The following is a 72,089-nucleotide window of genomic DNA, read 5'->3' as shown; positions in this document are numbered from 1 at the left end:
ACCATCTGATTTTTCACGTTAAAAAGACCAGTCGAACAATTTCCATCCTGTTCTCTGCTAGGATGACTTTTTAGAATCAAGTTATAGATAATCATACCGATCTTAGTGTTTCTTGGAGCTCTCCAATAGTGACAGCTATTGAATCGGTATTGAATTCCGTTTCTTCATTTATCTGCAACAGTAAAAATAGCAAAAGAGTACTGAGTGCTGCGAAAAAAAAAACAAAATTATGTCAATATAAATGGGGTTTCCTTCAAAAGTTCACAACTAAGAAACTTGTAGTTTTTTTTTGTCTACATCAAAACTAGATCCGTTATGGTACCACTATGGTACAATTTTCCGGGAATGAGGTGACTAATCAGAAAATTACCTACCAATAATTGGTCCCATTAACTTGTATATAATTATAGAACCTTGTCCTCGTTCCAAACTAAGCAAAAAAGTGTGGACCGAGAGAGTATACAGGGAACTATGGATAGGGTGAGAGAAATGATTTATGAGAGGGCATAGGTTTAACAAGATCAAATGTGGCAGAAATGTTTGAATGAATCAGAGAAAAGAAATTCAGGATATTTTCAGAACGAAATTCAGAACGAAAGTGAAGTATGTAACGAAATTTCGAACTTGAATCTTTCTCTTGTGACTATATGTAGAACATTCTTGTAATAAATATCCCTCAATGAACCAGTGCGAGCGTATCTATCCTCGTAGGAGACTTTTATAATGGATGCCGATATATTTCTAGTTTTTAAAGTCCCTTTAGTACTACGTGAATTTTGAAATGTTAATGATTATTATATCCGTTCCCTAGATACCTTAGCCACCGTTTGATCAACTCTGATCAATGATTCCACCCGTCTAGCGTGTTCCAGAATATTTCTGGATACGAATTCCATCATATGATCCTCTGCTGCGATGATTGCCAGCATTCTAAATAACACATCCCTCGAAGCTAAAAACTCTTGCGAATATGCAGGATCGAAATAAATTTGCGCTGATAACATGGACGCCACAGGGACTATCTGAAAATTTCTCATTGGGGAAAAAATAAAATACATCATAAATTAAAAAATGGTAAAATGATATAGATTAATCTAACTTGTAATGTATTTCTTGTAGAATTATGCTCATCAGCAGACACTGTGAGTTCATGAAACAGTCTTTCCGTCCTCATAACTAGTAGCCAATCAGTGATCGAATTTACTTGCCGAAGTTCTCTGCAAAAAAATTTTTTTTTAGTTTCATTAACACATTATTATTTTTTCACAAATATGAGTGCCATTTCTTGAAAAAAAAAATAATGGATTCCACCTCAGCTTAGCGAATAGCAATCGATATCCATCTGTGCTTTCTGAGTACGCATTGTGGACACATTTTTGATAAAAAGTTTTCATGAGGGCATCTACTCTTGATGATTTCTGAGCGGGAGCAGAAAATATTTCTGTAAAAAAAAATGTCATAAGGTGTCAAAGGTATCTATCGCTCGTTATGTTCATGAGTATGGGATGGATTATTGGAATATTGTGTGATTTTTCCCACATAATATCGCCCGAGATCAATGAACATATCTATTTTTGCTTTTAATTATGAATTTGTTGAAAGTCCTCATAGTTGCTTGATTTGAGGGATTTGAACTAGTTCAACTTTATTTCTTGAAAGAGAGGAAAGAAAAATCACAGAGATCCGGAGTTTCTTATTGGAATTTACAACACCAGAGTGAAATAGAAAACATTGTCCACAAATACTAGTGACTTGTTTTCCTTTCCCAGCGAATCTTTCATTTTACTGTGATATTTCACCGTTAAGTACTTGAATTTGATGCAGTATTCCTCGTATCCTCCTGACTCAATTGTAATCCTGACAAATGTACTTCTTGTAGACATTACTTTTACTTGATGACATTCTCCGAATCCTGCAAACATGTTGCACATGTTGTTTTGTTGAACAGATGTTTGTCTAAGAACTACTTACTGCCAATCTTCATTCGCTAAAATTGTTCTGAGCTAATGCCAAAAATGAGGTGATGAGGGTTTAGAGAGAGAGAGAAAAGAGCAATTTCCGTGTACTTGTTTTGTCGTGAGAAATTCAAGCGAAGGTTTTACGAAGCAAATTTTCGAGAAAAGTCTTTGGTCTCGTTGATTTTTTTTTTCTAAATTTAGTCTTAGCACCACTGCAAATGAAACTTTGCTCAAGAGAATACTTGAGACAGAGCTCGGCTCTACATGATTTGTTTCTAAAAAATATAAATAAAAAATTGTAGTGTAAATCAAAACCACAATGAAAAAAAAGTTTTTTTTTTTAATTTAAGAGCAGCACTTAGGACAGTTGAAAAGCGACAAAACCTTTCAGGAAGTTTTTTTTCCAGACCGGGACTATTGCCTGAGGGCGTTGATATGCATGACTTATGTGTTAGTCTTTGAAATTTATCAAAAATAAAGTATGTGGTTGGAAGAACTACGTATAATGAATTTTTTAGCCATATTATGTCACTATATTCTTTTTATTATTTATTATTATTTTATTTGTTTGTTTGTTAATTCATTCTTATTATTTTGAGACTCTCAAATATAGAATCGTGTATATTTGAATTAAAACATAGCGTTTTTCAGCGATTAGATTCGGTATAACTTGGTTTATTGGAAGAAAATAAAAGGTATTAAACTCAAGGATGAGAAACCTTGTCATTTGAACTTTGATCTCTCGTCATAAGGAAAAGAATAAAGAAAAGAAAACAGAAAATGTCCAGATGAAAGAATATATTCAGGTCAGTATTTCTTCAATAGGTCAATGTTTGTAACATTTTTCTTTCCAGGAAAAAGGTTAATATGGGATTCCCTTGATGCGAGAAAACGGTCTTTCCTCTTCTCAGAACAAACTGTTAAACTCTGCACTTTTGTTAGCGATTTAATGTTTATTTTATGTGAGAGGGCAAGCTAGTTAGCATGGATTCCTAGGAGGCATAAAACCTGGAAGAATATACTCGGAAAAATTGTCCTATTTCTATCTCATTTATCGAGCTGCACCAGGAAGGAAATATCGTTACCAAAGCGTTAAATGTGTCGGAATTATGGATGGATATGACATCACGAACAATATGAGTAAATGCAACTACTTGGTTTTGAGAGCCGAAAATTGAGGGCAAGATGGAGGAGAAAATTTCAAAAATGAGTCAAGATTTTAAAAAAGAGGAGAAAAGAGGACGGAACCAGTTTTTGGCTAGTGACTAAGTGCAGCTAGAGGGAAATTCCTGAGGGAGATGGTTGCAAAAATCTAAGTTGAAGTAATTGACGAAATTATTGTGGATCGCAGTGAATTTCAATTCGTTCCAGAAAACAAGAATAAAGCATAACGTACAGTGATCAAAAGGAACGAAAGATGTTTGGAGAGCAGTGAATAGTATTATATATCAAATAAAACTAATGAGCTGTAACAAGGAAAATTGGAAAGTAAATATGTCTCAACTTTTCGGTGCAGGACCACATATCCTTACGAAATCAGCAAGGCAATAAAGGCTCAATAAGTGGTCAGTTTCTTCGGTTGATATAACATCTGATTGGTGGAAATAGAAGAGTTAAGGGAAAAATACTTCAAGTTGACACTCACCTCTCATTTGTTTTGTAAGTTTATCTTTGAGAATTTCCGTTTGAGTAGTTTGATATTGATTTTGAGGAATGGGATGAGATTGAATCCAACCATTGCATACAAATGAATAAAAATCATCACATGGATCCACTGTACGATCAATTGAATTGACCAATTCCGGATATTCAACAATACGTATCTCTTGATCGAGTAGAGTTTCTGGATTAAGAACCACGTATTAGTAAAGATCACTACATGTTATTTTTGCAAGGATGCTCCGTATTTTTTGAAATCTTCTGAGGGCTACTCCTATTCTGCTTTCTAAAATTTGTTGCTATTTCGAAAATTGCGCCTAATTTTTCTCATTTCGTGGTCCAGTGAAATCGCTTCTACATTGTTTGAAACTTCGTATCAAATTGAAGTATAAAGCACAACTCAGAGGTGGTCGCCACTTGCGGGCTACTTCGGCGGCACATGTGGACTTATAAATGAGTGATATAGATCTAGGCAGAAAAAAGACAAACTGAAAAAAAACTGAAAAAGGTAGTTTTCAATTTTTTTTTCGCTTAAGGCACAAATCATTAAATAGTTAAGAAATGCTGAGTTAAATATTTCCAATATTTTCAATATTTCCGTTAGTGCAAAAGAGGAACCAGATATTTACAAACAAATAGAACTTTAAGTGACTTCGATCCAATATTTTACGACAACAGCTAAATTTCAATCGAAACATTTAGTCTGATTTTTTTCGTCGGTATGAAGTATTACCAATAACCAGGGTCTAAAGAGGTGCGAGTTTATTTTCCAAATTTTAAGAGGAGTGGAAATGTTCCAGAAGAAGTCTTTGCCGCGACAAAAAGCTGATCTTGGACTAGCCGCTTTATAAAAAAAAGAAAAATGTTTAATTGTGACATGCGTAAACGGAATGGTGTTGAACTTCTGCCCAACTTGACCCTACAATCTTGAGGATTTTTCTATAAAAATACGCTCGGATATGGATCGTAAAGAACAAGTAATTTAAACAACAGAATTTAAAGAACATTGTCATCTTTTACGATTAAAACACGATGTTATTTACCTGTTCGTTTAGCTCCGTTGTACCGAACTCCTTTCCCTTCCACTTTAACTCCATCGAATGAAAGGATACCATTATGTAGCTCAACATCCGATAAGGATATTGTCAAATTTTCAGCCCGTAGAGTAACGGCATTCAGAAAACTAGTCAAACTAATACTCTTACAATAATACTGTACAGTGATTAAAAGCAATAAAAAACAAATCGTGAATAAATTATCCATGTTGGAATGAAGTCATCCGAACGTATTTATAGAATGACTAGCTGTCTTGCATAAGTATGCAAGTTTCGTGTTGAACCACCACCTTCACCGTTACAGCATAATCAGAGGCGGATCCGAAATGAGAGAAGCCGATGACAGGAGGTTGGTGAAAGTCGAGTTATTTGAGGCCAGCAGGTGTTGGCCAGATGACTCATGCACCGGAATCCCGACCGATTATGATGTGCATGGACTATACTAGGTAGGGATCATCCTATATGCGCCTATTACTACTGCCGTTGTACCGGTTTTTTTGTTAAACGCTATCGTAGAAAACAGCTAGCTAAACAAATACAATGCGAACCGTAAAACTAGTACGCAATTAGTGCAGCTGAGGTGATGATGCCATAGTTGCAGTCTAGCGAAAAATCCACTGTGAAGATATGGTATTTTCCGGATTTCAAAAGGGTAATTCCAAAGAATTTAACATCAACTGATCTGAACCTTGCTCGTTTTACTTTAATACGCAATTTTATAGAGATGAAAAAAAGAAAAGAAGGAAGAAAAGGAAAAACATGGGAAACGTGGGAAAACTCGAAGCAACCATGGAGCGGACGCTGTCCACTGACGGAAAGACGTCAGAAAGAATGAGCGCACTACACAGCAACCGCGTTGAATGCTTATAAAAAGACGATGAAACGGGAATTTCAGAGCGACGAAGGAGAACATGTGGAATGCAAAACCAAAAAGAAGTTATCGTATGAAGAATGGGGAAAAAAATCCAGAAAGGAAAATTGACATGAGCCAAATCCAGACTTGCGGATGTTGTGGCAAAGAAACTATGACGAAAAACGGAAATCTTCAACATCATCGGGAACAGTGACAGCAAATTACAGTAGGTCGGAAAGGCACGACTCGAAAGAACGGATTCATTCCTTTAAACTCCGTTCCTAAAAAATCGTGTTGTGAATGATCAGGTTCTGTGATTCATTAATTTAGCAATCTTATTTTTGTACAATGCGACTGTCCATAAGCATTACGGTCCAAGTAGAGCAAAATCGGCTAGTTATTGAGCCAGCGAATTTAATATCCTCAAAAGCATTATAAGGAGTCCTTTTAAGAAAAACCTAGCAAAGCAAAAGTGGAAACATTGAAAAGCAAATATTACAGCTATTTTCATTTATTTCTAGACCTTTTCTTTTTCGCATTTACCCCTTTTTGAGAAAGAGTTTTAGATGAAACAAGCAAAATTAATTTTTATCCGGTCTCGTGACTGTTGATAGTCCCCTTTTCAGCTAGAGATTGCCTCGTTTAATTTCGCTTACATATAATATTAATTACATAAATATTATTATGCACATTACACATTAAAACTAATTAACTTTTCTTACTTTATCTTTATTGTTTTAGTGAGCTTAATTGAACGTGAACTATATAATGGTTCAAAAGTACTCTCTAGTGTCCTTAAAAAAATATTTGTCCTAGTGTTCTACAATTTAGTTAAAAACGCGAGAAAAAAATTGTAGAGCTGAAAAAAACGCTGCTTTTATAAACGTAGAGGAGCAGAATTTCGGTTTTTTTCTCCCATCTTCTTTCCTTCCGCACATATTGGGTAATTATGGATGGATTCCAACTTGGATTCCACTATTCGGCTACATGGGTGTATAGCCAAAAGCTCCAATGCAGCATAGGCAGAAATTGATGGACTTCGAATATTTCTAATAAAAAATAGAGTTAAAATAGTGTTGTTCACGTATATGACCATGACATTGGTCAAATCTTCTTAGCAGTCCAGAAAAATGCGTAGAAAAACTTTGTTTAGTCCTGTTTCTCCTACGATGCTATTTTTTACGGCTAATAGAAGTGAGCAATTCACGAAGCGTGGGAATTTGGGCAGTAGGGTACTGTGCTGCTGCCTATTCGAACCTAATCGTTGGATCCCTGTTCAACTCAATTTAATTGCTAGGAGTGGTTATAGACTATAAGTAATTCAATCTGAAAGGTCTTAGAGAAATAAGAGTGCAAAACTAGTTTCCTTTCTAATCAAATGAGAAAACCATTACGTTTACAAAATGGCAAAAGGCCGGAATCAAACTTGCTTATTTCCTGCGAACATTTGCCTTATACATCCCTGATTTTCGAGGAATGACTATAAAGTGAGTCACATAAAAGGCAAAATTTTCCATTGAAATACCTTCAAGAAACAATTTGATGTGAATCAGTGTTTACTAAAGGAGAATGTGAACCTACATATCTCAAAACTATTTGTTTAATCAAAATTTGGAAAAGGGTAGCAAAAGAATCAAGGATATTGGAGTAAAGATTTGAATAGTATCGACTTAAATAAAATAAAATAACTCAAGTGTACATAGATTTGTGGAAAAAAGAACAAAACAATCATGTAGATGCAATTTTTGGAAAAAAAAGGAAATTAAAAAAAAAGAATTGAGATTTCAACGGACAAGATGTTCACTGTGTATTGCTGACTGAGCACCATGCGAGACCATCCATTGTAATCTACGCTTATATAGAAAAATTGTGCTGAAATCAGTTCAACCAAAAATCAATTTGAACATTTGAAATTATTCTGCGTAGGCGTGTACATTGAAGGTGGGTATGATCACAGAAATAATTGAAGGAGGGTATGATCACAGGAATAAGAGGAAAAAATAGGATGTCCGTCTTCTTAGAGCTCATACCTCTCTTTTTCACTTTATTGATAAGGTTTCACATCACCGAAAGGATAAATACGATCACATAATTTAATAAATTAATAATAATAATAATAATAGTAATAATAATAATAATAGTAATAATAATAATAATAATAATAATAATAATAATAATAATAATAATAATAGAACGATAACAACAAGTACGATAAATACGATATGGCCGGCAAAAGAACTGGACACGCAATGTTGCTCTATTAATGAAAAATACTAGTATATGAGCGAATGTCTAATACCTTTGTTATTCCATGCAAACAAGATAACTTAGAACTAGATGGTACTTCACATTTAGTTAAGAACTAACTTCGAAACAAAAAATTAGATGCACAAAGTGTGGACAACAAGTTCGCAACAAAATCCCTTACGATGACCTGCACAAATCCTGAGAGAGGAATTTCTTTTTAAAAGACTTTTTCATACCAGACAGGTTTTTCTTCATCTTCTTCCCACGTTCCACAAGGAAACACTTTTTAACTTCTCTCTTCGCCTTCTGCTTTTATACTACTGTACCACCACTTACTGTAGAGAATGTGCCATTTCCAAAAACCTCTCGACTTGTTCACTATCTTCTTCTTCGGAATAACATGTGAGATCTTTTTGATAGTGTTCCTGGTTTATTCTGTTTCTTGATCCCTAAAAATCCAAGTGTTGTCATCTAACGTAACATGTCAATAGCCAGCTGGATCCACTCACCTTCAGGGATCATCGCAGGAAGTGGAAAATTGTAGTGAGCGGAAGTAGATTCCACCGACACCAATAATTGGTATAAGTGTGAGAGTAACCAGCCCTCCAGGATGATAAATGGTATGTTTGTGTACACGCATAGTGGAGCAGCGACAAAAAGATACAAAGTGATTTTGATCAGAAAATACTAGACGAACTATACGAGTTAGATCATCTGAACAAGGTAAAAGTCGCAGTGGTGGTAGATTTTCCTTGCAGGACTCCTAATGTTTGTCAACAAAATTGAAGGAGACTGCGCTATCGGCGCAATACTTAAATATATGGACATCACTATGATTCCAGTGTGCCTCTTTAGCGACTTTCCTAATATTATTCGTGATAATTTGAAATGATTTTAGATTGAATTTTTCTCATTGGTGGTGTGCTGTTTATGCGAGGCCACCAAAGTGGACCATTAAAAATATGCAAGCACTTCTCTCTCTGCATATTAAATTTGGATCAGTCCCTTCGCTTCTGGGATGGGTATGACATCGAGTCTGCCCTTAAAAATACGGCAACTGCAAGCTTTCTTGGGATCACGAGATATAAAGGAGATTTTTCTTCTTCATAGAGGAATCGTTTCACCTTCATTGTAGTCTCCTTTTCATGGGGCAATACAGGTTCTTTTTCAAAAAAAAAATTGCGTGGAGGAACTACAGTAATTCATTGTGTGATAGCAATTCTTTACGCAGTTCTAATAATTTGTGGTGGTAACCCTAACCAATTGATGGACATCCGCTCACAACCGGTTGAAAGTCCTAATAAAGTCAGGTTGAACCTCATCAACATTGTAACTCCTCCTATTGTTTTCTATACTCTCTTTCAGCCTTTTCTGTGTTTCTGTGAGTTTCGTTCCTTCATGCTTTCCTAAAATGTTCATTAAATCCCGAGAACGTCCAACAACTTGCTTTATTTGTGCGTTTAATACATATTCTCCTCACCTATAGTGCCCCATATTTACTGCTGATCACAATCCGGAACACTTCTTGTCCCCATTGGGATTATTTTCTTAGTAGTAAACCGCGTTTCATCCTACTTTCCAAACGTCTCCAGCAGAAGCTTATCTCCGAAGAGAACTTGCCATGAAACGCAACAGTTAAAGGATTTGTGTTCGCTGCCATCTTTTTAGTCAACTTCGGTTGTGACAGGTTTTCTTAATCTTGTAGGACAAATACTTTGATTTCCTGGTAAGTTTGAAAATGAGTTATGCAAAATGCAAAATGCTACAGTTTAGAAGTACGTTGTCTCAGAAGAGGTTTTGTAACCTTTGTGTTTAGGAAAAATGAAGTTATTGCTGCATTTGACTACAACCAAATAAATTCCTGGAGAAATCATTTGTACGGCCAGGTAGCAAAAAAAGTAGCAGGAACCTCATTTTTACTAAATACAAAGATTGGAACACTGTTTTCAAGGTCCTGGATTCTTTACTTCGATCCATGCTAACCAGACATAATGTAAAGGCTGCTATGTATACTCAGACGCTCGCGCACATTCACTTTTGACATAAAATCTTCGGAGACTATTTGGACTGTACTGATGCTCAGAGGACCGAGACCCTCACTTTTCGTTGGTACATTGGTGAGAAGTTCTGATCTCCCTCCTAAGATAACGTAGCTTCCATATTAACTTCAGTGTCCCATTTTCAAATTGACTATAGAGCATCTTGGAGTTCTTCAGTCAAACCTGTGGATCCACTTTCCTTTTTTCCGATTCCTCGATCTGTGATGCACTTCCATCCGGGTTTTGTGTTTCTGTTCACAGTACCTGGAAATGTCAGAACATTTCCTCCTACAAGTTTCAGAAAACCTGTCGCTACGGAAGTGACTAAAAAGAGGGCAGCGAACACAAATCCTTCAACTGTTGCGTTTCATGGCAAGTTCTCTTCGGAGATGAGCTTCTGCTGGAGACGTTTGGAAAGTAGGATGAAACGCGGTTTACTACTAAGAAAATAATCTCATTGGGGACAAGAAGTGCTCTGGATTGAGATCAGCAGTAAGTACAGGGCACTATGCGAGAGGAGGATATGTATTAAATGCACAAATAAAGCAAGTTGTTGGATTTTGTCGGGATGTAGTGAACATCTACATCCCGACACTCTAGGATTAGGAAGGGATGAAGGAAGAAAACTCACAGAAACACAGAAAAGGCTGAAAGAGAGTATAGAAAACAATATGAGGAGTTACAATGTTGATGAGGTTTAACCTGACTTTATTAGGACTTCCAACCGGTTGTGAGCGGATGTCCAGCCAATGGTTAGGTTTATCACCACAAATTACTGGAAGTGCATATAGAATTGCTATCACACGATGAATTACTGTAGTTCCTCCCCGCAAATTTTCTTTTTGAAAACGAACCTGTATTGCTCCATGAAAAGAAGACCACAATGAAAGTGAAATGATTCTTCTATGAAGAAGAAAAATCTCTTTTCCATCTCGTGATCCCAAGAAAGCTTGCAGATGCCGTATTTTTAAGGGTAAACTCGATGTCATACCCATCCCAGAAGCGAAGGGACTGATCCAAATTTAATATGGAGAGAGAGAAGTACTTATATATTTTCAATGGCCTGTTATGATGGTTTCACATCTACACCACAGCACCAATGAAAAAAAAATCCAATCTAGAATCATTTAAAATTATCACGAATAGTATTACGAGAGTCGCGTCGCGAAAGAGGTACTCTGGAACCATAGTGCTGTCCATACGGTAATGTGCAGGGTCAAGCGTGTAGTTGGGATTGTTCAGGAAAAAATCCTCCTAAAAACGACCTTCCTATCTCGTTCCTACTAGTATAGCAGCTCATATAGCAACCAAGAATTAATAGATAGGGTTAGACAAACAAATAAACTCTTAATAAATAAATTAGAATATTATTACATAATAAATAAATAATATGTAGTAGTGTTGTAAGTAAAATAAAAATATATAAAGTAATATAGCGATATTAATGGAACAAATAATAACTAAAAGTTATATGGTCATATTAATTATATGTTCAGGATCCCGTGTGACGTGTGTCAGGTGGGAGAAGATAAAAATTCAGACCAGCTTAATCCACTGATCAAGACACGATTAGAATACTGAGTTTGATTTTTTATGGAATTTCTGTAATAATATATGTTCTAAGTAATTTCTGTGGAGATGTGGAACACTGCAGTGAGAAGACAATACTGTAAGATATTTATTGGACTTTACATACTTAATACATGTTGTTATTCTTCCATTTTAAGCACCAATGACCTCACACGTCGAGCGAACAGGCTCCCCGACCAACTCCACACATGGCTGGTGTTAGCGGTCACGGATCCTTTGCCGTCTTCGTCGTGACAGCGAAAATTTGATCAGAAATAATGTTGATTGCAGGAAACATTGAATTTCGAAAAAAAATCTCGAATAGACTGGAAGAGGTGTTCGCAAGAAAAAAACCCTTACCAGTTGTTCGAGAGTATCATTATCAGTAGAAGCGTTTACAGAACTACTGCGATAACCAGTATATGCAATTGATCTGATAGTGTAGTTTTCGTCGTCGTTGTCGACGAAGAAGTGAGCCAGGCTTCTCTCAACTTATTTTTTCTTGCTATCCACTCAGGTGGAGGTCTTGATCCGGCATTGATCTCATTAAGACGAATACAACTTTGTTCAGTGCGGATGTATTGCGATACATGTGGAAAAAAAAGCAATCCAGAGTATGTAAACAGATCCAGTAAATGATTATCATCAAGCGTGAAGAGACAAAGACGTCTCAAGATAATAAAGAAAGACTAACTAATGAGTAGTCGTATTGTCAAAGATGCTATCGGTAGGTTGCGACCCCTACACACTGGCTACTCACCATAAATATCCTCCAGGGATATTAACTAAGATTAGCCTGAGGTACATGACACAGTCGCTACTACAAATATTAGAAGTTTGTTAGTGCAAATTTAAATATACAATTGAAAAAATGGATAAACTCTCAACGTGAATTCGACGACACAGTTTCACTTCTTGACATTGATAAAGAAATAAACAAAAAGTTCGATCCTCAGCGGAACCATTATTTTTTGCAGAATTGAAAAAACAGCTGAAAACGACGGAGAACACGTCATGAAACCATTTTCAGGCTAATTTACTGCTATTTACAAACAATTTTACTCATTGATAATGAAAATAAAGAGTTAAGAGTTCGATCTCCGCCGGAATCCTGATTTTTACAAAGCAGAAAAAATCACTGTGAAGAACATTTCACCTGCAATTTTTCTGGAATTGTATTCAGAGCATTTTAATTGATTTCTTTGAGTTGTAGCCAAGATTGGTGTTGATCGTCTTTATTTCTGCTGTGTTAACAAGTCCAGCTAATGAGGTAAGTACTAGCCTATGTGTTGCTGTTGAGTTTGCTTATCGTTTGAGTGCTTTCTGTAGGGTGATGAGGCGCTTGAGGGGATAAGTCACTAATGGCTTTGAGTTTTCCAGGCTCTGACGAAGGCGATAACGCCGAAACGTTAGCCGTTGTTAAATAAAGACGATCAATACCAATCTTGGCTACAGCTCAAAGAAATCAATTAAAACTACGTTTCAACATGCCGAGATTCAAAGACAGTCGAACGTGGGTAACATTCAGAGCATTGTTCACTGTATACTGATGTTATTTAGAGGTCATTCTAGGGATTAGCCAAGGCAGTAATTGGAAATTACTGCTGGACTGGTCGGATTTTGTTAGGTTGAAGTAAAAATGATTAGTGCTGAAGGAACGGACGAGGACAATAGAGTTGGCTTTTCGTAAAAGAAGATTTTTGCCATAAAATGGTCGAAATATCTTTTTTAGATTCTACCTGGTTTTTCTTTTGAAACCCAGTTGAAAAAAAGTTGAGAACATTAGCAAAATCTTGAGCTTTTCCGGACTAACTTTTGAGAGGAAAAAATATTTTCAAAAAAATTTAAAAAATTAATTCTGGTCGGAAAAATCATCCTCTATAAAAGAAAACTTGAAATCGAATTAGTTTCTATAAACTACGAGCTGAGTTATTCGACTTTGTTCGGAGCCACACGGATTTTGACGCGCAGCCAAAAAACTGAAAAGCTGAAATTTCACACTTTTCTCGTTGCGAGATTACGGTGGCGCTGTTATAGAATTCGGTGGCCTATTTTGATAGAGAAGAAAAAAACACTTGACTGGAGATTTCAAACCCTGTAGGTGATTTGATTCTCTCAAAACCCATTTGAGAAAAACTTGGAAATTTGAGGAAAAATATAGATTTTTCTCAACTACGTATCAAAGAGACTAGAAAAAATAGAAGCACCAATCTTCGCAGAACTAAAGACAAATTCTATCTCTACAAAGCGGAATAAGCTTTATTCCATGAAATTTACATTTAGCGTCGTTATTGAGAAACTCGTGGAGCCTACCTTCCCCTATTTTTGTCGCCAATACCGGCTGTGGGTGTCTTTTTTCGCTCAGTAACAGTATCGAAATTGCTTTTTTGGTTTATAATAAGACACTTCGTCATTGTCGGTTGAGAAATGAGCTCTTTGAACTACTCAAATCCCACTTCGATCAGAGATTGGTCCCTGTCTGTAGCAATAATTTTCCAACCCCTCCTGCTCCCAGACCCCTATCACAGGCCCTTGTTGAGGAATTCTTAACACACGTTTGACTCTGGTTCCATTGAGTACCGCTTACATCGTATTGAGTATCGCTTACATCAATTTTATTGATCAAAATTTGGAATCCACGAGGGAAATTCACTGCTACTGCGACCTTTAACTTATCTCTAATATTCTCTTATAATATTCTAATATTAACTAATAACGATGCCTCTTGCATCTGATCCCGTAGGTGAAAACCCACAGAGGTCCTTGATACGGCGCCAGCTGGTTGGCCATATCGATGGATTATTCTTTGCGATATTGAAATATCTAGTATATACGCCCACAAAACATGCACAATAGAATTCATAAACACTAAAAAAATAAGTATAATCGTTAAAAATGAAATTCTTTTGAAAAAGTAGTTGATTAGATTTTTCATGCTGACATCTACGCAGCATTTATGTGTTGTTGTTAATGTAGTATGCTAAAATATGTGATTACGAATTGTGTAGTAATTTTCATTTTATATCATCGTCTCTATTGATGTATGTAGCTTAAAAAATCTAAGATGTGGTTCCAATCTGTGTCTATTTTCCAGAAATATGTATAATGAAGTGGCGATTTTTTTCTTGTCGAAATTGCTCGCCTTCTGTTACGAGTAACAGGTCATGCGGTTATCGTTTGCTACCTCAAACTTCGGTAACTAAACCTTTATACTCATAAACAAATCGACAAACAATGATGCATGTAACTCTAATAAAGTGATCAATGATTGGTACGGGTTTCAGGTGGGTTATGCCTACACAAGGTCGTAGATTATGGGGGGAGGGTGATTCCGTCCATTTCTTTCTAATTCCTATAAAAAACGGCCCTGAAGATGTGACGCGTGCACAAGGCTGCCGCGCTCCAATCAAACTCGTTGTAGAAAACAGCTCCCGCAATGCTCGAAGCCGTATCTTCCGGGCAATTTTCTTTACGGCAATTAGAAGCAATTTTCGGAAGAAATGGACGGAATCTCCCACCTCCCCGTAATCTACGACCCCGTATAGACATAACCCACCTGAAACCCGCACCACCCCAGATTCGTGGAGTGATGCCTTTAAATGAAGCGATCGATAATAATAATCAGTATACATATAAAATGATGAGTGCTCCAATACTGCTACTTAAACAAGTAGATGAATCAATCCACATGTTTTTCATTACGTGCCCTCCATCGCCTTTATTTGTCAATTTCCAACAAAAAGCAATTCTAATCATTCTTGCCATCATTGATTTATATGAACAATATAAATATTAACATTGCACATTAAATTAAGCTCTAATTCTTTTTTCATCGTCTGACGTCTTCTTTGTACTGATTTTGAATTCCCAAGATTTTAAAAGTGTTCCGTACACTTTTACGCACTAGTCTGCTTCATAAAAAACGCTGAGAAAGGTTTGGGGATTTGAAGCTGGACAGTTGCAAAGATTCCATGGAAGAGTTGCCATTCATGGAACAACATTAATTATTATATCCTTGGGTGATGTTCACACAAACAGCGAATATTACTTTCTAGTAATACGACGAATAATACAACCTTTCTTTCTTGTCACGTTATTACAAAAACCAATTATTCATTTTGTTCTGTTCTTTTTCGGTTTCCTTTTCTTTCTTTGTGTGGGTATGGCACAGCGGTAAAGAGTTTCATTGCGTTTGTACAGCCAGATGGTTCGACACCGCTCAAGGACATGCAAGCCTTTCATCCGTCAGATGTCGATATATTGCCATAACACTTGTTCACAAAGATACATACACTGACTTGATGTAATGTGAGGTAAACACAATTTCATTTCATAGGTTACACACCACGTTCCATGAACCTTCTTGAAATCCTTGTTTTTTCCGTCGTAAGTAGGCCAAGTTTACATTACTCGCGTAGCTATACTGTATAGCTACAGAGTAATTTTATGACTTTTTAGTTATTCTAAAATTTTCCGGTGTGCACAATATGGATATTTCAAAGTAACTAGAGAGTTCCACTGAAAATGTCCTACAAGCATTGAAGGTTGCCCTTCCAATTAAAAAAAAACATTTTTGAATTCATAACTGTTTACTGAACTGCTCCAGTGAGGGAGATGAAGGATTTGCACCTGATAAATCATTAAATGTACGTAGAGATATTTTTTCAATGACGTTTGAAGAAGTAGAGCATTTTAAAACACGATTTTCAAATAAATAATCTTCTTTAAAAATATTACCATTGTTGGATCTCTCACTGTTTTTCACTTTGTAAACTTATCGAAAATATGTATTTGAATCTCACCACTCTAGAATTATCCGAATTCATCCCTAAATTATGTTGAGCAGAAAGTAACCATCAGAAATCAATGACGTACTAATAAAACAATGTCATAAGTTCTTGTAAACAAACATTCAAAATAGTCGCTTATTCATGATACGGTATAAAAGAACCTAAGAGCGTTTGTTTGACACATGGAATTATAAAGTTCATGTCAACATTTTGTTTTCTTTACTAAATTGTCACCAAATTAGTTTGATAATGTGGTAATATGTCAGGAATGTTTTGCTGCCCTTGCGGAGATCAGTGTTAGAAAGTATGGATATCGAATAGTTATTGTTTACAATGAACATTGGTTGCAGGATTCGATCCCGAGAAACTGAGGAATTGAATCGGTTGCAAGAACTTCTTCAAAAATAAAACTCCAATTTTTGAATGGTTTTAACGCAAAGGAACTTTTGATACGGTGCAGTGTTTAATAAATCCATGATATTTTATTGTCTCATGGTAGAAACATGAACCCAAACTCAGCTCAGTTGAACTGACCTCCTGCCTGACACCGAGATCCCTCGTCATTCGACCACCATAAGTGATGAAAAGGTCCGAAAATGTTGTTGGCGCCAACCAGTCTCATTCGCCAATTCCACAGTATTCGGATGCGGTCGTCGCATTGTCCTACCCTCGGGCGGGACGATTCGCATCATTTTGCAGCGATCACTTGTTCGTTGTGAACAGGCGCGCATGTCATGGTTGACAAATGTACTTCTCTTTGATGTGTGAGCGCCACCGCTATGTAATTGCCGCTCTCATTTGTCCATCATCACTTACAACCTCCGACGGGCACAATGTAATGCAGATTGAGTGGCTTCACTTTCTTCGTCATGAAAAAGTGTTTGTGGGATGAACAGCAGCGACATACGTTGAGTTGACTGAGGAGATGTGATGGAGAATAGAGCAACTACGGCAGAGCTCATGTCTGTAGTGCGCAGTTAGCCGACGATTCTACGAAATCCCTAGCTGTTGACGGATTTGGAGAAATGTCGATGTTTTGTCTCCATAAACGCTCTCACACTCCTGAACTGTTCACATTTCACGTCTTTATTGTTTCCGGAAATCCTAACCTCCCCTACGAATACCATAAGGTCATCCAGACACCGTGCCGCCGCATCGTTTCCATCATTGACAAATGGAGACAAATGAGGAACAGCATCGCGTCGTCAGATCCGATATACAAACACCCGTCCTCGTTGTCGACAACTGTCGACGCCCCATAAAACCACACCGCAACGAAAGCACCACCTCGCACACCATTCACAATAATGTGCAAACGACACAAGTTGTTCGCTGGTATACGGTAGTCAGGCTAAAAGAATGTGACGATATGTGATATTACACAACTGTCATAGTGTTTTTTTTTCTTGTTCGCTAACATGCTTTTGAAGATGTTGAATGGCGGAAAACTCATAAAAGACGTCAAGCGGTTCAGCATCGTTGAACGCTGAGGTACGGTTCCCACATTTTGAGTGTAAGTGCAATGACTATCGGATGGCATAGAGAACATATGCGGATGTGATCAAAACGAGTCCAGATGGTTATATTGGCATAGAATATCAACGATTTTTGGTTTTTATTATGTGTTCCAGGGGCTGCACGGAACCAAGTATGTCCACATTCATGTCACTCAACATTTGCATAAAAAATAAATTACGAAGATCTCTAAAATTGCACAAATACCGAGGCTATTCGCACTTCGGATCATACAAAACATAAATAATATACGAATATAACACAAAATATGCAAATTATATGTATGTAATTATAATTGGAAGCACCTAATAACCTTATAGCCAAGAGTCTGTGCTAATTCGTTAACAATACATTTATGATTCCATTTGTTCAATTTATTTGATTACTCGGTTCGTCGTCTGCATTCAAAATTCATTAATACGCTAATCATTTGGGGAAAGGAATTGTAAATTGATGTGATATCCTAGATTAACGATGCTGTCCTAATTATGGATCACATTGTACGTAGTGTGGTATGCTTGAGATGCATAATTTCTTCGTAAGAAAAGACTTGAATGCGTTTTACGTGGAAATAATGTTTGAAAATTCGAAACAATAGCTCCAGGGACATAGCCGAAATCCAGGAATCAAAAATTAGATTGAGAATTTCTTATTTGTATCAAATTTTGCATTATTTTTTCAGTTGGAGAATATTTAATAACAAGAGAAAGTACTCATTGAATTGAGCAAAGGCTGATACATTCACTTTGAACCGTCCAGGCGTAATTCGATTATGTCCATAAGATTATTTTTGATAAAAAGAAGTATTTCTTGTAGCAATCCCATACTAGTACACCTTGTGGTATTCTTCTAGCCTCAAGTAGTTCTTGCGTATAGAATGTCAGCAAATCAACCGAAAAATATAAGGCGTTTGGTATTCATAGGCTGGAATCTTAGAAAAAATTTCGGAAAAATGCTGCAATTTGTGCGCTATGCGATCACTTCTTCTGCATTTTCGTGGTTATATTCCAGAAATTTGAAACGACGAACTTTTTGAACTTTTTTTTTTGGAATAGTCTCTGTTTTCTCTTGTAGACGTGAAATTTTCTCTAATGACTGCTGCGTATTTTCACACCAGAAACACAATAGCAACTTGAAGAAAGAACTTTATGCTTGTTAAGAGCGACCACCTTATTGGTCATCGTAAAAGGTGAGCCAATGAGAAACACTCAAAAAGTGTTCGAGAATGTGTTATTATTGGTCGCCATAGTATAAACAGGTCTCTATACAGATATTGCACATAACACAAGAAAACACAACAACACACCTGGTAATTTCAAACTTTTGCAGCGTCTGCGTAAAAATGACAAGTGAAGAAATCTTAAGAATATAAAAAAAATTAACATTTAATTCACTGGACGTTCTAGATTGGTTTTTAAGAGTTTATGAGTTTCAGATTTCAGATTTTTCAGAGAAAATATCCATTGTAAATTTGTTGGAAATTTTATATTTCGCTGGAAAACGGATTCAAGACTGAACTTGCAAGTAGTATAAACATTGTATATGGAATAGAACGACTCGTTGATCATCGACGGTTAACGCAATTCCACCCGCTCTGAACAATTTACCCTGTTAACTAGCTGTGGTGCTAATGCCAAATGTGCACTCTAAGCTCGTCCATACTGGACGTTTATATAATTGGTGGTTAATTGAAAATGAATAGCAGCACACGACGTAATGTAACCAGACTGGTTGCTGAAATTAGTGCGATACTGATTGCTGGCCCATTGAAATACTGAATTAATTTTCACACTTTGAACTAAAGCCTCCCTTTCTGCCTCATACGACATAAATAATTTGACAGAATTGAAGTTGATTGTCTTATAAGGCTGGAAGATCCAAATTTTTGAATTTTACATCTGGATTTATATCGAAACTTTTAAAATAACTGACCAAGCGATCTGAGATAATTTCTAGATCCAATACAATAAACAAATAAAAAGTACAACGTGAATATCAAATAAAAACGTCTACGTGAATATTCCCGCTAAATTTATCCCGACTAGCATCCGTTTCGACACGAAGGTTTTCCTTGAGATAATTCAATCAAAAAATATAAATACCAATTGTGGAGCTTCAGCTAGAGCAGCTACTCAAATTTTTTCTTCGGCTCATTGATTTGGAAAAAAATCAAAAATTCCACTACTGTGTGCATAAACCTCGTATTGCTCTGCTTTTGACGAGAAACAGATGAGCTTGAGGTCATGCTAGGATAAGCAGGTCCTCATGATGTCTTATTTGGAATTAATCCTTGCCGGTAGCCAACAAAAAATGCAATTGGTAATACCGTAATGTACCTTCCCACTTTAATGCTTGTATTCCATTGAATGTACTGATTTTACCAGGCAGTATGTAACAAACTGGAACTTGCATATACTGGTATGAAGTAAACTTTATTATACAGTTTCATTTATCTAAGATGACACAAAAACGTACAGGAGTGCATCTAAATGTTTTGACACGTAGTTTCAAAAAAATCAAGAACTTATTAGAAAAGTTTCATGATTTATTTCTGATAAATGCGGAGAAAACAAAAATGACACTTTAAAATGATCCGATATAGATTAGTAGTGAAGAAAGGATTTTCTGGTAATTACAATTGGTTTTTGAAATTAAAAGCAGGGATCGAAGATCTAAATGTGCATATAAAGAAGCAGAAAAAGTAAAAAAGAGCTTTTCTACTCTTCTCTGACTATATTGAAACAAAAAACACTATCTTCTGTTCTCATAAAAATTAAGCAGATTGCGAATGAGAGAGAAAAATTGGTACTATCTGGAACAAAATACAAAAGAAATTACTTTAGTGTTACTCTAAATCTATCTTGGTCTAAAAGGATTTCAGAAAATCTTCGCTGTTTTTTTTTTGAAGTGTGTCAACAGAATCGAGTACAGGTGAGACAAAGCTGTTTTTAGGTGTTTCTTTAGGTCTAAGCTGTCTTTTTTGTCGGATAAATAATTTCCTTCACACCAAAAAGTCACCATTTACTAATATGAGAACTATCTGGCTTTATAATTATTGACTTTCCTGAAAAGTAATATTTGAATATATTACTATATTTGAATAGTATTAGTAATAGTTGAAGCTTCAATTTGACTGCTCATCATTCTTTGTGCACAAAAATCAAAGGACATGTAAGTGTTAAATGATCTCGTAGCTTCGTTATGAAGGAATGATTGAATCCAAGAAATATTCAGGAACTGGCTTAAGTTCCCCCCGCATCACTCATGAATCTTAAGGCAATAAAAATTTTTCTCTCGAAATCCACCTATTATTCTCGAATACCTCAAAGAATGCAATACTAAAACCCATTACTGTAAAGTACAAGGATCTGTCATAGTTGTAAAAATACAAAAACATCCATTTTGGGAACTGTATCGCCCTAGTTTTAACGGTTGTCCAATGATTTTGTTTTTATGATTTCAAGTAGATTTTTTGAGCCGAAAATAGATCCCAAACTTCCGCTAGTTGGAATTGTTCAGCCACAGCGCATATGTGAATCCGAAAGCGTCACAAAATGGCAACATGAGCCGTAATTTTCAGTGCCTTCCGCAACATTCCGAGCGATAAAATGACAATCACGGTCGAATTTATGCGTTTTTGATGTCTCGTACTGCTTCCAATCACTATAAAAGACATAGATCTGATTTGAATATGAGTATGAAGCGGGAAAATTCACTGAAAGTTCATCTAGTATTATATGCTATGTGCTAAATTGAAGCATCAAAATATTTATGATATTTTTTACAGCAATACATAACAACATCAACGCGTTCGTTAACTGATTTCGGCACTGGTAATTGACTGCACGTAATGGGAGATCGTAGGACAAATTATAAATAACATGCAAAGCTGTTAACCTAACTGGATACCCGCAAAATACCTACAATTTGGAGAAAACAAAAACTCGGGATTGTGCAAAAGGGAAAAGAGAAGCAGAAGCATAGATTTAAAAACTAGCAACACAAAAATTCCTTTTTCATAGAAATTGCAAAACTCTTACAAGCTGGAATTAACCAAATAAAAACGTATAACATCGATAACTGAGCAAAAATTGTGAATTTATAATATGACCAAGCATTTCCCAGTGTTTTCCAGCTTACACGGGTAGTATTTTTGAATGGGCACATTGCTGAGAATGTCAAGAATCATCATACTACTGTCACCGAGAAAAAAATCCATGGAAATCAGGAAAAAAAAGAAATCTCAGAATTTTAGGTGAGAAACGGTAACCGTTGAGGCACGACTAGAGGAGAAGTATTAATGGTATAGAAATTAAACGGAATCAGAGGTGTACCAACTTGAGGCACTGAAGTAAAGGAGAGAAGTGGTGAACCGAAGGGGATCTGGAATGGTTATGACTGATTACATGTGAACAAATGAATCATATAAGAAAGGAGAAAACTCTAGAACGTACCATATTAGTTGGTGGGAGTGGTATCGTTGGTGGAGCTTGAAGTTTTTCGGATACTGTGACCGTAGATGAATGACTAGTAGTTGGTGATGGGGAAGAATTCGCATCCATTCCCGGATTGTGCTTTTTCCATTTGGTGCGCCGATTTTGAAACCAGATCTTGACCTACAGTCGAAATTCATGGACTTAAGCTTGGATTTCGTCTAGAACTCTTATTATGCGAAAATAAGCTTAATTTTTTCAGATCAATCTTACCTGTGTTTCTGTCAAGTGCAGTTGGATAGCTAAATTCAGCCGTTCACAAACACTCAGATACCGTGAAGTCTGGAAGATTCGAAATTTTGAACAAAACGCACAAAAACAAGAAAATAATAGAGCGATAATTTGGAGAAGATGCTCAGATTCCCACGAAAGAGAAGCACTCTTCCTGCATTCAACAAGACTCCAGTTTTCCAGAGATACGAAAATACCTTAAATTTGTTCTCTAGCGCTACAAGTTGTTCATAAGTAAAAGCGGTGCGAGCACGACGCGTCTTGCTAGGATTTCCACCTGAAGCAGTTGATCTTCCTGAATAAAGCAAAGAAAATAATAAATTCATTGTTTTCTACACATTTTTCTACAGGAAAATCAAGAAATACCTCCATTTTCTTGTGAATTGTTGTTCTTGTTGTCATCTGATAACAATTCATCAACTCGGAAACCACGCTTGTCGCTCATGTCCAGCAACCGAGGACTGAGAAGAGATCCGAGAAAAACTTATTACAGCGATAATTGAGTATTGTGCTGATAAATCGGGTTTTTCTTCTTGAGATAAGTAAACTAGGTCTCTTGTTAAAAATAAAAACGATTCATACGCAGAAAATGCGAGGAATATGTAATAGTGAATATGAAAGCATGAGAGATTGGGAGAAAGACAGCTAATCCTTGGAATACTTTAAAGGACACAAATTAGTACAGAGAAAATGTTGGTTGATTCATCCGATGACCATCTCAGTATAATCGGGTCCTCTTTGTCATTATCCACATATGGCGCACTAAGACATTTCCGATGTCATTAATATGAGGATAATGAATTTGTAAGTGCATGTCACATAATGCAACCGTGAATAGGATTTTAATTTAAATTTACCGGCAAAAATATGTGAATTTAACGGATTGACGGAATTCCGCACATAAGCGATTCGAATGACAAAATGATTAGTGATGTTAGCATCATTGTTTGTCGGATCGCTGACTTCCAGACAGGCGAAAAGCAAGCAGCTCAACCTCGAAGGGCGTGGTCAGCCGAAGATCGTGATTGGTCCACGACGAACATTTTCGAGCTTCATCCGTCGCTCTGGATCACATACAATCGACAATAAGACCGCCTCGACACAACAGCTAACCTCTCAGCCCAGTAATTAGTGTCATTAATTAAAATAATTGCTTGTTGAATGTGTACTTTTTATGTGCTTTACAATATTAAATCGACTTTTATTCTCTGTACAAATAGAATTTCTTAATCATACAAGTTCACTAAAGAATATGTCCTGTTTGAAGATGTTGAATAATCGTGACAATTGGCTGTCCTCTTTTCTTCGTTCTTGAAGTTTCTGCAAAAATAAAAATAAATTATTGTTATTGTTAGATAATTATATTCTCAACGTATAAATGATACAATTTCCGTCTAACTCACATCAACTGCCGCCACAATACTGCTCATTTTAAAAAGACGTGAAGCATAATTTGGTGTTCGAAGTTCGTACGTGTAATAGCTGTGCACATCTTCTGCTAGACGATTTTTCACCTGTTCTGCTACCTCAATCGTTTCCTTTGTAACGTTCGGAATGTCTTAATAAAAACGGCTATTATAAAAATGAATGAATTTATAAAGTGATATTTATCCTTTTTTTTCTAAACTTAAACAATTGACCAAACCCTCCGTGTAACAATATAATAAGGTCTACCCATTAGTTTGTAAATTAAGATTCAATTTTAAGCACTTTCGTTAATGAACATGATAATTAGTGCTCAAAAGAACATTTCCTGTACATTACCGTCGTTTATTTGACGTTAAGCAACAGTTGGTTAATGATCATCTGCTTTTTTTAAATCAAATTATCCTTATTGAATACGCAATTATTAGATACTTTAACAATGTACAAATGCACTTTGTATCAGTTGAAGCGAATTAGAGAAATTTGTTTTCAATTTTTACATTGAATTGATCTTACAAATACGGTAATGAGAAATTATGTGCTAGTATGTGATGGAAGCAAAAAAAAAAACGTATTAGAAATTTCGTTCTAAAATGTGAAATAAAAGATAAACACATTAATAGGGAATAAAAAATGATCATGATCAGAATTAATTTAGTTGTGCTTCCCTCTAATCAACATTACGGTTATTTGCATGATTTTGCTGAAATTCCTATTTTCAGTAAATTTTGCAAATGATGTGAATGAACAAGAATCGATCTAATCGAATTTTATATGAGACGGTTGTAATTTACTAAGAATCAGTTAGGAAAAGAAGGTCGTGATGTGAAGTTCGCGTCTAACTCCTTGGTATTTAAAATGATCTAAGGATTAGACTTATAGATGTCAGAACTATAAAATTAACAATTTTTTTAGCTTTTATTTTTTAAAATCATTATTGCTCAATACGAATTGAATCCGTCAGCATATTTGTAGCTCTTCAGCAATGCTGAATCTCGTCAAACGTATCAGTTTGGGTAAATGGATTATTAAAGATGCAGAGTATTTTTTTTTATATAAACCGAACTGTAGAGGGCCATAAAATGACAAAAATAGCAAATTTAGTCAGCAGTTTAGTGTTTTTAACTCATTGCAGCATATTTCGCACTAAATCGTATTTTTTACAATTTCCATACATTGATAACTTATTTTCTTCTTTCCAGGAACACATCGTTAACAATGCTCTGTTAGCCGTTTACAGTTTGCTGAGATTCCTGAAGCTAATTTGACGCCACCGTATCTCTAGTAAGTATTTCAGTTGAGTACAAAAGTCTCTGATAAGATTCATTCTCGAAAAAAAAATAAGTTCTCTGGACGACAATGACCCAGGTAGAGTGATAATAATGTGCATAGTCTTCAATCAGTCCTATTTTTTAACGTTTTTGCGGTGCTCAAAACTAACTCACCTTTTACTACTGTAGATGTGTAAATCCATATTAAACTACATATATTTTATGAAATAAATTAATACCTATCCTTTCAGAATAGTTCATGAACTATAATTACCATGTCTTGAGAACAAATTGGAATTCAGCGAAATCTGTTGCTCTATCTTTGAAAAAAAACGATTGATTCTTCGACGAAAAAGTTGCCAACTTTTTGCGCCGATTCTCATGTTTTGATCTAGATTTTCTTTGAGGAACAGTGGTTTTGTGGAATTGTTGACACTTCTTGATAATTTAGCTCAGTAGACAGTGCATGCAGCCGGTTTTGTTTCATCACTCAGTTAAAAGAGTGCGAAGCAAAGAAATTGTGAATGAGTTCCCTCGACAGTGAAGGAGAAAAAAAATCAGTTTCACCTTGCTCTCCTAAAACACGCATATAAATAAAAGAATAAAAAACGTTTCTTCTATGCTTTTATATCTATACGTTCCTTCTCTTTCTGTTGCTGTTCGCCTGCTAACAAATGTGCTCATTTTCCTCGTTTAACTCACTTGGTGTCTACGTCTACATCTGCATATATTTCAACATTATTAGCAATACATATGGACGTACAATTTTTCTCTCAGTGCTCTAAAATCATCCGAGTGGACTAGGATTTCTTTCCCATACTATTCCGCCTCCACATTCGAAAGGAATTAATGTCTGTTTCCAGTACATGACGATGCCAATCCGTGAATTCAGTCGCAGATCCGCTAATGCTTTCGAGTTGTGATAGTTAGTCGTTTAATAGTAATGAAAATTGATCGGAGATCCAGAAGAGATCCCAAATTCCATTTACGTAGGGTTCTTGACAAAGAAGTTCTTCCTAGGTTAACCTATTAGCTATTAATCATATTTAAGAGAAATCTACTTGGAAGTATCCAGAATACAAGAAGAGAATTTCGTATAAAACTTTTTTAACCCGCAATAGCAGCTTCATTTTCCGAAAAAAAAAGTGGACAACTATTTATATCCCTGAAATGCATCCGAGGATTACTACTGGAAATTTTTCCGATCATGTGATAGGTATTTCGTCTATGTTAAATGTAATCAGGAAAAGTTTATTTGTAAAAAGAAAAGTCCCGTTTCAGTTGGATCTTTTCATCTTACTATACGGTGGCCATCTTTGATCTCTTATTTTTTACACAAAAGTGACTGTTATGTTGTAATCCGATATAAATTATCAAAATATAGTAGTAAAGGTAGAAGTGGACTGTTAACATTTAAAAAATACTTATTGTACTTAATTACTGTATATTATAGTTATATACTATTATTACTACACATTGTACTTAATTTAACACTTCAGTCGCTCGTCATCATTGTTGATATGGAATAAGTAAAGTTGAATAGTTTATTTATTTGTTTTAAAAAAATAATTCCTTACGTTTTACGTTCCACATGCAGCAAATCACCATATACAACAGCTCAAATTCATTTGGTCGCAATCGTTTGAACGGATACGTGACGAGTTCACGAAATAAATCATGTGACGGCTTCATCAACCTTCAAAAAAAAATTGACATATTTTTACCTCGAAACCCTTCGTTTGCACTTAGTCTCTTATATGTTTTTTAATTGTTCTAACTAATAAAAATTTAAATCACTATGTAGTTTAGTTACTTGTCCTTTAAGATTAATTGTTTTATTAGTTGCATATAAGTTTGATTCATCTATACATATACATACTATAACTCTAGTACAATCCACTTACTTAATTACTTGTTCCTCATTGAGATCAGATACAGTATGTAGTTTAGTTACTTGTCCTTTAAGATCCATAATTGTTCCATCCAAAAACACTGCACGATCATCGTTTAAATCATAGCCAAGAATTTTACAAGTTTGAAAACATCGATCAAGTTCACTAAAACCCGGCCAGAAATTCCGAAATAATAGCCACTGCAATTAATTTATTTCGTAGAATTATTCATATAAAAATTATGTATAACATCAATAAACGACGTACTTTCTGATCTTTTGGAAGCTGACTAAAAGGTTGTAAGGACATTGCGAATTCTGCCAAATACTCTATTTCACTGTATGTGTCAAGAAGGATTCGCTCCACGTCGATGACATTCACCTCCCGAAGCTGGAAAAAAATTCTCTGTTCGTTTCATATCAAAAAAATACTTAGAGTTTAACATAAAAATCCCATACAACTTAAGAAATTTCACCTTCCGAAATAAGTAAAAAATTTCGAAGTGAGATTACTAAGATTAGCTAAAATAAAATAAATTAAATAGTTAGAATAAGTTGATTTAAAAAAAACACAAAAAGTAAAAAAAAAATTAGAAAAGAATGAGTTAAAAAGCATGCTTTAGATGAAACAGTTTTGTACCTATTACTGAGGAATAAAATTCTACAACAACATAATAATCTGCTTGTAACAATTATTGTAATGTAATATTGTATTATTGGATAATAATATTGTACTATTGATATTTTGGTAACGACATTATTCATACTTTCTGTAATCCTAATTAATCTTATGGTTTCACTTGAAACATGTCCGAGAATTTTTATTTAACTCTGTGCTTACAAATTAAATTAAATTTTGATTTTCTTAAGCAATTTTTTCGAAAAGAAAAAACCGAAATAGTGAGTAACGTTCTAGAACAAGAAATTTTCCATTTTCAACTAAAATCTACTTCAATTCATGATGATTCAGTGCTAAATTACAGCTCTACTCGCTGCAGTCCAAAGTCCAGGATTAAGAATAAGTTGATCCATCAAGCGTTCTGTTGTCATAGTTTTTGAAGTTTTTGTACTTTTTTCTTGCCAAGTTTCCTAAATCAAATCTCCTCTGCGAGTTCGACAGAGAATTATGACATTACGGGTAGGGCCAAAACAGGTTGCAGTACTTCAAAAAAAAAATTCAAAACATACTCTTCCAGGTTTACACTGCTGCCAATGCTGGGAATGGTTCGTGTAGGCAATCATCGCTTGCTGACAGACCGATAGAGGAATCGCATATGGAAATGAATTGAGGTTGAACTCCTGGAAAAGAGGAAAGCGTCAACGAGTACTAAAAGCAAGTTAGATATGATCAAATAAAAGGAGGAACTGAGGTAAAAATCATTCACCAGTAGTAATTCACTTGTTTTAAAATCTAAGCGAAACCTCATTTTAAAAAAAAGTTTAGTGTCTGCATGAGGAACTATCAAGAGGAACCCCTTTACCATTTGGTCTTTCCTGGAAGCTGACAGAGCCATAAAAATTTGTTAAAAAAAGAAATCCATAATGCACAATGCAGATAATGAGCAGATGAAAGGCAGAAAGAGAGGGAGAGGGGAAAATCAGAGGCTGTAAGGAAATATATGTACTTCGAGATCAAAAAAAGAAACCTCTCAATTGTGGATAAAAACATCCTCAATTGAAGAAAAAAAGAATTGCTAAAAGGTGGACAATTTTCAGGAACAAGTGTTACTGTCGGGAACTTATGGTTTCAGGATATTTCACTGTGCCAGGCTTTGTTTCTATGTAAATTTGAAGATCTTTAAGCTATCAAACACTGAAAAGATTAGGTAAGATCGTTGATTTCACTCATATTTATCCATAGAGGATTTGAGTCAAAATTTTCCTCATCCAAAAACATAGGGATATTAAAGAGATATTAAGATAGAAGCTAAGAATTTCGTTGAATGATGATTCAAAAAACCACTGCTAAGGTTCATACCGTCGTTATTTTATAAACATAAGGTAACAGAGTATTAGTAAATCCTCACCCTATCAAATAATGCGTCAATTTTTGCCTTCAAAATCATCTGAGCATTTGTGTAGACGTCCAAATTCGTTGGACTATCATAAGCATTTATTTGATTGGTTTGCTGATAACTGTCATTTCGTACAATTGCCGGAATTCGATACGCTGGTTCTGGAGGAGAACAGGATGAATAGGACTGAAAAAAATGAATAAAAATTGAAGAGATTCGCATTCTCTTTTTGAAAAGAACACAAGAAAAAGAGTTCTCACCGCAATTGATCCAGGATTTGATGATGATGGTTTAGTGGTCTCATATGGATCTATAGTATTCTGCACATTTCCCATCTGTACCACTGAATTTATTGAATTCGTCACAAATTCAAGATAGTTGTAAGAGGTACGAGTTAGTGAACTCACTTTCTTTTCGCATACCAACCTTTACACACTTCTGAAAACGACAATGCCGACACGAATAACGTTTTTCTGAAGAAAAAAGTTTATTCCCCAATCGATACGAACTTTTTGAAAAATTCCGAATAGATCTCTTACTTTGTGTGACTTCACACATTCCAGAAAATCTACATTTATACTTGAGTTTCAGGGATAATGTCCGACGGAAGAATGCTGCACACGCTCTGCAACATGATACGCCAAAATGCAGACCGCTCGACGGCATTTCACACACCGCACATGAAGATGACATATCTGAAGGATTAATTTCTATGTAGAAAACAGTAAAAAAGTGTATTGGTGGGAATTTCAAACGATAGAAAAACATCACTCCCAAAGAAAAGCTTAAAAAATACAATGTGATCTTCCACAATTCCTACTAATCGATAAAGCACCATGTCTCAAAGTTGAGTTGTTTCATGCTAATAAAAGAGAGTTACTGTATTTTCACTTCGTTAATTGTTCGCCATTCTGTGTGTGTCCAAAAAAAAACTTCGACGGGCACTATAATATTTCATGGATTAGTGTGTATAAACAAATTTTAATTTAGAAAGTTTCAATAAATAGAAGAAACTCCCCTAAATTACTTGGTTTTTTTCAGCGCGATAAAGCATAGGTTCAATAGAAAACAGGTTTAAACACGTTTTTGAAACATTCCAACAATCGAAAACACATCTTCTGGATCGTATCCAGCATGAAATGAATGAAATCTAATTTAATTGCAGAATCAAACTAAATGTAGCCTGCGGAAAGATTTTTTTCCAAACGAAGAACATTTCATGGATCAAGTGATTAGTTCTAATAATTTAAACTACTAATTTAATTCAAACTTAATGAAATAACTTTGATTAACGAAAGAAAATGTAGTAACTCAAAAACGAAGTAGGACAGAAACAAGGAAGTAACGAAATGGAACTTATAAAAGAAATAAAGTGTGTAATTCTCCTCATAATTGCACCATTAACTGAAGTGTTGTTAACAAAACCACAGTGCAACAGATGATGAACAAACAGTATTCCAGACGGGAGATTCGTCACTATGACGGGAGAAAATTCTTCACAAACTGGTTTCGGACTTGATATAAGAAGTCTTTACACCTTCCACTTTGCCTTGATTTTAAAACTCAGGCAAATTCGTAGGAGAATTCATGACCCAGTGCAGTCTTAGTGAAACTTCCGCTATCTGGAGTTCCACAGTGCTTAGTTTGCAAGTGATACTGTATGGAAAAATAGAGGTCTGGACGGAAAAATAATATCATTATTAGTGGAAGTCGAGTCAAGCGGAACAGTTTATTCATGCATTTACTCCAGAATTGCTGCAGAGTCTTCTTCACTTATAAGGGAAAAAAATCCGACTGTTGGTTAATTTCCTAAATTATGTCTCTAGGCTAAAAAAAAAGATTTCCTGGTCATTCCTATTTTCAGGATTGCCTATTCCTGTTGTGTAGCAAGATTTTTTTCTTTCTTTTGTCGGCTTTTTTTTTCTCCACTGGAAAGATTTTATAGAAGGAATATTATTGTTCTTCTCGTTTATTACAACATTTGTTATATTAATGGTGTCTTTCTAGGAATGGTTGTTTGTTGACTGCGATTCACCCAACGTTAACAAATTTCTGCCACAAAAAAAGGTCATAGAACTGCTCAATTTCATTAAAACATACAAGATTGAAACGATAGTATTTCTGACTAGATAATTGTCGATATTACTTCAGGAACATTGAAGGCAGTGCTTGTAGATTTTTTGCGAGAATGCTGACTCCAGAAAACATGTATTTTTGTGAAATCAGCAGTGAGTTCAAGTCAAGACTATGTTAAAGGCATCACCCCACGAATCTGAGGTGGTGCAGATTTCAGATGGAGTATTCGTATACGGGATGGGAGACTATAGAGAGAGGGTGATTCCGTCCATTTCTTCCTAATTGCCGTAAAAAACGGCCCGGACGATACGGCTTCGAGCGATCCGGCACGCTATTTTCCACAACGAGTTCGACTGGAGCGCGCCAGCCTTGTGCGGCGCCGCATCTTCCGGCCCGTTTTTTACGGCAATTAGGAAGGAATGGACGGATTCACCCTCTCTCTATAGTATCCCATCCCGTATACGAATACTCCACCTGAAATCTGCACCACCTCAGATTCGTGGGGTGATGCCTTTAAAATCTACATTTTGAAAAAATGAAGAAGTCTATCTAGAAAACCGAGCTTTCCCCGTATAAAAACCTTCGCTCTCGCTTCTGTATCACATTTTCGATGACGGCTAAAAATTGTGACACTTCCATGGAATACAAATATTATTACCAGTGAGACCAGGAGACATGACGTTATCGGGCAAACATAAAACGACGGAGGCGAAACAAGAACAAAACAATGTTAAAGCTCTTCACACGAGAAAATACGATGAGTTACTCCTCCTCAAATAACTCATTTTCAGCATTAGGTTTTATTGACAACGAAAATCCTCTTCTAGATTTCTTAAAGGCATCACCACACGAATCTGAGGTGGTGTGAATTTCAGGTGGAGTATTCGTATACGGGATCGTAGATTATGGATAGGGAAGTGATTCCTTCCATTTCTTCCTATATCAGTGGAAACGAACAACTCCGGAATGCTGTTTTTAACAACGTCCTCAATTGCAGCTCGCCATCCTTGCGCCCCCTCGCCCGCCTGCGATTCGTCCGAATGGGTTTTCGACGAATTGCAGGTGGGGCGGGGTTGGGCGGAGCGCAAACGTTGCGCAGTGCAGCACAAGCCGTCATAAGAAACATCATATCGGGGTTGTTTGTTTCCACTGATACAGGGAGAAATGGACGGAATCACCTCCCTCTCCATAATCTACAATTCCGTATACGAATACTCCACATGAAATCCGTACCACCTCGGATTCATGGGGCTCTTAATTTATCTTCCAATCACTAGAATTACAATGTTTTTCTCGTCAAATTTTCGTTTTCCTTTAATTAAGAGGAACACCACGCTTACACTTTAATCATTCATCTTCTAATTATTTTGAGCATTAAATATTCACAAACTCGAATTTATTCAAATAATTTTAGATTTGCCACATGAAGTAACCAGGAAAGTGCTGCAATTTCAATTTCAATTAATCTCACACCAAATACAGCTGTATTGATTCCAAAATTCGGATAAAATGCAGGATAAAACTCTATAATATAGATCCATAATACGCCATAAATCAAACGATATGTCGAAGATGTAAGGATCTGGTTCTAAATTAAAATGAAAATCTGAGGACAATACATCAACTACTGACGTTTCGAAATCATTTGGATTCGAACCTTATCTCAAACAAAAAACTCTTATCGCTAAACACGCGAAACTCGGCACCTACACACAAATTCTTCAAAGACATAGGAAAGTATCAACATAATAAGGTAACTATTTATTGGTTTATTAATAAGGTAACTAGTTTTCTCTCATTTTTTAAAAATATTTCGTCCTAATTAGGCATCTACGTCGGATAATATGGAAAGAAAGCGTGCTCTGTGTTAAGATGGGATAAAATTTTAAAAATTACACACTGATTCCATCGGAGGACAGAGATCGAGATCATACCCTATTCTATGGATAGAGATGGAAATATGAAGTAATAACGTAACCAGTTAAAACTGCTCGGATTTACAAAACAAATGAATACATATCCCAAAACTTCACCTAATAGAAGGAATTTTACTCTTTAGCGCTGGTATTAACTTTACTACCCTTAATACAGTATAAGGGAAGTGTTACGTAGTTAACAATATAAAAATAGGAAATTCATCGAACAGATGGTCAAAATTTAAAAAATGAAGTCTTTGGTAACACTATCAGAAGTACAACTGGTCAATGGAGGTCACAGCGTTCAAATCATGCATGATGATTTCAAGACAGTACTTGCAAGGCACGTACGATAAGCGTAGGCAAGTAATCAATAAATATCAATATTAATCAACTAATCAATAAATATGCTAAATGTTAATGTGAGAAGCAGCAAATTGAACTCGGATCATCTGACTCATCCACTATTTATTCAAATGAACTCACTTCCTACGATTATTATAAAAAAAACTCTTCGTTTTTGAGAGAAGACGGCTATCCAAACCTGAACTTCCTTTTTTCAAATCCAATCAATCTACTGAACAATTTTGCTCCAATTAGTTAACAAAATTATCATGAGAAACTAAAGATAAAAAATAGGAATATTTGTTGTACTTTTTAATTACAAAGTTAAGAACTGCTAAGAGGACCGCACTCAAAAAAAATATAAAAAGAAGAGAACTAGTATAAATAATGCATGTGAGTATGCAAATGCAGTAGACATTAGTAAGCACTTCTTGTTTGGATAAAAATTATAATATTTATGGTATTTTAACTTAATTTCTGGAAAAAAAAAACAAAAATAATTTTTGCAATCCAAGTACATATTTGCTTACCACAAAACAAAATCAATAATTGGTGGTAAATCTGAATCTGAGTAAAAAACCTCTTTAATCCCTTCACTTTTCTTCGCACAAGAACCTCATAGTTGTGGAGTCATAAGAAGAAAAAAAACGATAATACTGTGACAAAAAATGTTTCGGAAGAGGTGGCAAATTTCAAAAAGCAACTGATTCTGTCAAACGACCGTTTTATTTCTTTATCACTTGACCGGTGGTGAAATCAACCATGGAGGAGAGACGTCTGCAACAACGACCGACAGACGAACAATAAATGTACTGCTTCCATCATCGATCGAGTTTAATGGATACGTTTTCTGATAAAATTTTAATCCACACCGTATAAACATAGGATGTGTTAACTAGAAGAAAATGAGAACCAAAAAAAGAACGCAAAAATTAAGGCGAAAAAAGCCTGATAAACTGTTACGGAAATTGTAAGTATAGCAGTGTTGATGGCATAGTTGGACTAACAAATTATGGATTATTCAAGAAATTTCGATAACATGAAAAAGTGTGGATAAGTTCAAGAGAATATAGAAAACTATTGGAAGGAAATATTTGCTACTATCGGGAAGGCTATCTTACCAAGACGAACAATATAATACTAAAATTTATCATAATTATATTCTTATTTTTAGTGCAAAGCCAGAAGAAGGAAAGTTATTGTATGTAAAAAAAACGAACAAAATTCAAGGGAATTTCTTTCTTTTTTTTTAATGAACAAGCAATTTGTTTGAAATCAGCGTAACATCACGATTAAAATCATAAACCGGTTTATAAGCGGTATTCGCCAGCATAAAAACTATGCAAAACAGTCAATTGATACCAATGTTTTAATCAATATGAATATTCAATTTAAAATTAAATGTGAAAATCGAAATCGATTAAAAGTTAGAGATTGCTGACAATCGGCCCATATGAGTGTACCTTGCGATAAGATAATGCCTCCTCAACCCCCAATAATTGGAAATAGCGGAGGTGTGAACACCAGGGGCATCACATAATATAACATAATATAAGGTAAAAAATAAAATAAAATAAAATAAAATAATGTGATATAATATAATGTAATATAACATGATATAACATAATATAATATAATATAACATAATAAAGTTTGTAAGCTTTAATGTAATGTAATAACGTTCACTAGAATATTCGTTTAACCTTCATGCAGAAAAATACGTATATCATTTCCGTGATCCTTTCGCCGCTGGCCAACATATTCCACTTCCCTATTGATTCAAATCTTTGATCTCCATAGTTACTGAAGATGTGAGCTGGAACAATGGCGTTTCTTCTAATTATCTGCCACCTTCTTGGCAAAATAGGATTTATATGAACTGTTACTTTATCCTGCTACTTCTTTAGTATTACTGTTTCTAATTAAAAATCTGATAAAAAGGCTAGATAAGTCCTTTAGTTTCAGTTTCAATAATATTAATTTTTATTGCTGTTTGCAGCTTTAAATTACTAGTTACTGGAATACTTAAAGCTTCTCCATATGTACATCTCGTTCTGCAGCACAATCTTAGAATTTATTGGGAACGTTTTTCAAAATCGATCACTGAGCGGACATTTTTTTTTCCCGGAAACATAGAATAATGATGATTTCCAGCAAAAAGTTAATATGACATAACTAGCCATTTATAAGAGTCGTTCATTTTTCTTCACTAAATTGAATACTTCTTGTTTAGAAATGAATAGACTTAATGAAGTTCTCTGTAGCTCAGATTTCGTTTCACTTCGTTTAAGTAAATTTTGACCTCCAAATCGAAAAATTTGTAGCAGGTCAAAAGCTGCGTCCGAATAAAGTCGTTTTTGAGAGTTTTCAAAATGCCATTCGCTTTCGCCTATTAAATCAAAATCTAACTTTAATTTTTGCTTTTGGTTTTTTTGTGACTTTTTTTTGAAAATTATTTAGTAATGTGTAGAGTAGTTTAGTGGGATTCTTTCCTCTCATTTTGACCTCTATGGTACAGCGCTTAGCTATGTTCGTTCCTTGCGATCTTCAGACAAAATCCGATTACTACTGGCTATTCGGAGATAATTATTTAGTTTATTTCATTAATTACTAACCTCTGACATTTTTAGGAGAAGGTTACTCCGCTCTCAAGATGAAATCACCAGTCGCACACTTTTGCATTTATTTTTGTGTTTCAAGCAGAACGGAAATATGGTGGAGCCTCTCACCCATGGTAAGTATCTAATGGGTGCAAGTAGTGTTGCCGGCAAATGTGGTTCCAAATCCTTAGTCACATCATTTCACAAATGTTATCAATATAACTTACTACATCCAGAAAAAATAAGAACTATGACAAATGGGCTCCTATAACGATGTCCTACCAGATTTGAGGGTTGATGGCACAGAAAAAAAACTGACTTGTTATGGATAGTCAATAGTGCATCCTACATTTTGATGGAGCGTTTGATATTTCGCAAACGAATAGTGGAAAATTGGCTAATATCCGCAATCATAATGTTTCTATTAAAAGATTCGAAAAAATACACGGTGATTCATTGTACAATACTGTAGCCAGCTTGTACTTTATCATGTTTTCTAATATCAAAAGATCATATATCCTACTGAGTATGACAAATTTTTGCTAATTCCTCCGAAAATATTGTTCGTACTATTTTGTTCGTTCGCTAAATTACCTGTAAATAACTGTCATTTTTTTAAAATTTCTAGTCTCCAAACTTGTTTTCGAATGATTGCAATAATAAATGAGAAGAAATTGAAACACTTTCATGAAACCTATCCGTCATTTACAAGTAATTAGGAGGAGCTAAACAGTTTATTGTTTTTAAAGTGTCTTTTGCAAAACCCTTGTCACGTATTGACGTCAAATTTCCGTTGAATGATTACCTTACACATTAATCGTCGTATGTATATAAACTCGTTCGAAACTATCTGTCACTTGTTACAGACGCAACCCCTCCAGAAAATCTAGGATTCTATAAAATACCATGAACTATCTTCCTTTCGGGGAATCTTTTATAGCAATCTCTAGGAATATTGTGGTTGTTATTCCCAGTTAATCTGTGCACAAAATAATTATCGTCAAAGTGCAAAGATGTCCAAAAACAATCTTACAGTAATAAAAAAACGAAGAGAACGCAAGCGCAAGAATAATCGATAGAGAGTGGACGAAAATTCTCTAAACAAGGAAGGAAACTTTTTCTGCTCAGAAAATCTGGTCATCAAGTGTAGAAAAGTGGGAAAAAACGATCATAAACATTCCGGAAATGAATTTATAACATGAATATACTTTTTTTTTTTCAAAAAGTGAGGATGTTTGTCCTAACACAGTTGCATGAGATATAAAAAATGTGTGAAAGGAATGTTGGAAACGATGAGAGATGTTGCGATGTTTCTATGTTGTTTACTCTCGTTTATCGATTACGTAAACAAAGTGAGGGAGAAAAGTGAGTAGATGAGTCATTGACGGTACGGTTGGACTCGAACCCCGCACACATTTTTATGGACACTTTTCGACTGCTTTTATCGATCTTTCCACCGAACAAAGCGTTTTCATTTATCGATAAGCCGGTTGGCGGCTAGATTTCTCACGAGTCAGAAGATCCATGTGATTTTCGAAGAAATTGTCCTTGGACAGGACACGCATTTTGATGGATTAGTTGCTAAAAGAAAAATCCACGTAAAGTTTCACTTATCTGGACTAGAACTCCACCGATCAACAAGATACCTCCTCGTCTTGTAGTATTACTTCCTTTTGAATGATTATGCGCTCCATTGCGAACTCCATTTAAAAGTGATACATTAAATGAGGTCTGCAATGTCTGGTAACCTTTATCAAGGTCATTATTGTCATTTATTTGTCGACGCTATCATACTCTTACGGGAAATTCTGCTTTTAAGTTCCCGGCACACAAGTTTTTGGCTAGATGGACGACTTGACCGATGTCGTCCCGATTCGAAGTGATCCGAATGACGAAGTGGGTCCCCTTTGCTTGTTATAGAAGTTTGTAGTTGAGTATTTCCTTGGTTCTTCGTTCCATTGTATTGATTTTACAATTTTATGTATGGCGTCCTTTATTCTTTCGATTTGGCATTTTATTCTGAAAAAAAATTAGTGATAGGCTTGATATAGTACCCTACAAACTACTCAGTAACTGTGATAATCCTACATTCAGTTTGATTTTGTGGAGTATTGTTAGAGGTATTAAAGAAGACAACATGACCTAAAAACCTGATTTCTTCAGTTTTTTTAATGTAAAATCTTTTAAAACCATTATTTTATTATTGTTTCTTATTGAAAACCAACTTCAGGTACAACTACAACGACGGGTCAGGCCCGACCATGATATTGGATGGGGTAGGAAATTTGGTTACGGTAAGTCTGGGATATTTTGACCCGAAAATTTTTAGACCTATCCATCTATGTTCTTGTTAACAAAGTATTCCAATATATTTAATCCTTCTTTTAAGGTGTTGGCCATTTCTACAACGATCTATGCGCAAGTATGTGGTTCACTTATCTTATGATATACCTGGAAAAAGTCCTAAAATTTCGGAGTTCTCATGCTGGATTGTTAATGTTGATCGGGCAGGTAAGAATGGATGCTGACATATTTACTCGTTTCTTTATTTTTCTTATAAAGTAGGTAACCGATGCTGTTTCTACTCCTGTTGTTGGTATCGCCAGTGATTCAAATTCACTTCCGAAATTTTTCAGTAAAATTGGTCGTCGAATGTCATGGCACATTATAGGTATGCTAGAATATAAAATTATTTTATTTCCTAACATTTAGTTACCATTAATAAGCTCAAACAGTACGAGTAGGGATTCCTGTTTGTTTTTGTAACAAGGAAAAAAATTATTCTGGAAGCACTCAAAATTGCCATGAGTACGTATAAAGGACCATAATATGTATCACATTATCTCATTCACTATTTCGAGATATCTTTTCAGGGACGATTTGTGTCTCTGTATCTTTTCCATTCATATTTAATCGCTGTTTTGTTTGTTCGGATTCTGAATCCGAGTGGTTTGAAGTAATGTGGTTTGTACCGTTTATAATGGTTTTCCAGTTTGGATGGGCTGCTGTACAGGTGAGAGCACTCGCTATATTTTACGAATGTTCTACAATTTGTAATACATACTAGCATATGTCAGACTTCACATTTGGCCTTGATTCCGGAACTTTCATCGATCGATAGTAGTCGAACTACAATGAACTCGCTGAGGTTTTGGTTTTTGGTTTTTTTTTTCTTTTTGGTTTCGATTTCGATAGACTTTTTCTAGTTAATTTTAGTCTAACATTATTCAGATATGCTTTTACTGTTATTGCTAACCTTTCGGTTTTTTTTATTCTTGCATGGTTTTTATCCGAAAACACTGAACATTCACAAATTGGACCTAATGATTTCAAACACTTCCGGGTTTGTCTCCTCATTTTTCTCACTAGGTAGCTATTATGGATTTTGCTGTGCTCATTAACATCCTCTGTTACAGACTGCAGGATTTATAGTTGTTGGAGGTGGTTTGATAGTTACCTTATTGTTTTACCTGACAGTTCGCGAACCGAGAAATGTGAGAAGGTATAGGTGAGTTAACAAAATCCTTTACTTCTTCACGATCCTCTACTACAGTTCTTTGATTTCAGCCGCATGAATTCTTTTGCTTCGGATGCCAGTGAATTAGTAAGGATGCACTGGGCAAGTTGGTTTGGTCATCTTCAGTTTTATCAGGTATACTAGTAAATTATCCTTTTTTCTAAATGTTACGAATCATTATTTACTTATATTGGATTGTTTTTTTTTAATCCAATGTTACTTAGTATTGTTTAGATTGCACTGCTGTATATGCTTTCTCGTTTGTATGTAAACATATCACAGGTGTACTTTCCATTTTATATAACACTAACGCAAAATTATGGGAAGGTTAGTGAACGTATTTGATATATTCATTACTTGTAATTTTTCAAACTGTTACAATTACGATATACTTCAATTTCTATTTACCTTCTTCTTAAAAAAAACCTTTTCAGAAGTACGTCGCTATTCTTCCTATGATCTCCTATCTTTCATCATTTTTTGTATCATTGGTTACAGGAATTCCATGCCTTAATCGTTTCATTAATAGAAAGGTAAGCAGTTCATACAGGGAAAAATTTTCCTAAAAATTGTTATATAATTGCTTGTCCTTTGGCTTGTTACTAGTTTTCCTGAGTTGGAGCTTCAGCTACTTGGATAAATTCCATTGCATAATCGGTTTTTTTCACTACAAAGTAAATTTTTGAAGAAAAAAACAAGAGCTTAAAAGGAATGAAATATCACTGGACTGCTTTAGAGTATAATTTTGTATGCGGTACATAGTTCTAGTATTTGTTGATATTCACTACGAGTAAGCATTCATAAGTATGTACCTCTTCTTTCATTTGTGTTTTTTTTCTTAAAGCTTATAATTTCTTTTTGATGGGTACGGATATGAATACCATACTTCGATGTTTTTTTTTTTGAGTTGATGATTTTTTCTCTTAGGATAGATAGGAGTGTGAGAATATAAGAGGAATGTAACATGTTTGGGAAAAACCGAAATATTACAAGTGTGTTCATAAGCTGAACATTCGTAGGTTATCGAAATCACTGCTTCAGTCCAGAAAATATGTGAATCACGGAAAGATACCGAATTGTGATTTCAATTGCTTCGTATGTACCTGTCTAGAAGCATTGTTCTAGTTTCTCATTAAGAATAGTATTTTAATTGCTTTTATTTAGTTGTTATTCCTCATTGGCTTGCTCTACGGTTTGGGAACTTGTGTATGGATGTTGTTCGACCTTTCTTTATGGGAAATTTATGCCGTCGCTGGTTTTATGGGTACGTAGTGTTTTTTTAAAGAGATTATTTTTGTTGAATTGCAGTGGTGTCGAGATTTTTTCCGCAGTTTTTCCTATTTTATTTAGGTATCGGTCAGGCTATCCTTCTCATCACTTCATTGTCGATCACTGCTGATTTAATAAATAAAAACACGGTTCGAGAATTCTCTTTTCATTCACTTCATTTCAGTTTGTCTTAACATAAATGTTACTTCATTTCAGGAAAGTGGAGCTTTTGTTTACGGTGCAATGAGTTTTGTAGATAAGCTCGCCAACGGGTTGGCATATCAAATTATTGAACTATGGAATCCGTCTTGCGAGTAGGTTTCTTCGAATTCTTTGCTATTTTCGAATTTGTTTTTTATCCATTATTTTGCAGTCCTACCCAGCCTCACGAAGCTTGCACGGTTTTTTATCGTAGAATTATGGTGTATGTTCCTTCTGGATGTTTAGTGATTGCCCTACTTATCTTACTGTCAATTCTTCCCTCAAGAATAGGTCATCGAGCAGCAAGATCGCGCAGTGAGTATGGAGTTTTCTTTTTTTTCTATTTTTGTCAAGATGCGAGGTGGAAAACAAGAGCATCTATCTTGCTTTTGACAATATTCGCAGTTGCAAAAAACTGTACCACCATAGTTGTTTTTCTGCTAATTTAATGTTCTTTCCAGGCATTATAAGGATTTTAAAGGATTCCCCAATAAAGCGTTCTCTTTAAATTGTGAAATATTATATATTTATATTTTCAATAACTGAGTTATTCAAAGGTCCCGATCAAGTTGCAATTATGGAAGACGACGATCTAGTTCCCGAGGAAGCTCCGTGATTTGCATTTGTATCAATTTATGTAAGATCACACATTTGTTACCTTTACTAATAATAAGTTAAGGTATTTTCTACGTGTTTCCGTATGGGTGTACTGTGGAGTCTAAGGTCTACCTCGTAGTTCTATAGTCCTTAGAAGGTTTGTCATTCTTATTCCTGGTCGCCGCATTGCATTCGTTGCAGCCGGACTGATTGCCGTCATAATTGTGGATAGGATAAGAAAGGTTCCGTCATTCCGTCTCAATCGTCGTTGGACGATTAACGTTATAAACATAAATGCATTTTTAATCGGAACTCAATGAATTACGTCCTCAGTTAATAATGATTGCCTTAGTGTTGTAATAATTTATTTTGTTCTATTGTAATAATAATGTCGTTGTTGTTCATTATTTATTAAATACGCGATAGCGACTGTGATGATAATGTGATTAATGTTCACTAAACAACATAAAGGTTGTGATTCTGAATGCGAAATGGTAAATGAATGTTTGATTTCGGAAGCATGAAACATCTCGAACATGTACCAAGCACATATTTGTAAAATATAAAACTGTAAATGAAGGCAATTGGGAGTAGCGTTTTTGAGGATGAAAACATGTAGATATGTATAACTTCACGAATATATTATGACAGTGGAAGACACTTTTTTCCTTGCTTTAATCACTTGCTTTATTCGAAAGCAACAAGTATTTAGAGTACAGATCCATATCTAGAGGATTGTGATACATATGCGTGAAATATAGCCAATAAAATTGAGAATTGTACCCGTTATCCTTGTCTTTTTGTATTCATAATGTTTCACGGTGCTTAGGAAGTGAAATGATGGAACAATCGAAAAAAAATTTCCACAAACTGGTCAAATTTATTACTAAGTCAACATTATCATCATATCGATTTAATATGGATCTAATCAATGAAAGTTAACGAAAAATTTGCACTTATTTAACGAAGGTATGTGATGTGCTGATGTGACAAAATTATGTTGAACGCAATGTTTATTTCTTGTTTATTAACGTTCACATACGTAGGTAACGTAGCATATCATTAGATAAATAGGTGAGGTCTCAGACACCAACCACCAAATTTGTGAGCTATGCCCACAATCAAATCAAAAGTAGTAAGGAATGAGGACAATTACTCCCTCGAAAATACTGCAGCACATAATACATATACAATACAATTTCCGGGAAGTTTTCTCTCCTTTTTTTCCTCTACACCGCTTATTTTGTTCCGCAGTTTCATATATCGTGATATTTTATAAAATTTTTATATTTTTAACATATAGAAATAGTGGACGAGTTATTGATCCCTGTATTTATCGCATCCATGAAAGGTGTGAGTGATGCATGAAGAATTGGGCACAAGGAAGTTGAGATGTTTGAAACTGATGATTAAAAATTCAAATTGTTGGAAGCTTGGCTTATCTGTTCATCGTTTAAGACCGCCAGTGGATTCAGAAACTGAGGCAAAGTCGTTCCTGCGCGAGTACAAACGAAGGTGTTACGGAATTAGTCGTATTTCATCGACCACTATACAAAATTATAGTGGTAAATGGACTGTCATTTCTGTAACTAAATCGTTGATCATAAATATGAAAGAGAAGAAAAAAACTATCAGGAAACCTGACTCGAAACAATTGCTCTTATATGTAAATATATATGCATAAAAAGAGACGACCTATGTTAAGTCTTATTTGTGAAAAAAGATTTTAGCACGAGAAATAAGTAATAAAGTATTAGCTTTAAAATCATATCTATTCAAAGTGACATGTGAGAAATATGCAAAGCAAAAGCAAACCGAATGACAACGAACTGTTGAGGCAATAGCAGCACAAACCACGAGATGAATCTGAGGCTCTTAGTTTAGTAAAGTATTAAATAATTCCAAAATATTAACATGATTATACTGACCTGGGAAACAAAATGCACATATCCTGGAGTTCAATACACGTACTAAAATGATACACAATCCCGTAAACTATACTATATAAATCTATTTAAAAATAATACATGAGAAACGCTAGCGTTCACTACTTCATAATTTCCTTTTTTTAGCCTCCTGGATAGAATCACGGAGGAAGTTTAACACAACAGCGTACGATGGACTTGTTCGTTCGGATGGCTTACATACATTGTGATGGACCTAGGAAGAAATGTGGCCAGAAGTTTACGACAAAATAATATTTAAGACTAACCTCTTCTATGTGATAGACGGCGCCTTTTTCGTAAACAGCAGACTGTGTCGGAACAATCATCCCTTTCGCAGTACCTTAAAATTAGGGCTATATTACTGTCACAACAAAGTAAAGTGGGAAAATTCTAATCAAACAGATGATAAATTCCTGCACATACCTATAAGATCCGACTGTTTTGTTTCGACCATACTTACAATCACAGGGATTTTATCACTGATTTTGAAGAAGTCCTCGTTCAGCTAGAATACGTATTACAATGGTTTAGCTTTCAAAGTGGTCTTCGAATGAAAATTTCAATGAATAAAATGAGAGGGAAACTATTCCGGATGAAATAGATAAGAAAATCATAGCACTCAATGATAAATTGTTCCTGATAAGAAAAAAGAGCAAAAAAAGAGGACAGTTGTTAGGCTATCTCAATCTGATCTGCTCACTCATTCTTAGCGACAAAAAAGCGAGATATCGTAAAAAGACAGTACCTTTTTATTTACTGGATTTTCTTCCAGAAGAAGAAGAACGTCTTCTGTAGGATGCAGTATTGAATAACCCCAGGAAGCGATAGGAGAACCACGATGTGGTGTAGCAATGAATAGTATTCCAACCTAGGATAAAAAAAGTCATAGATGACAACTAAGCAACAGCAACATAAGAGGAGGAAAATCCAGACACGGGGAGAATCTTCGAGAATGACAGTTTAGAGAGATGTTCAACTTAAGCGACTATTTTTGATCGCATTTTGTGAAATTTTGCCGTCTTTCCTGCTATTACTAGGACGGAACATATAGAACAAATTGGAAAACATCCTTAAACATACCGTTTTCTTAGCCAGTGCTGGAAGATCCAGAAGCAAGCGCTTCGCCAATAAACCACCCATGCTGTGACATATGAATATTACTGGCCTTTTGCCAACTCCTGCAGCTTCCAATTGAGGTTTAAAACGGTCGGCTCGAACCTGAACAAGTTCTCATCGGTTCCAACACGAGCAATCGCGGAAATTAGATTAGCTGAGTAGATGCGACAACATTAATGTGAAATTTGGAGACAAAAAAGATAAAAGAGAAGATTAGGTCAAAAAGCTCTGGCCGCAGTATCGATCACTGAACCAACATTATGCTAGTATACTCCGGAAAAAAAAACAGAAATACAGAAAAAAATGGAAATACCTGCAAACTCTCCATAGTTCCTGTGAATTGCATAAGATACGATGGATAATTTAATCCAAGAATACGCATTGGTTGTGGAATATCAAGCGGAAGCCAGTCCTATATCAAATCTACAGGCATAATTGTTGGGCCATTCAGATTTCTAATAGAATAGCAGATGAAATAACACTGACTTTTGGCCAACAGTCTGAGACAATATTACTGGAATGATCTTTCTGACGCCAGGTGTACGCTACACCGCCACATAAGCCATGGATCATAACAATATCAACCTAAATCGAAGAAATAACACCAATGAAAAAGAAATTTAACTTTTTTCTATAGCCATCCTTACCTCAGGTTCTTTTTCCGAAAGAAATAACTCGTAAATATCGGATCGTAACTGATAATTAACGACACCCAAAGAACTCAAGGCATTCTGGCAAATCTTAAAACATTGTTCACTTTCGATTCAATATTGAGACTTCAGTTTCGAAACTATCACTTAGAATGATGGCCAGAGAAAGGAAGTGCCGGGATGAAAACAATGGATTAGCAATAAGTCGCTTCAACCAGAGGAAAACGTGAGCAAATTCAAACGTAAATAAACTTATGAGCGCTATTGAAGCAACTATAAATTCAAAAGGTTCTGAAGCTCTTTAAAAAAACCGAGAAAAGTAAAAACACTCGCTAACCTTGTGAGAGATCAATCTTTCTTCTAGAGATTTTCCATGGATGACTAAAGAAGAAAGAAGAGGTAACCAGTCTGGAAATAAACAAGTTGTTCCCTGTAAAGAAAAAAAAACGTTTTAACTAATCAATTTGCAACTAACCTGATGTGAATATTGAGACCGCATATGGAGGACCATTAAGAGCAACATTAGAGAGAGTTTTTAACGCAAGAGTCGATAATTCTTTATTAACGCCTTGAAATTGAGTATAGATCAAGTACAGAAATGGGACAACTTCAACGCTAATCTGTGAAGGATCGAAAGAGAGCTAAAATAATAAAAATTAACATAGGGAACTTTAAAGAAAAGAAAACGTGGATCATACTTCAGTTCTGACGAATAAAAGTCGAAGAAGATGAAGTAATCGTAGTACTTGGCTGGGTCTACGACCAAACCAACCTTCTGGACATGCTAGATCTTCTTCTGGACATGCGACTCTGAGAAGAGGGAAGTTTCACTGACACGTCTCGTGCAAGGAATGGGTTCGCCGAACCAATCGATACAAATAGATCACGAAATACTCACCGATTAAGCCAAGCTATGCCGCTATCCCAGTCTTCTCCAAGATTGAACTGAAAACGGTAACAGTCAAAATAATGGGAGGCATTACAAAAAGGAAGGTACCTCTTGATGAGGCTGAAGATAAAGATGTCATTCCTTAGCACAAACAAGAGAGATCATCGGATTTAATCTTGATAAGAAATTGACACTAAATATTACTCGTCGGTCAGGATTTTAGGGCAAAATAGTTTTTAGTTCACAAGAATCATGCGTAATAAACGATTCCCAACTGACCCTCCCATAAAAAAAAAGAATGTGAATCCTCTGCTCTTTCAAACCAAACATGTTTTTGAAAATATTTCCTTGATAGTATACGAAAGTTCTTGTATGCTAAAAAAATAATGAAACTGAATAACATAGAAAGCAGTAAACATAAAGGAGATAATTCCAAAGAAAAATAAGGTGAGAAAAAATGAAAAGAAATAACTCGAAACTACCAAATGACCTTTGACAAAATCGAAGAAAACGTTGAATCATCCTCATCCATTTCACATCTAGTAACTGGAACATGTTTGCAAAATTCAGATCCACGAAGTGCAAGAACTCCAAGAGCTGTAGGGCTCAACGAATACACAAAAGAATTGTCTGCAATTATCGTAATATTCATTTAGAATTTTTAGAAATGCAAGTAGTGAATATAAAGGGAGTGAAGTAGGAAAAATTCAAAATAAATACCTGGTCTACATTGTTGAATAAAACGAAGTGCTTCAAGAGCATCAACATTTGCATTGAGTGAAGCAACAGCATCTTCGATTGTTCGAATACCAAATGCGCTCGATGAATTCGGATCAAAATATGATCGATAAGCAGAATAGATAGCGCTGAAATAAACTCACGAGGGATCTAAAAAATACAACCATGTGTAATGCAATCAACAAAAACTTAACTCAAGTAGAAATCTACCAGTGACAGATGCAAAGAAAAAAAAAACTATAAAAAATTTATAAAACTTACGACAGAGCAACCGATGGGACAATATAACGAGTCATATCGAATTCGGATGCATTTATCCGCTAAATATAGTAAATAGGTTTGCCGATAAACGACGTGCGGCTAAGCTGCTCCAGTCGATATGCACACGAATGTCCCTAACCGCAGTGCTATCTTTAAATACTGATCCTTCACGGGATTTAGTTTCCGGCAAGGTTTGATTATTGAAGTGGAATTACATCAACTTGTGTTTGGTTATTTAGAACTGTACATTTACATCTTTTGATAGTATTTTGATTCAGGATGAGGTATGTTCATCGAATTAACGTGTTTTCAACATTCCATACGAATCCATCTGCAGATTTATGATGTTGATATCATCTCAAATAACTTATTTACAGGAATTGGTCATAAAGGCTTTCATATAGAATATGAACACAGACATTCGAAGGACCGGCAGATAAACATTTAATAGGAAAAGAAGTGCGGAGTCATTTGACGTCTCAAAACAACACAAACACAACCAAATAAAAGTCTGAACAGTGCCTGAGGCAAAGGGACTATGATGATGTCCAGGATGTAGGATCCTGGACTGCGGAACACATCAACATAAAATCAACAATAGTATATGTGATACGGAGTAAAAGAAATTCCTAGCAAAATGTTCTCGAGAGGCTATGAACTCATGTGGGACGAGGATGAATGAGTGCGGGGGTCTCACTATTCTATCTCTACAGGCATGTCCTCATGGAGATCGCACATTTCCTCATGAATATGTACAGGTGTGTTCAGTTCAGGGATATCCTGGAAAGAAATGAGCGTGTTTGTGAAAGGTTTAAGAGATGCAAATTTGTTCATTTATACCTTGGGGGAAGCGGATTTGTCCGCGGAAACATTGGAAGTAGCGGAAGTGTCGGTAGATACTTCACTGGAGATGGATGTGTCGGAAAGCGACTTTGAAGCTGTGGATTTGTTCGTAAGATTTAGAGAAGAGAAAGATGTATCCGAGGAATCTGAGGAAGAAGCGGATGAGTGCGTAGAAGTTGTGGAAGAAATGGATGTTTCTGAAGAAGATTTCCAAGAAGTACGTGATTCCATAGAAGGACTGCGACTGATCGTATAGGCGCTCATGTCCATAGGCGAAGAAATCATATCCTTGTGAGGAGCGTATTTTGGTTTAAGAGGACGTTTTTTAACCTTGAATTCATCTTTTTCCTCTATGAACTTTTCATTTTCGTCGTTGCTGCTGTTTTTAATTTGACGATTTTTTGCTGTTTTATCGTTATTATTGTCGTCTTTTCTAACTCTGTTATTGTCATTGTCATTGTCTTTTTTCTCGCCTTTATTCTTGAGAATTTCATTATTCTCATCACATTTCCTCTTACTGTCAGCTCCTTTGTCATCATATCTTCTCTTACGGTTGTCACTATCATTATTTTGTCCTTTGCTGACGTTCATATTCCTGTCGTCCTTCATCTTCTTACTGTCATCGTTTCTGTCGTCATAACTTCTCTTAGAATCAATATCTTTGTCACTGGTTCTTCTCCTCACATTATTACCATTGTCATCGCGCCTTCTACTGTACTCCTCATCTTTGTTATCGTCCCTTTTCGAATCATAGTATCTTTCGTTGTATTTTTTTCTGGATTCTTCGACGTTTTCACGTTTTCTCGCTCTCGTGTCGTCAGATCTATCATCACGTCTTCTCCTGGATTCTTCATCTCTGTCATCTTGTCTTCTTCTATCATCGTTTTCTCTCTTATCACGCCTACTGCTGTATTCTTCATCTTTCTCATAATATCTTCTTCTTTCAGTACGACCCCAGTCTTCACGTCTTCTTCTGGAATCATAATAACTGTCATCACGCCTTCTTCTCGATTCATAATCACTATCATCACGTCTTCTTCTCGATTCATAATCACTGTAATCACGTCTTCTTCTCGATTCATAATCACTGTCATCACGTCTTCTTCTCAATTCATAATCACTGTCATCACGCCCCCTATAGTATTCTTCGTCTTTTGCATCATGCCTTCTTCTTACATCGTAATCCCTGTCATCACGCCTTCTCCTTGATTCATCGTCTCTACGATCTCGTCTTCTCGTGTAATAATCACTATCATCACGCCTTCTTCTGTATTCTTCATCTTTGTACTCACGTCTTCTGCTATCATAATCCCTACTATCACATCTTCTTCTGCGTTCATCGTATTTGTCATCACGTCTCCTCATCTCATAGTTTCTCTCGTTACGCCTTCTAAACCCATCATCTCGGTCATCTCGTCTTCTTCTCCTTTCATTTTCATCGCGGCTTCTTCTGCCGTCATCATCTCTATAGCTATTTCTTCTTTTGTGAGAATCAACATTTCCCCTGATTCGTTCCTCAGTATCATTTTTTCTTTCATCATGGCTTACTCTTGAAGGATAATTGCGTTCATTGCGTTCATTGCGGTCGTTACGCTTCCTGTTGGGATTATCATCCTTCTCCTTGGAAGGTTTTATTAGGTGACCAGTAGAAGTATGTGCAGCGATTTTTCCATTTCCTTTTCTTTTGATGATTGAATCCTCGATTTGTTCATCTTCACTGCTTCCGATTTCACCATCTTCTCTTTCCATTTGCTTCAGCGACATCGACAATAGCTGTAAATGAAGGGAATATTGAGGGAGGTAATGGAAGAACAGTGAAATCCTTGATATAGCGTTGTTATAACGAACTAAAACAGTGTGATACCATTTGTACGTTTGCTAACACATTAACACATCGACAAAAAGCGACTAGAAATTTTAGAAACAAAAGAATTCATAAGAAAATCACAAATTTACTTAGAAATGATAACAAGAATCTAAGAACCGTCAACAATACATGAAAATGCTTAAAATGAACAATTCCAGAAATATATCGTACCTTTCCGTTTGCTAACATGTACAGAAACATATCCCATTCATACGGTTTAGCATTTGAATAGTCTTTTTTGAATTGAGCAACAGGATCGTCAAGCACTACCTCGGTGATTGACGGATTCAATGCATTCCAACCAACACTTCTGCGCTGAAAATTTCACTAGTAATTTTTTTCTTTTTTGAAAATTTAGGTTGATTGTGTTCTGAAATTATGACGTACCTTAATAGACTTTTTCTTTTCTTTCTCGATTAAAGTTGTGACGAGAAAGTCCTGAAGACTTTCATCCATATCATCCATGACGTTTTCGACGTGAATGGGCAGCAGCCACGCGGGTGGTCCAGTGATCTTCCGCGTTGTAGCCGAAATGTTGGTCCGCGATTTCACATCAGGTTTTTACGACTATTTTAATTACTACTTTTTATGATTACTGTAATAGAAGAGAAATGCTTTAGTGATAATAATGATGTTTTTTTTGTCATTTTTCGTTTGTTGTTTTTTTTTCATGATTCCCTTCCGCTAGTTTTAGGTTAGTTTTCCATGAAAATTGTCTTTTTATTTTGCGTACGTCTCGTAATACTCTGCAGTATCCTTTATTAATCCAGCAAATAATTCATTTGCAGTGTCCAGAATTGCTCTCGAAGGGATTACTGCTCCACATTTGGTTTCAGTTCTTGGTTCAACTGGCGCAGAACGACGCATCTTTTTTGAATTTTTTATTCTGTATCCCTATTTTTTTCATGGGTTTAGCTTAATTTCGCAAAGTAGCATGAAAGTGCCAACTATATCTTTAAGGATGTATGAATCTAGACGGCGTGGGTGGTTATAGGAGTGTTTAAATCCAATTTTTTTCTGGAATAATGACCGGATATTGTTTTATGATCGATTCTAGGTAGTTTCTCCTTGGAACATCCAATTTCTAGATGAATTCGGGGTTTCCATGCGCGGTATATTCCTTTCAGTAGGAGATCATCTCTTTTTTTTTTTCGTTTTCGATTCTTTTACATTGCATTTTCGGATTTTCGGAATAACTGACTGGGATCATTACCTTCCGGAGTAGATCAAAATTAAAGTGGAATTGGTAGGTTTTTAAAAACCGATTTGCACCATTAATTACATCTATTTGCATAATTCCCAAAACGATAAAAATATCATACGCGTTGGAGAGGCGGTCAGCTAGTAGCTGCGCTTCATTTCTTCCTAACCTTTTTTTTTTACAATGCAATTGTGGAATTTTCCTTGAGAAAACGTGAGTTTCCCTCCTTCTCCTTTTCCATAATTCCACATCATAGTACACAACAACCAGCTCATACAGGAACTGAATGTCACCCGTGACTGATCGAGGCTAATTTTAACGATCTCATTTTTCTTAACTGCACGTGAGAATGAAAGAAACACAATTGTCCTTATGTTGAAGGCATTCTCTTCCCATTCCCAGATATCTGCCATTTCACTGGATTCATTTCAATACTGAAAATTTTTGATTTTTTTTCAAATGGCAGTTCTTCAAAAAGCGCTAGAGGTAATAGAACTAATTTTGTTTTTCGTTTTCAAATACTTTTTCTCTCTGGATGCGGATTTACTTCTGTCAGCTTCAGTAGCTTTGACCACGGTTAACAGCACGATTATGCTATTAAAAGTGTAGAAGCTATAAAAAATATATGCATATTATAAAATAAGAAATAGCTTTTTTTAAAAATTTGAATAATTTAAAGGAATGATGTGTTTCTAATAAGGAAACAGAAAGAGGACATAATCTAAATGAATAGTTTGTTATTAATGAAGGATTTGTTTTTATGTTACGGCCGTTGATGACATTTTATTCAAAAATCCAGTATTTGTTGAAATTGAGACATTTGCACCGGTACTGTATTAAATGAAATCGGCTTTTACGTTGTGGATCAGATTTCAATGGATGAATTTCCTCTTAAAGGCGAGGAACCGCTACGAAGCAATGGGACGGATCATTTGTAGTCATTGTAGTGCACGCTTTCGTCTTGGGACCTCTCGTTCTGCTCAGTTGATTAATGAAATAATTTTTAAGCATACAATAGTGAAATCTAATTGAATTTTTGCTGATAGGTTGTATAAGATTTGTATTTTTGTTATTTAAGAAGAGTGGCTCTAAGTGACTTGATTTTATGTACAGTAAACGAGACAAAACTAGCAACATTTTCGATTTTTTTCATCTGTTTGTTTTCTTAAATTTTCAAAAAGTATTTTTTATTTTATTCTTTCCCAACAACCAGTGATATGGCGGTAATTTCATGATCGAGTGTTGTGGATTTTCCCAACTCCACGAGCACTATTTCTATGGGAGAAGGTCTGATTTGTACATGTCAGAGAGTATGTGGCCTTCTACCTCGGATATTATCCAGAGTACCTGGTGGTTAAGTGATGATGAGAGGATAACTTACCGCCCCAAGGCAACATACCTTAGCACCCTAAAGCAAAAGTATTTCCCAGGTTTTCACTGGCATTATTCCTTACATATTGAAAATTTAGAGTGATTTTCCCTACATATATCTCCCGGATTTCCACTGACGTTTTTCCCCACATATTCAAAAATTTGTAATTTTTACAAGTAAGAGAGTATTTGATCTTTTAGTTCGAATATTATCCAGAGTAGCCGTTGGTGAAGTGATGTGATGATGAAGATACCTCAACACTGCACTCTCTGTATGTAGTCATCGGTTGTTCCAGATTTCCACTCGCTATCTTCCTTTCCCTATTTATAAGGGATTTCTCACTATCTTGTTACAGTTCTCAAAATTGTGGATTTTTTGAGAAAAAAAAACTGCCACATTTTTCTACAATAAATTCTGAAGAAGTGGATTTGTTGGGATGCCTTTACAAATCAGTTTGAAAAATCGAATGATAGTTCTTTAAAGTACATTAAACGTCATCTTATCGTCATTTGATCAGTTTGGACTATTCAAATTTTCCTAATTCTGTATGCTAACGAACCTTTCATCCACAAGATAGATGAATAGCTCTTTAAAAATAGATGAAACAGTCGTCTTTTATGCATAGTCGTCCTTAAGCAGTATATGAATAATATTTTTCGTTCGAATAAATTTTCGTGATGCATTTAAACTGTGAAACTCTGTAGAACAATAGATGAAATTGCAAATATCTAAGGAAAAGTAGGAATGCTGGACAATGGCGACATGAAACGCCTCTTGTGGATCCGTATGGTTTCGTTACTAGCTCCAGACACTTTAGGAGTTATCACTTTTTTCATTGTGCGTCCTTTTATTTCGAAAAATCTTTTGTTCAGCCGTATTTGACGATGGCATGTATATATGATCGATATTATTAATTTATTTACATTATTATTATTCACAAATGGGATGTAATTTTTACATTTATTAATCAAGAAAGGAATTTGTTCAGTGTGTGCTAGGGATGTTAAGATTTGAAATTTTCACTAAGGAAAGAAAGTGATAGCGGTAGAAAAAAATCACTAAACTATCCATAACAGTTCGAAAGTCGCCAGCTTTTCATAGTGATGTTGTGTTCCTCAAATTATTGGATAGAGTATGGAAATTCACTTAAGATGTAGTGTTGGGTTTAGCTGGAGTGTATTGTTCCATGCACGAAATTGAGGTCAATTTTATGCCCTCGAATATCCGATTTCGATGGTGCTCGGCCCATTTGAAGCTGAAAATTCGATTAGTGAATGACAAAGAGTCCCGTGTCGTCCACCAATATACGATCAAAATCTCGGAATCATCATCGAAAAAGCTAGTGAGTATAGCGTTGCTTGGGTGCTTTGTTAATGAGAGGAGGCGCAAGCTGTTTCCGGTTAGTCCTCCGTGTGTCACATACATCCGAGAGAGCAGAAAACATTTTGGTGTGATTCTGGTGGTAATATTCTGACCACGTCAATAATTCTATTACTACATCAATTTTATTATGATTTCACGGGTACGATACGTTATGATCGACGACGTTACGAACGCTTGCAGTATTGCTACGGTAATGGATGAATTAGATTGTGTAAGTGTGATGGCGGATTATTTTTCGTTTCTAGACCAAAATTTCTATTTTATTTGAATATCATTCATGAAAACTAGTATAGTAAGCCTGAGAAAAACGTGTTTTTTCTTCTTCTCAAAAGTACAGTTATTTCTGTACAGGTTTATAAGGGCGATCTCTTTTGGGGTTAAATTTTTTTTCCACAATTATGGGCTCACAATGTATCACTCACTGGTCACACACGTTAATGTTGGATGGTAACATGTATGCTTTAATCCCGGTAATGCTTTTATAAATCCAGAAGTTTTTTTCAATGTCTGTTTTTTTTTCTCACGTCTCCCAGAGAAGAGAGGTAAGAAGAATTTTTTTTTGACTAGGCGGAGAAGAATGACTGAAAATATGACGAAAATGAAGAAAACCCTATGACAAAGTGGATATCAATATTCTACATTTTTAGAATCACAAACGATACGTTTTACATTGCATAGTCTTTGTCTGGATGAGTTATTTTGATTATCGGATAATAAAAATGAACAGGCGATAACATAGATGTATTTAAAAAATATAATATCTATTAGAAATATATCTTACGAACAAATTATACCTAATTTTTTTAATTCGACATGTCATGGAAAATTCGAGCAAGGTCTCTGTCATTGTGGATGTGGTCATTCCTCTCCCTCCTACACCAATCCGTCGTGAACCAGACTAAGCGCTACTGAAATTCGTGTGCTTGTCTTCTCAGGAAAATATTCTCTCCCTCTCTGAGTTTTCTTCGTCAACTCGTCACAAAATTCGTGTCATAGAAGTTTCGCTTTGATTAATTATATAGAAATAGTGTGCTGAACTTGATAAGTGGGCGAATAGGATTTCGCGACCCTCGTTTTCACGCACCTCGTATGTACTTATATTCTATATTTATTATATTTATTATGTTCTGTATTTATTATATTATATATGCTTATACTCACATTTGACTTTTGAGCTTGCAGTTTTTTCTTGCGAAAATGAATTTTCTGGGCTCGGCTAGCTCCCAATCTGTACTAGTAGAATTCTCGAATTGTTGTTTTCACAGTTGTTTCCACTAGTGCAAATTTGTTTCACTTTCTTTCCTTCTATTTTCCTTTTTTTTTCTTTATTTTCCTATGTATAGATGCTCGAAACATTCATTTCTTATCGCATTAAATTTTACTCGTTCCAATAACTCTTCAATGTTTCTTATTATTACTTTGAATTATTCTTAGCGCATTGTTGCGGATATATTTTATCTTTTTTTTCAAGTATAGGACTCCAGAATAAACAACGAAGGAGAGCAAGAATCAGAAAATTTGGTCGAGCGCAGCCTCTAATGAAGTTAGGGCTGGACTCATTCACGAAACTATTGCGTATGATTAAAACTTGCTACAGCTACTTATCATTATAAATTTATAAGAATAATAAAAATGCCTCAACCTTATTATATATTCGGTCATTATTTTTTATTTATTGTTTCTATAGAATATTCCGTCACCAACAAATGTTTCATGTGGATAATTTGAGAAATAATTCACTGTCATATAGCCATCTCACGTGCTCGGTTACTTTCATAGGAATATACAAATAAAGTTTTTATTATCCTCTATTGTTTATTCCTTTCCTTTTCATTATTGTTTTTTGCTTACTATTTTAATTTTCTTCACAAAATTCATGCTTTTGTGCTGAACTAATATCTTCTATGATACAGAGAACAAATAATTTCAAACCGTTTCAAAAATATATCTTTGACCGAGTTTCACTGATTCCTCATATCTTTCAATGAGGTAAAAGCTGAGATCAAATTTCATGCATCAAAATTCAGATGTAATTTCCGGTTCCTGTTATATGACACGTAATCCATAGCTTTTCCTTTTGACGCTTTAATATCCTGACTTTATCGGAAAACGCAAAGTTTTTGATGTTTTCCTTCATCGTCTTTGTTTCTATATTTTCTCATGTGTTAAGCAAGTAATATTTAATTATATTTATATATTTTACTATATTTATTTTATATAGTTGGTTGGAGTCTTTTATTTCAAAAAGATTATCTTTAGCGGATGGAATGTCTGAAATTTTACTCTAATAATTTTCATATTAACGAATGGAAGGAATTATTAAAACTTCGAAATAGTTGTTTACTGTACAATTTCCGCTGTGAGACCTATTTTATATATTTGTTATTTTGATTACTTTGAAATTGTTAGGACACTGTCGGAAGGATATTGGTACAGACGTTAATGTTACTGATGAACTATTTTTTTTTAAAAATCATAATTTCCAGAGGAGAGCTCTACAGTATCTTGCACACCTATGTATTTATTAAATTGTAAATAATGTAAATATTTACCTTTTTGTTCTAATACAGACGAGTTCCTATTTCTTCTGAAAAAAAAAAATGTTTCAGTTATTTTTTCACATCTATCCTTACCTCAGCATCAGTCTCTAAATGTGACGGTACTGAAGTAAAAGTCGCATCTGTTGAGTGATGAACAGTGTAGATACCAGTACAGAAAACTCTGTACTTTGTTCTTATTATTCTGTTATTACTGTAAACTTAGAAAGGAAATATCGAAATGCTTGCAGTTACCTATAAAAGTATTTTTTTTTTCAAAAATGGAAGAGTCTGCTTTGAAAATAAAAGCACATCTTTATTTCGTTATCAGATTGTACTCTTAAGTCTTCTACTGTGGATTTCTTTCGCTTTTTCCCTCTGTATACCCAAGCAATGGATGTCAATTACCGGAATAATGTTCCAGAATGGGGAAAGTAGGACAATCTGAGCGATAGCAATGACGTGCTTTGCACGTGCAAAATTCTGCAAAAGTTTTGAGATGTCTGAAGATTGTTAGAATTGGATTTGTACGAGATTACCATGGTTTTCGCTAGGACGTAACGAAATGCTCTAGGATTGATATCCAGAAGGAGGGAATTGTACGGTCTTTTCTTACGACTACCTTTATTAGTAATTGTGAACAACTTGAACTTATTTGATTGTTAAAAATTTCAAACAACGAGAAAACCAAATGAATTTATTCTATTTGCTAAACCCTAGCATCTCAGATGGAAACATACCATTCAGAAGGTTGTTGCCAAATAAAATTGCCAATTTTGTTTCTTTTCGGATGCCATTACATACCATTTTAGTATTCAACCTTAGATGTAAAAACGGTTCTCAAATATTTGAAAAAAAAAACTCCACTGAGATCTCTTGAATTTTCGACAGGATTTAAAAATAAGCCCTTTAGGTGCTCATTTCAGTTGTCAGAGAAATCTCTTAAAGAAATATTATCCAGACCCAGAGGAGAAACTGAGCGAGTATATGTGTCTTTGCTTTAAAATTGGAAACTTTCTAAAAATAAAAAGCCAATTAGAACTTTCTATTTTTTTCTGGAAAACCAATGCTGATTGATTATTCATTTCATGTATGATTACATCTGTTTTTGTGTTAAAACCGATCCTTAAAAGGACGCGTTGAAAAGCAGGAATCAACGCATATCCATGAAATCCTCATTTAGTGTATATGAAAAATTTCCAACAGGAAGAGCAACATTTATTCAAAGTGAGTTCCATACCGCTTCTTCGTCTGCTCATCATGTTTTTTTTTCTGTTTTAAGAAATTCATGAAAATTTCAGAAATTCTATATGGGTTTCCGGAAAAATGTTTCTGACTGTTTCCATGACGATCGTCACATGCATGAAAAATTAAATTTATGTTTTCTTTGTGAGCAGCAAACAACATGATTTTTCTAAGTAATTAAAAATTTCTAACTTTTAGTTCCTTCTCGTGAGTTTATGTGCTTTTAACGGGACCTTCCGCTATTAACCATTTGACTAGACCAATAATTTTATACGGAGAAGAGCTAGAACGAAGTTCCTGAATTTCTCATTTCTTTTTTTCTCAGGAAAAAGCTCCTCTTTCCTAATCTGGTATTTGAAGATGAAAAATGTCAAACTTTATCCTTAAAGGCATCACCCCACGAATCTGAGGTGGTACGGATTTCAGGTGGAGTATTCGTACACGGCATAGTAGATTATGGAGAGGGGGGAGGGTAATTCCGTCCATTTCGTCTTTATTGCCGTAAAAAACGGCCCGGAAGATGCGGCGCGTGCAGAAGGCTGGCGCGCTCCAATCGAACTCGTAGAAAATAGCGCGCCGGCACGCTCGAAGCCGGGCCGTTTTTTACCGCAATTAGGAAGAAATGGACGGAATCACCCTTCTCTCCATAATCTAAGATCCTGTATACGAAAACTCCACCTGAAATCCGTACCAGCTCAGATTCGTGGAGTGATACCTTTAATACATGTGGATTCAAGTTGAAGAACTTAGGACATGGATGGTACAGATTCGGATCGAATCATGGAAATCCTTTGTCGTAAACCTTTCTTCTGCGTCTAAGTAAAGATTTTTTATTCCTGAAATAACCAGAAATGAGAAGGGAGAAATGCGAAAGGTTATCACCATTTTATTACATGTTTTATATCTTTGAGAAGGCTGTATCCGGCTCAAATAATTATTTCCCGGAGATTTATTTCAGCGTTGAAATGTACGACGATTTAGATCTCGACTGACAATGCGCCCAGTGACAAATTATCCTTTTTCATAGAAAATGTCCTGGAGTTGATTGCTTCGTTCTTTTCTAGTCGTTAGGGAAAAATTTCCGCACAAATATAATAAGCGAATGGTCTGTACTACTAAATTTCCAGTTCCCAACTCCCTGGCGAGGAAAGACAATGGGGAATTAAGATTACCTACATTTTTAAAAATTCACATTTTTGGTAATTTTTGTCTAAAAAAATTGGCTTCTATCAGATCTAACAAAGTTGAATGATCCCATATAAAAGATCTTTCAAAAAAGTTGCCTAAAATTTCCACGCAACGAATTTATGAAACTCAAACTTAACTGCGAACTAATGTAGTTTTGGTTTTTCTCTCATTTTAGAAAAGAGTACGCTTATTGTTTGTGAAATTGTGTTACGATAAAAATTCACTCTGATTTTTTTTATATTGGTTAATTTTTGGTAGATGAATATTTTGAACAGTGAGATGTTTGCATTTCCTTCATTTTCGAAGAAATGTCATACATTAAAAGTCGTTATCGTCGTTCATTTTGTGCTAAATGTGACCACGGCTGGCTTATCCGTCCTTATAAATGTGAGGTGACGTTCAGACGAACATTTCTCCATCGTGCTAACAAAACAAACATGCTCACTTCACCTTTTTGGTGACATAACTAACTTTCCTTAGCTATTACTTTATGACAAATCCATGCTTTTTTTCTACTTTGTATTGTTATTGCATTATTGAAACTCGATCCATAACCTCTCGTAATGATCCATGTTAGCACGTTGAGCGTGGCCAGATGGAAATTTATGCGTCTTAAAAGGCTGAAAAGTCATGCTCGTTTGTTTACATACGTTTACGAATCAATAAAACAACAATAGTGTGGTTGATGACGCACAATGTTCAAATACGTCTACGTCATCTCATATCAGATGACGTTAAGCGGTTCATCATTGCAATATTTGCAAATTTCGTGTCCTCAAAACTAATGAGAAGACGTTTAAATGAAAACTGTACTCTGAGTAGTGTTTACCTTCGATGAACGTGCTGCTGCTGTGGTAATCATTTCCCTCGTTTTCCTCCTCGTATCATTTCGACCACGCTACGGACCATCGTTAAACGATGGACGCGTGGGAAGCAGAAGAGGTTAGTTGGCTGTTTTTTTTTTCTTTCTCTAACATCGAGTTTTTTTTTATTTGAAGAATTTTCTCCGTTGATGACATCATGTTTAACGGTTTCAATGATTTTTTAAGTAGGTTTGCGGTATTATGTGCACTTCAACATCAGAATTTGTTACTGAAGAGCAATTTTGGGCATTCAAGTACTACCATCATGTGACCTCGATCGTCTTCCATGTCTTACATTATTGCGTTGGTCCCGTTAAGACCGATATTTGCAAATCTCAGCTGTACATTCTACATTTATTAACTATCCTGGTGGTCCACCTCATTTTAATGGCATAACATCGGTTCTTCTAAGTGATGAAAAAAAAATTGAATTTATTCATGTTAATTTAATGGTGAACTTTTTTTCCTTATTTCAATTCATTCATCAGATTTAGTGAAAAAAAATCTACACAAAGTAATATTTAACTTGTACATATAAGGCGAAAAATCTAGCATTAAAATAGCCTGATAGTAAACAAAATCATGCTAAATAAAGAAAATAGTAAAAAAAAAGATTATGTGATGAGAAGAGGAGTCGCGATCGTTCCACATTGGTTATTCCATCTTTTTAAATTAAGCGAATAATGAAGTTTGTTATTACCTACCATAACGAAGTACCGTAATCAGCGCACGCTAACGATTTTAGCGATTTTATCTTAAATTATTCTATCGTGAACTAACTTCGTCAATAAGATCGTATGTGTTTACATATACTTCCACTCACGTTAATTCTTTATTCCGTGATTGTTTAATGATGCACTTATCGGCGTCCCAAAGTGCAAAGGTAATGTTGAACGTGGGTCCCATGCAAAGGATGTTGGGACCGTTGGTTTTTTCAAGCAGAATTCACCGTTAATGCACTCTCAGTTATGATATGACTACATAAACCTTCCAATAGGTGATTTTTTCGTGAATTTTTACGCAAAAAACGGTGATAGAATAAAATATATCGCATTTCAATCATTTCATGGTACCTTATACTACTACTATATACCCTTATACTACAATTATACTCTATATACTGACATACTATACTATATACTTAATACTTACAATCGCGCCTCGAAAATCTCATTTGCAAAAATCCAAGAGAGATCTATGGAAAGACTCATTTCGGTTGTTTTATTTTCTTCTCCGTAAAAGAGTTGAACGCTCGAAATCCACCCCCGTATCGCCTCATTCCACTTGACCGCGGAGAATTTCGCTTGAACGATGAAATTCGAAGCTATCCACTCAAATAATCTGTAGTCGTTTGGTGGCTAATGCGTGCTACAACGTCGACGACTCTAATTTTAATTTTTTTTTTCATTTTTTACGAAATACTGCCGAAGCGGGTCTTTCTTGTACTTACTCTACTCCCTTCCATCAAATATAATTCGATAACTTTTTATTTCTCAGGACCTGACTTTGTTCCCTAAATTTTGAGGATGTGGGACTTGTTTTTCGGACTTGAATCCACTAATGATATATCATTAAAGCAGTAATGTAGATCCCTCTTGAAATTGAAAGAAATTAATGAGTCCGAATAAAAACGAAGTTACGTATTAAATTAACGTTAGAGCAATGCCTCACTATTTATGCAGTGAAAAAAAAACCGCAGTTGGCATTCAGCCAATAATTTTCCAGTCCGCATAACGACATGAGTAGAAAAAACTGTTGGTAATTAAAGGTAGAAAGAGGGAATTGAGGTTAAGGCTCCGGTAGCCATAAAAAAAAACGATAATTCGCCTCATAGCAAATAACCTATTATCGGCTTAGACTTATCCCGCTTTTTTACGGGTCTATACTTTTCCACAAGGGAATCCATAAAACGTACTTACCGGCACATTTCTGGTAAATCTACTGATTAATTACATCTAAGGATCTTCCAAGGAGAAACAACAGATCCACTTCCAGTGATGCGCTATTTTCTAAAGTTTTTCGGTGATTAGCATTTGTTGCCAATCAATTTTAAATTCTTATTTCACCCCAGGTAAGAAGAAATTTTTGTATTATAAACCAATCTGGAATCCTTGAGCGATTTTCAGGATATTGGGAATGTTGGCTATTTCAGTAGTTTACACCTTACACCTGAGAAAGTTCCACGAATAAATATCCTGTGTACCTATCTTATAATATCTATCATAATATAATCGATAGAATGAATTTTTTTCTTAAAATTGTTGCAGGATTGAGTATCTTGTTGGATCAAAATTAATACCGTAGAAATCATGGAGTAATCACTTGGAATTTTTTAAATTATCCAATTATGATGAAGAGGTTTTCAGTTCTTAAGTTTTAAGTTCAGACTTAAAATGACTTAACAAATAGTTTGATTTCATATCTCTTAATTAATTTAATTTGACTTAATTTTAATTTCAACGATGTTCTCAAATATTTCCTGCAATTAAAATGTTTAAATTTTTAACTGTGTGAAGCAATGATGTTCGAATGAATGCTATTTCATAGAACACATGAAATTAATCCACGTTTTATCGCACTTTCAATCCTGTAATTTTTGCTTTGTTTAAGAAACTGTATGTGTAGGATTATGAGCTTTAAGCGAAATTGTTTCTGTTCCTGTTCTTCTTGGATTATGTCCCACTTTACTTAGTTTTGCCTTTTCAAAAGGATTTTTTCCTTCTAAAATTTATTAAACCCGCAAAAATGGAAAACGAGTCCTGGAAAATGAGTGATTTCTTGAAGATCGATCCTTATAGGGTACCATGCATATTTTCTCACGAAACCTTGAAATACAAACAGGTTTAGCGTTGAAGGACACAAGTTTCGTATATTTTAGACCGGTGAACGTTACGATATCCATAGCAAAAATTGAGAAATCCTCTTTTTTAATTCTATATTTTGTAGCGAAGATTTTTCAAAAGAAAATCTGTCGTTTTTCACATTTATCTCCAATATCATCTTTGATCTGAAATATGTTTTCTCAAAAAGAAAAGAAAAAAAAAATTCCACTGTGTTTTTTCGTGAACAAATTGAAAATAATTTTGTAGAATCCAGTCTTTTTCTAATGATACATTCTGTGTAATTAAAATTATGGTAATATTAAATGATAATCACTTTTTTTTCGTTGTGGTGACATTTTATTTCTAATTTGATATCCACACTAGTTTAAACTACATACATTCATGAATCAGTGAAATCACATAGCATTCCGGATTTTTAAAATATTCCAGAAAAGCATGGGTAAAGAGTGAGAAACTATCTTTTCTTGGAAGAACCTGATGATTTTTCCGCAACACTTTTATTTCCCTTTCAAACTCGCCGCTTGTTATGATCTTTGTTGACAATTCGTGTCTCCTATATTTTCTAAACTATAAATGGATGAGAGTTTAAAAAATTGATAGTTTCATGTTCACCTTCCCTTTAAGAGAAACACTATATAGTGGATTTTTCTTTTTTTTCATTGGATTCTTTTTTGATTTTCCAATTTGTCTTTTCATCGTTTTTATTTTGTGGAGCTTAATTTTGAAAGATTTAATCTGTGTGAGGTCACCGAAATCAACAAGGACTCCAGTAGCTGGTTTTTGGGATTTATAAAAACTGGAAATAATCCTCATCGTTTCTTTCCGCACTCTCATCTTTTTCGCATCTTTTTCGCATCATTTAACTTCAAATTATCGATATCTACCAAATTGAAGCAGGACATAACTCACACAGCACGGAGCTTGGACTCAATCCTAACAGGATCGTGTGACCTGTAGTAATTTGAGCTCTTTTCTGGATAAGGATGGGAATTTTTCTAGTCACAGAAATATAGATTTATTTTCTAAGGGTAGATTTTTAAGGTACTCCTCTTCTATGAACAAAATTGTAATCATCCTCCGGTGATTATTTTCTTTCCGCTAAAGCATCGGTGCTTCTACATTTGTATTCTGAGTTCCTTATATTCTAATATTTAAAATTACAGCATTCGTAAAAAGAACATATACTCTTACTTTTCTTTACCCCAGTTTTTCCTATCTTTTTGTGTTTTTTATGCTCTCCACACCCTCATTGATTTCGAGAATTTGACTTATTGGTAGAAATGAAATCATGGGGAGTTTGGCCATCCAAATAGATTCCTTCAAAAATATGTCGAATCAAAAAATATGTATCGTTACTCCTGAAACATATGCTCTGACAACTTTATTCTACTTCTTCCTATCTATTTTAATTTTAATTTAAAATTTTAGTGGATTTAATGTTCTGTTTTTTTGTTATTCTAAATGGAACTTATCATTTAATCAAATACCTCATAGCTTCCTCAACAAAATTGTGGGGAATTTTTGCAGTCGTTGAGTCGCATTTTACTTTCTAATGTCCTTCTTCTATCTAGATACAAGTTTTTAACTTTTTGGAAATGTTTCATGCAAAAGTTGGAGGTACTAAATCAATAGTCGAACTATCAATCATTGAAATGTTCTCGATTCGACCACAGCAAAAGTATTCTTTGTGCACCCTTCAAGGACGTTATTTCTTTTGATCCTTGCAGAACTCTCCTTTAACCTCTTCAGATCAGATCTATTCTCTTCAGATATTATTAACCCTTTTCCTTTTTCTTTATTTTTACGCCAAGGAACTAAACGAATTTAATATGAATAATAATATAGGAATATTGTGCTAATAAAGGACGGGTGTAGCGCAATCGGTAAAAGTTCCAGGTTTTAGGGGACAGTTAATGGTTCGAAACAGCCCTAGAGTCAACCAAGTCTTTCATCTCTCCAGAGTCGATAAATTGCTACCAGACGTGTCTGGGATGATAAAAACACTGTCTTAACACATCGGCTAGTCCCGAGAACTGATTGCGTAAGACGTTCGTAAACCTAGAAGGATTCTGGATTAAAGTGAACACGTTGCCGTATCATAAGCGGATTGAATAACTCCGGAAAGTTTATCCTTCATTGTACCAATAAGCGCAAATAAACTGTAAACAGAGGGTAAACAAGAATAGATTTTTGAAAATATGGTTTATACGTTGATGACGTCAATGTTACATAAACATATGGCTTCAATCTGGATGTCCCCATTGCGCTGAGCGAATTCCACGAATTCGATGAAATATCTCCGGTGGTCAGTTGATCGATGGAACCTACTCTGACATATTTTACTATATATAATACTCTAGTTTTAAGCTTACAAGCAAGTATAGCTATCCTAATTTTGTTTATTTATTATTTAACTGCAAATTTTCTATCTATTTTTTTACATTACCTCTTACCTCAAGTTTTGGAAGAGAAAAAAATAGCTGAATGAAAAAAGGGATTTCTTAGGGTATTTTGAGTTTATTATCTAGAAGGATTCTTCCTTTTATCATTTTTTTCATTGTTGTTCCATGAATTTTCTTCTCGCTGATAAAAAAAATCACCGTTCAAACGCTTTAATAGAGTTCAGGGAAAAAAAAACCTGGCTCAATCCGAGAGTTCTGATCTGAAAAGATCCTTCAAAACCATTTTTTTTTAATAATTCCAGGTGCTACTTAACATGCGTGCATTTTGTAATCCTGAAGCCTCACTATCGAATATCACGGAAGAGTTTGCACTTCAAATGGCTCATATGAAGAATACATTTACAATATTACAGGTATGTCTAATAGATTTTTTTTTGTATTTTTTTTCACAAATCAAGAACCAATAACCATTTTCAGATAATATTTTGTCTTGTTGGAATTATGGGTAATATTTTAAATTTACGTACTTTACAAAGTCCATCACTTCAAACGGTTCCGTTCATGTATATACGTTCATTGGCATTTTTTGATTTGGTGAGATTTAATGTGATTTTTTGACGTAATCAATATTTCATCAATCAATTTTATTTTGATTCCAGATTTCTTTATCTGCTATTTTATTGCATTTTATGCTAGAAACAGCTACCAAAAATTATATACTAATGGTATATTCAACGTATGTGGAAGCAGCTTTTATTAATACATTTCTAGTTGCTGGACTCTATTGTGCGTTTATGTTAACTGTCGAGAGGTTTGTGGCTTTTTTTTAAACGTTAATTATTGACTGCTTAAAAATTACTACTTTTTAATGTATCTATTCAACTATAGTAATAGCAAATGAGTGATAGTGAATTCTTTTGGATAATAGCAAATTTTTATTGAGGAATTATTGAGTTGTACATTGTTAAACGATTGTAAGTGTATCGATGGAGCCTTGATTGTCAATCTAGTTGAATTATCCCAAAATTCTCAATCTTTCAAAAAAAATTTTCCTCAAGTTTTAAAAGAGAGCTCCATTCTCCACTAGTATTCGGGAATATAATATTCGATTACAGTTCAGTAAAACCTTGACCTCTTTTCGAACAGAATATTTTTGATAAATACAAGCCGGGGCCATAAATTGGGCAAAAAAATTCAGAACATGGATTAAGAATTGACTTTGAGATTTGTTGCTCATTTCAATCCTTATTTCTAGTTTCGAGAAAAAAGGAAGAAATTTTCCTCAACTACGGAATTTTTAGATAATTTAATTTTTAAGGCAATCTATCTGTTGAAACTTCGACAAAAACAATTCCTTTTCCCTTTTTTCTTCGTTAAAATATAAATAACCACTCGGCTGGATTAATCTAAACTTTATTGAGTTGCGTTATCCATTCAAAATGAATTTCTGGATCCGAAACATCACATCTAATAGTTGAGCGTTTTCGTTTAGATTAGTGTAGGAAATGAGAATTTTCTCCTAACTGCCAGAAACTACGTATAAGGTCATAGTTTTTTCATGGATAAACGACTAGAATAAGTTAAATTTTGATTTCTAACGAAATTCTAATATTATTTCTATTTACATCAACCCATTCAACACTAATAAATCTAGATCTTTAAATTTTTTGAATGAATTTTTGTTGCTTGATTGTATTTTCTTCGTCATAAGTGAAATTTCACAATTTATTAAAGGATTTTAACACAATAAAATAAAATTAGACAGGAAAATCATGTGAGAAGAAATTATTAATCATTCGAGTAGGAAGAAGTGTGATTTTTGCCTTTTCGTCAAATGTTGTCGAAATATTTTTCGAGAAAAATTTCTCATCCAGCTCGAAATAACCATTCGTCTTCAGTGCACACGTTTGCAATGTGATAGTTTAACAATTTAGGTGTCTGCTGATCTCACGTCCACATCTTCAACCAGTGTCAAATCCACGAAAATTAGCTAGACGAAAAATTTTAGCCATGTTAGGTTTGGCGGCAATACTTCATTTGCCAATGATGCTTCAGAATACTATAAAATTATATGATAATGGTACATATCATATGACTAACAACGTGGAACTACTATGCAGGTTAGGATGGGACCTTTTCTCGTGTTCTAAAATTTAGAAAATTAAGAATGATTATCACTTGATCACATTAAAAATAAGGAGAAGTTTAAAGAAACATGTGATTTTCTGTGCGGACTGCAGTAATATTTTTTAGGGAACCTCACTGGACAATATTTAATTACTATAAAATGTTACGGGAGTGCTTAAGATTTTTCTTTGTTGCACTTATGACATTACTCAATGTTATTATCGCTCGTAAACTACAAATAAATAAGGTTGTTACATTTCTTCCCAATAAATCAATATTGATCGCTCTACGGTGGTAACATTGAATTTAAGATGCGTCGACGTCGACTTGTCAGACGTTCCATACCGTGTGATTCGAGCTCCCCTGATCATCAATCGATGAACCGTCCTAGTAGTCCAGAGCCAAGCTTCAACAGGTACGACACGGGGAAATATTATACGGAAACGAGTAGTGTAGAGTAAATGGATGGGAAACAACACCAATAAGAAGTGGCCAATGGGAGGGTGTTTAAACCACGCCCATCCAAACATTGACTTGTTATAAATTGTTTGTTTATTGGTTTCATCGAAAACGTTTTCTTTGTACGTGCACCAAGAAACTCTAGTAAAAAATAGAATAAGAAATAAAATAATAAAATAATAATGCCACGGAAATGTTCTTTGCAGCAGCCGGCGCGAGTCAAATTTAGTTCGAAGCTTCTCCGAGAAGAAGCTCACAGCCCTAATGGTTGTGATTTGTATTATATTCATACTTGGTAATCTACCTCAAATGATTGTTATGGTGCTCCAGAATGAGGCTATGGATAATTTATACGGATTTCAGGTAAGTCTAGTCCACATAAAGTTAATATTTTATTTTTGAAATAAAAAGAGACAGTTCGCTAATTTTCGCTATTTAAATATTTTCGTTCTAAGTGAACAGATACATTTCGCAAAAGCAAGTTCTGTTATCCCATAATAATACTAATAATAATAATAATTTTTCCACAATTAATGTGATATTCTATACCTTCTTTATTTTTTTTTAGAATTATGATAAACAAGGTTTTCTTTTTGAGAAAAAAAGGCAGTATTCTTAATTTTCTACATTCCTTCTCAATTTTCCCAGAACTTTCAATTTCCCTTTCCCAAAATCTCCCTCACAGTCTGACCTTAGCTTTTGTATCTGAAATGCATCCCTATTTGTTGTATGACTTCGTACTTGCTTCCAGAAATCAACATAAAATGAGAAATTGAGTAAGATTTCGCAACGCCATTCCTTATTTCAGGATTTCAATACTTTTTCGTATTTCTTAGAATTTATCGTATTTTCAGTTGTATCGGAATATTGCGAATCTTCTCGAAGTCGTAAATCATTGCCTCAATTTCTATGTGTTTTGTATGGCGAGTAGTGAGTATACTCGGGCATTTCTCCTGAATTGTGTCTGCTTAAGAGATATTTTGTTACGATTTCCACGTGTCGCTGATTTTCTGGCTGCAAGAAGAAGTGGAAGGTGGGCGTTTTTAATTTATATGTAAAATTTTTTCTCTGCTGATCAATTAACAGTCTGTTTTTCAGCGTCGTGTCATGTAATATGTCTGGTATTGGGATGCAAAATAAGGATTTCTGTAGTGGTGACTCGGATAATGAGGGCACAGTGAAGTCGAGTCATGCAGAGTCGAATGGTAAATTTTTTTACGATCAGATCGATGATAGGGATTTTGTCAAGTTAGAACCTAGTCATCTACTACGAAATGAAAATTAGAAAAAAAAAAGTTAGAAGTTGAACTTAAAAGCAATAACCATCAAAATCACTGCTTTTAAACAATTATAGTAATTGAATATTTGAACAAATTGGTCATACGTATTCGCCTTTACTAGTTATAAAAACTACATATAAAAACCATTTATCTCCTCAAAATTCTATTTTTAATCGAACACCTTATTTTATACAACATTTGTTTTCATAGAAATAGTTTTTTCTTCAAGAAATTAGAATTTTTGAGTAAAATAACGTCCATAAGATCTATTCACTTTTGATGAGTATGCGTATAAAACGTGAACATGTTTCAAAAGATATGATTGTCCGGATACTTGCATCCGGGAGCAATTGCTAAACTGATCTTGTTTTTTTTTTCTCGGATTTAATAACTAAGAATTTTAGGTTTGAAGAGCTGCTCCTATATTAACGATATAAAAGAGAGAACAGAGTTGAAGGGAATACTGGTTACTGGTAAGTGAACAGTTACAACCAAGCGTCCTATAAATTTCAGGAGATTGGAAACAAATGAATAAAAACCATACAAAACCATAGCTTAGAAGAAAATTCCACGAACTTGCTAAGAAAACAGAATAAAAATAACTTTATGTAAAAATTCTCACAAGTAGCTTATGCATGAATAGAATTAGAAGGGTAGTGATCTCTGGTTTACACAGTTTGTTCAAGGATAACCCCAGTAATCAGTTGAAGATTACCTTTTGATTAACGTTATCATTTTGTGCGTTTTTAAGAATTAATTGATTTCAATCTTGCACTATTTGATGGTAAAACAGTTAAATTGCAAATTGCAATTGCTCGTATTATTGCTACAGTATCAGTGACGTCATCGTAAAAAAAAACGCTCGTATTTTTTAGGTGATCGTCCAGAAGGTCGAGAAAAGAAAAGTCTCACAATAATTAATCATTTGGCTGTACCATTATGTGGAAATGACAGAGAAGAACATACCGTACATCTTTAGGAATCTCCTCTGATTCTATGGTCTCTAATTATTTGACGGTTTTAAAATGTATTCTATACGAATAAATCAAAATTGAAATGTATTTATTGATTTTAATTTTTTGTTGAGCTGCATTTTCGTGCTCAAATAAATGATTTCCAACTTGTTCGTGGTATCATTTGAGGAGATAAGGGATTGCTTTAAGATATCCAGAAATCATTACGATTTTCCAAATTCTTACAAAATCTACTAAATCATATTTTATTCCAAAAAAAAATACGACAAATTCAGTTGGATAGTAATCACTTGAATGAGGTAAATTCATGAGTTTTTTTTTTCGGGATTTATATATACCGGTAGATCATTTTAAGGATCGACATCAGCAAGTGATTGAATCTTTGTGAGAGGTCTTAGTTTCTCTGGATTCAGTTATTTGGTTATGTGGAAAGTCCTGAAGGAAGAGGTAAATTATCTATACATGTACTATCTCGTCCTAAAAAAAAACTGTACAAAAGAATATCGCATTCAAAGAGGTACGTAGACTTCACGGTATTCAGAGATCATCGTTACTGTAAAAATATTAACATCATAATACTAAAAACAAAATATTACAGAAAATACAAGAAAAGTTTTGTAACTGAAAATCTACCACAATTCCTATACGACAGATAAAGACGAATTCTAATAGCACATATGGAGCTACACCTCCAAAAATTGAACTCATTTTTGAAGTCACGAATAATTTTTTTTTGTGCAGAAAAATTTGAGATATATGTATATTTACAAGCTTCCACTTGGAGAAGAGCTGCCCGCATCCGAGTTCCTGTCTGTTCTCAGGGCTTCCTGGAAATAGTAGTGGTAAGAAAATTCTTAAAATTTAGAAAAAAAAATCCTAAAAATAGTATGAAAAACTAAATTGTAGCTGTTTCTTAGATCAATAGAGGAGCAAAGCAAGACAGGGCATGGATGCTCCTTGAGAAATGGGGAAAAAATGTGAGCTGTGAAAAAAATGTGTGCTGATTTGGTCCGGAAAATCAAAGATGTGTAAAAAACTCACCGATAGAAAACCTCGCTTCATATTTCGGATAACAAATTGAAGAACTTTTGTCCAAGTTCTTCGTTGTGCCATTGGATCTAGTAGTGATACATCTATTTGTCCAGAACATAATGATTGGAGACCAAACCATAATCCGTTCACTGAAGGGAAAAATACATTGTTTTGGGTGACTCGTAGGTAAGTCAAAGAATGTAATGGTCCCATCGAAAGACATATGCATATCTATAACTCCAGTCGTTTTTGACAGAACAATAAAAAATTGGAGGAAAAATCAGTTTGATATGAAGATTTGGAAGCTCATCATAGGCTCAGATAGCAAAAAAGTTCGAACTCCAAAGAAACTTTTTTATCAGGTAAAATGTTGAAACAATATAATATAATATTGATTTTTTTGGATGTATAAAGTGTAAAATTAAGTGCTCATGTAGAATATAAGTTTTCTTTTACCTCTTATAGGATTAATATCAAGGATAACGGCCAAGAGACTGTTCTTCACACATAACCAATTCTCTGCTTGAAACCATACACGCATTCTGTAGTGTAAAGCACCGAGGTCAAAACTCATTTGTCGAATTTTATCGGAAGCATCAGTTTCGGCTAAACATTCCAATGCCTGAAAAAAGGTTGACTTTGGACCATACTGGACGAAATATTTCGGAAAATTACTTTTTGAACAAGTTCTGTACTTGCGATTAACTCAAGGATAAAGAAGATCCCCTTCATACAAATAATATGCTTCCAAGAGTAAAATATGGATATTTTTAAAAGTCAAAATCAATCGAGGAATACAGGAAGTAAAGTAAACATGTAATAGTATGTGGTGTAGAGAAATTTTGATTGCCCCAGTTTAAAAAAGATTTTTTTAGGGGGAACTTTGATAAAATAAAATAATACATATACGTATACGTAAATAATATTACCTTTGTAAAAAACCGAACAACTCCTTCTCCAACCTCTTTAGCTCGTTTCAAATCCCGATTTACTATCTCAACTGTTAATTTTTCGCAATGATCGATATGTCCAGCATGACTTTCCAGTAAGGATTTGAACAATGAACGTTTATCATTCAACAAACGTATGATCACCTCAGCTCCAACGTCAATCGTGGCTACTGCCCTAAAAATAATAAAATAAAATGGAAAAAAAATGAGCGAAAAATCTCGAGGATCACGATAAAGTTCATAGAAATTCAAAAAGAACCTGTGCCAGGATGCTTGAAGAAATACTGCTTCATCAGCAGTTAAAGTAAGTATGTCATTTTCCTCATTATCGATCGGACTCTCCGATCTTCGTGGTGGCATTGGTGATCGTAACTCGTCTAACCTCATCTGT

General features: G+C 34.9%; 8 protein-coding genes across 13 annotated transcripts in view; 2 read left to right on the top strand and 6 right to left on the bottom strand.

Moving 5' to 3' along the window:
- Positions 1-4,880, bottom strand: part of RB195_025849 (uncharacterized protein) — a gene marked incomplete at both ends in the record, with an annotated part of 11,847 nt that extends 6,967 nt beyond the window's left edge. For both annotated transcript variants that reach the window (XM_064214163.1, XM_064214164.1), the window contains 6 exons: positions 98-172; positions 816-1,022; positions 1,100-1,217; positions 1,312-1,441; positions 3,604-3,801; positions 4,661-4,880. In XM_064214163.1, coding sequence (XP_064070044.1) covers positions 98-172; positions 816-1,022; positions 1,100-1,217; positions 1,312-1,441; positions 3,604-3,801; positions 4,661-4,880 — 948 coding nt within the window. The remainder of the gene's footprint in view (positions 1-97; positions 173-815; positions 1,023-1,099; positions 1,218-1,311; positions 1,442-3,603; positions 3,802-4,660) is intronic.
- Positions 4,881-21,936: 17,056 nt separating this feature from the next.
- RB195_025848 (uncharacterized protein) lies at positions 21,937-22,854 on the bottom strand (the record flags this gene model as incomplete). Its single annotated transcript, XM_013454026.2, has 5 exons — positions 21,937-22,068; positions 22,140-22,301; positions 22,392-22,460; positions 22,607-22,704; positions 22,776-22,854. The coding sequence occupies 5 exons, from the start codon at positions 22,852-22,854 to the stop codon at positions 21,937-21,939; spliced, it is 540 nt and encodes a 179-aa protein (XP_013309480.2).
- A 785-nt stretch (positions 22,855-23,639) lies between these two features.
- RB195_025847 (uncharacterized protein) lies at positions 23,640-29,704 on the bottom strand (the record flags this gene model as incomplete). Of its 2 annotated transcripts, XM_064214161.1 has the most annotated exons (11): positions 23,640-23,729; positions 23,813-23,967; positions 26,683-26,801; positions 27,010-27,197; positions 27,265-27,387; positions 27,978-28,085; positions 28,185-28,295; positions 29,024-29,197; positions 29,272-29,354; positions 29,419-29,484; positions 29,551-29,704. In XM_064214161.1, the coding sequence occupies 11 exons, from the start codon at positions 29,702-29,704 to the stop codon at positions 23,640-23,642; spliced, it is 1,371 nt and encodes a 456-aa protein (XP_064070042.1). The 2 variants fall into 2 exon arrangements, with proteins under 2 accessions (XP_064070042.1, XP_064070043.1); XM_064214162.1 differs by lacking the exon at positions 27,978-28,085 and having other exon boundaries at positions 29,551-29,569.
- Positions 29,705-37,793: 8,089 nt separating this feature from the next.
- RB195_025846 (uncharacterized protein) lies at positions 37,794-41,852 on the top strand (the record flags this gene model as incomplete). Of its 3 annotated transcripts, none has more annotated exons than XM_064214159.1 (18): positions 37,794-37,844; positions 38,179-38,242; positions 38,338-38,459; positions 38,514-38,619; positions 38,822-38,961; positions 39,026-39,096; positions 39,180-39,291; positions 39,365-39,456; positions 39,516-39,600; positions 39,700-39,792; positions 39,900-39,998; positions 40,630-40,729; positions 40,816-40,883; positions 40,951-41,048; positions 41,108-41,158; positions 41,227-41,250; positions 41,493-41,572; positions 41,734-41,852. In XM_064214159.1, 18 exons carry the CDS (start codon positions 37,794-37,796, stop codon positions 41,850-41,852), a joined length of 1,575 nt encoding a protein of 524 aa, XP_064070039.1. The 3 variants fall into 3 exon arrangements, with proteins under 3 accessions (XP_064070039.1, XP_064070040.1, XP_064070041.1); XM_064214160.1 differs by lacking the exon at positions 41,734-41,852 and adding an exon at positions 41,615-41,679 and having other exon boundaries at positions 41,493-41,560; XM_064214158.1 differs by lacking the exon at positions 41,734-41,852 and having other exon boundaries at positions 41,108-41,250; positions 41,493-41,551.
- Positions 41,853-43,584: 1,732 nt separating this feature from the next.
- On the bottom strand, positions 43,585-47,167 carry RB195_025845 (uncharacterized protein; the record flags this gene model as incomplete). The annotated part of the gene is made up of 15 exons (XM_064214157.1): positions 43,585-43,692; positions 43,745-43,818; positions 43,902-43,983; positions 44,224-44,346; positions 44,559-44,696; positions 44,908-45,006; positions 45,081-45,179; positions 45,242-45,334; positions 45,582-45,652; positions 45,720-45,885; positions 45,943-46,054; positions 46,143-46,189; positions 46,624-46,763; positions 46,854-46,999; positions 47,133-47,167. The coding sequence occupies 15 exons, from the start codon at positions 47,165-47,167 to the stop codon at positions 43,585-43,587; spliced, it is 1,533 nt and encodes a 510-aa protein (XP_064070038.1).
- A 661-nt stretch (positions 47,168-47,828) lies between these two features.
- Positions 47,829-50,307, bottom strand: RB195_025844 (uncharacterized protein; the record flags this gene model as incomplete). Its single annotated transcript, XM_064214156.1, has 4 exons — positions 47,829-47,912; positions 47,973-49,748; positions 50,014-50,157; positions 50,230-50,307. 4 exons carry the CDS (start codon positions 50,305-50,307, stop codon positions 47,829-47,831), a joined length of 2,082 nt encoding a protein of 693 aa, XP_064070037.1.
- A 14,883-nt stretch (positions 50,308-65,190) lies between these two features.
- On the top strand, positions 65,191-69,721 carry RB195_025843 (uncharacterized protein; the record flags this gene model as incomplete). The annotated part of the gene is made up of 11 exons (XM_064214155.1): positions 65,191-65,289; positions 65,354-65,470; positions 65,536-65,687; positions 66,811-66,996; positions 67,130-67,250; positions 67,315-67,418; positions 67,669-67,825; positions 68,317-68,495; positions 68,561-68,667; positions 69,147-69,215; positions 69,618-69,721. The coding sequence occupies 11 exons, from the start codon at positions 65,191-65,193 to the stop codon at positions 69,719-69,721; spliced, it is 1,395 nt and encodes a 464-aa protein (XP_064070036.1).
- A 759-nt stretch (positions 69,722-70,480) lies between these two features.
- RB195_025842 (uncharacterized protein) overlaps positions 70,481-72,089 on the bottom strand; it is a gene marked incomplete at both ends in the record, with an annotated part of 5,792 nt that continues 4,183 nt past the window's right edge. The window contains 5 exons of one of the 2 annotated variants that reach the window (XM_013454018.2): positions 70,481-70,543; positions 70,758-70,897; positions 71,205-71,370; positions 71,678-71,873; positions 71,958-72,089. The exon at positions 71,958-72,089 is cut by the window's right edge and continues 18 nt beyond it. In XM_013454018.2, coding sequence (XP_013309472.2) covers positions 70,481-70,543; positions 70,758-70,897; positions 71,205-71,370; positions 71,678-71,873; positions 71,958-72,089 — 697 coding nt within the window. Of the gene's footprint in view, positions 70,544-70,757; positions 70,898-71,169; positions 71,371-71,677; positions 71,874-71,957 lie in introns of those variants that run through there. The other variant, XM_064214154.1, reaches the window with a different exon arrangement.

The sequence above is a fragment of the Necator americanus genome, chromosome X, assembly GCF_031761385.1.
Source record: "Necator americanus strain Aroian chromosome X, whole genome shotgun sequence".
NCBI lineage: Eukaryota > Metazoa > Nematoda > Chromadorea > Rhabditida > Ancylostomatidae > Necator > Necator americanus.
The sequence above is the reverse complement of the archived record's forward strand: the minus strand, read 5'-3'. Positions and strand labels throughout refer to the sequence as shown.